This window comes from Elaeis guineensis, chromosome 2 (assembly GCF_000442705.2).
Source record: "Elaeis guineensis isolate ETL-2024a chromosome 2, EG11, whole genome shotgun sequence".
In the NCBI taxonomy this organism is placed as follows: Eukaryota; Viridiplantae; Streptophyta; class Magnoliopsida; order Arecales; family Arecaceae; genus Elaeis; species Elaeis guineensis.
In genome coordinates this window covers 65729622-65801710 of record NC_025994.2, presented here as the reverse complement: position 1 = coordinate 65801710, position 72089 = coordinate 65729622, and positions in this window count along the sequence as shown.

Below are 72089 nucleotides of genomic sequence, written 5' to 3'. Positions count from 1 at the left end.
CTATGTCTTCTCCATCAGTATCCGATTCATCTTCTCTGCAACACCATTCTGCTAAGAAGTCATCTTCATTGTGTAATGGTATTTGATGCCATTCTCCTCACAGTATCTCTTGAACTCTAGGCTTGTGTACTCCCCTCCATTATCAGACCTTAGACACTTCACCTGTCTTCCTGTCTCCTTTTCAACCTCAGCTCTCTAGGCTTTGAATCGGACAAATACCTATAATTTCTCCTTTATCAGATACAGCCACACCTTCTTTAAGTAATCATCAATGAATGTGATAAAATATCTTACCTCACCTCTAGCTGATACCGAAGCCGGTCTCTATACATCCGAGTGCACTAAATCCAGTACTCCTTCACTATATTTGGTACTGTTGATAAACTTCACCCTATGCTGTTTGTCAAATATACATGGCTCACATAAATCATTGCCCTCCTTCTTTAGGACTGGGATTATTCCTCTTCTACACAATTTTGTGAGCTCTCGATTAGTTATGTGACCCATCCGATAATACCACAGCTTATACATAAGCTAATCTTCCTGTGTTGCTGCATGTACCTCCCCACTATTGGTTACCACTGAGCTTTCTATCCTATAGAGATTGTTGCTTAATCTCCTTCCTCTCATCACCACCGAAACTCCCTTAGTAATCTTCAAGCATCCACTTCTCGGCTGGCTATTAAAAGCATATCCTTACTTCCCCAAGTAGCTTAAAAAAAATCAAATTCTTCTTTAACTCTGGCACATGCTTGACATTTGATAGTGTATGAATGACCTTGTCATACATCTTCACCCTAATAGTGCCAACTCCGATCACCTTACAAGGGTGATCATCACCAAGGCCTACACTTTCTCCATCAATTTTCTTGTAGGTAGCAAACCACTCCCGATGAGATGTGTAATGATGTGAGCATGCTGAATCTAACATCCATGCAGTATCACATTCTGTGAATGCATTTGATACCATCAGTATATCATCTCCACTGCTTACAGATGCAGTGTCTTTGCTCTTGCTAGCCTTCCTCTTTTCTGATTTTCAAAGGGAACAATTTCTTTTCAAGTGTCCAGTCGACAGCACTTGTAACACTTCAAGGCTTTCTTCTGATCCTGAGACTTTGATCTGCCCTTGGATTTACCCCTAACCTTTTCTTTCGGTCTTTCCTATCTTTTATTCACAGTCAGAACCTTAGAGTTAGGATTTTCTTTGTAGATCTTTTTCGTTTGCTCATTAGATCTGAGTACCCTAATAACCTCTTCATAGTTTAAGGTCTCCTTCCCATAAACTAGGATTGTTATAAGACTATAATATGATCCTGAGAGAGAACATAGTAGCAACAATGCCCAATCCTCCTCTTCAATCTTCACATTCAGACTTGATTAGACCTCTTAATGTGAGCAATGAGGTCTCCTCCTTTGGGCATCCTCAAACTATACAGCTGTTTCTTTAACCGCAGCTTGTTCGTCATATTCTTGCCCATATATGTATTCTCCAATCTTTTCTAGAGACCCTTCATCGTAGTCTCTGTACAAACCTTGAGCAACACCTGGTCAGCCAAGCACATTCTGATGGTATTGAAAGCTATTTCTTCCAACTCCTCTTAATCCTCAGCACTTATCCTTTCTGGTCTCTCCCTTACCAAGACCTTGTAGATCCTTTGCTGAATCAACAAATCCTGTAATCCCAACATCCTTCTACAATCACACACCAAAAATAATCCGAACACCTTCTCTTTCACCTCTTCTACATGTAGAACCTCTCCACTTCAACTAGGAGATCACCACGAAGAAGATAAGAAAAGTTTTAGGATAAAACCTGATGCTGCAGAATCTGGATGCAGAAATCCTAGGCAGTGCCTTCCTTCTTTCCTCTACGCAATCCCGCTCTGTTACCAAATGTTGGCACAACTGCAGATCGTATGTGGAAACCTGGTGATTAGCCAGTAATAAAAGAAAAGATCACCTAGCTACGGAAGTACGTGGATGTATCCAAGAATAAGGGCGATCAAGGATGCCCTAGATTCGATAAGAAGGGAGAGAAGATGAGGCGACGATAGAGTTCTTAGGAGAAAGAGCTTTATTTCGTACCTATATTTAGCATACAATATAGGAGCACCTTAATCCTTGCCCTAATTATATGTATATATGCCTATACAAAAATGTCCAGCCCAAGCTTAACAGAACTCTCAATAGCTAACCTATTGTGTACTCACCAAGCCCATGTACACCCATATCTCGCTATGTACTTACCCTTCAGATTTAAATTGAGTCCAAACCATGGATTAGCCCCTTAAGACCTCTTTAATTAAGGCCCTAAGTCACCTAAGATCAGATCCAACTCTAGGCCCAACCAATAGACTTATACTGCTTTTGTCCAACCCAGAAAACTATCCAATCAAGGTAACTGAGGATGCTCTGATGCCAAATGAGCCGTACCATAGATCTGGATGCAAATACCTCAACTTTGCCTAATTCACCTCGATGTTTGGGTTGGCAACCTCCAGGATAGCTCACTGACTTGAGCTACCCTCGATACCATATCGATCCGAGGTATTCCGATGCGAAGAACCCTTGATATCGCCCAGATCTGAGGAATCTATAGTATCTCGAATTCCTTGATTTCTCCACTGGCTCCTCGACTGATACTTCAACTGGCCCACTCCCTTAACTCCTTGGCCTTTTTTGTGTTTCCAAGGCTCGGGAGCACTACATCGGAGCTCACAATTTTACCAAATAAATTTTTAACAAATTATTATTTTCTTGGAGGATTAAATCTAATTCTAGTTTTATTGAAAACAACCTTTTGATTATTTAACCTTAGTTAAAGCTTTTGTGATCCAAGGGTAAACTTTCCAAGCATATGCTTCCATGATTCGGTTTCTTTTATTAATTTTTCATTCTTTTCAATCAAAGATTTTTTAGATTTAAAAAGAACTTCTTCTTCTTCAACTAAAGCTTTCTTTTCTTTTAAAAAAACTTTTTTTCAAACAATATTTTATTCTTTTCTTCAATAAAAAATAGATTAGGCTTTTTAAGTTCTTTATTTTTCAACCTTAACTTTTTAAATTCATCCATTAAGTCATTAAAGATTTCAAATAACTCATCAAATATAAATTTAAAAGAGTTTTCAAGATGTACCTCATCTTCATTGGCCATGAGGCACAAGTTTGTTGCATCCTCTTCCTCATAATTTTAAGCCATCAAGCATAATTTTTAAACTTTTTGTTCTTCTTTCTCACTTTTATCTTCAATGCCTTGCTTCTCCTTAATTAAAGCTTTCTTTTACTTTTGTTTCCTCTTTTTCTTCTTCTTCTTTTCATCCTTATAAGCCATGAGACATAAGTTGAGGTGAGCTTCTTTATCTATTGAATTTTCTATAAGTACTAGTGCATATGGATTTTAAAATTTTTCTAAATTCAAAATATAGTAAAAAAATTAGATTAAAATACTTTTAATCTAAGCATGTATTCATCATATGAAAGCACCTATGGATCTAGTTCATATGTTGAAATTAACATAAAATAATTTTAGAATGAATGAATGAAAGTCTATAATTAGTTCACATATCTGAATCATTTTTCTTTTGCTTCAAACCTATAACTGGGGTTGAATCCAATTCAATCTCTGGATTTGAGGCTGAATAGGTTCTGAATCAGTAGCACAAGCATCCTACATCTACAGATATCCACAGGACCGATTTGGATAGGCTTTTCTTAATCCTGCTTGCCTGAATCAAAAGTCTGAATAGGCTTGAACCAAGTCTGGACAGGCTTGAAATTGTGAACCCTTTTGATCTTTTTTTTTTGATTCTTGAAGAAAGTAAGAATCTTTCTTGATCCCTCAACTAATCAAGAAGAACAATAACCAAGAAGTGGTTGTAATTAACTTCCAATAACTTGAAAGCAAGAAGATAAAACCAAACAACAACTTGGCACCAACCAATTGGCACCAAAATAATATTGCTGTTGATCTCTTTAAAGGCTCCAATAAGGGGATGCCAAGAGAGAGAGAAGGCATGGGCTAGAGAGAGGAAGGAGAGGGAAGCTGATGGGCATAATAAAGGTGGCAGTAAGGAAGGGAGTAAGCGAGATAATGAAAGTAGTAAGACTAGGGTCCTTTATATAGGCAACATAAGAATGTCCTAATCAAATTAGGATCCCTCCTCTTAATCATATTAGAAGTTCTAGCTTAAATATACTTGGACCAAATAAATAGGGTACCACCCACCCGCACTCACACCTAATGCTAGGAATTCCATCATATGAGACCCAATAAAAAATCTCAAATCAGCTCATATGGTTTCATAAATTCACTTCAAGGGTTTTTAATGAATAAAATCAAGAAACTCTTTCTTGATTTAATCCAAACCATAAATTAAACATCCAACCATTGGATTTTATTGAATCAAATTCAATTAGGTTCAAATCAAGTATAGAAATTGGTTAATGCTTATCATATAAGCAAACCAACTACAAGAGAAATTGGGTTCATCTAGGTGCTAGCAAAGTTAACATGAATCTAATAGGATTTCTCTAAATCCATATAAATTGATACTTCATAGACCCAATTATTAATCAATCTAGATCTTCTCCTTTTATGTGTGACTCCATAGGTTCAATTCTGTCTGATAGTGAGACATACCATAATTTCTATCATAGATATCATTGAAATCCCTTTCAGTGGGTCAGAACAATTTTACTCTAACTCGACAAAGATCATTGATCCAAAATGATCCTATTGAGCTCTCATAATCTACCAGTAACATCTAGCAATATGTAGTGACAATCCAGTAGAATCAAAATAGAATCTCTAGATATAGTTAATGTATGATACAATCCCTCTATCATGAGTTCCGACTAGATGACAAGTCATAGATAAATCATCAGACCTCATCATCAGTCATATGATAGATGTGATTAGCTCAAGTCTAATAGTGATTTTAAATAAAAAATCTTTCTTATTAATCACATTGTTATAGCCATAGACTTGTGGACTCAGCTTCTCAAATTTTATAGGACTACTCCTTTCTATCAAGATCAATAGATCTCATATTGAGGCATAATTTGCTTGCACAACTCAACTAACTGAAGCCAACATCTACTATAAAAACTCATGATCGAGATAATGTTTATATGCAGTCAAACTACAGCAGTCTTATTATGAGAAACTATGATACCATAGGTTAAAGGACTAGTCACACAATTACAGTATCGAGATAATCATTGATGATCGAATAGAAATCTATATGATTTTTCGTATTGTCACTCTCAGTATAAGTTATGCTCTAATAATTATCCATACTTTTCACTTCGTGTCTCTAAACTGTAGACTAGAGACTCATCTATTTCAAAAGAAGTAAACTGTATGTTGGTCTATCTGGATGGATCACTGTCCCTTATGACTATCCTATGATCGAGAGCAATTTAGGAATCAATCATATATGCCTCTAATTCTTAACACTTGAGAATATCTATTGTAACATTAATTTTAAAGATAATTTAAGGATATATAATACTTGAATGAAAAATAAAAATTTATCCTTTATTGATTAGATCAATAGTTTAAGTATAAATATGTGTCATAGAATAAAAATATGTCAGCCAACAATTGACTTCTAGGATATACATCTAACAATCTCTCACTTAAACTAAAGCCAATTAGCCATTAATCTAAGCCTCATCTTCTCAAGATGGGCTTCCATTTTGGGCTGGCTCAACTGCTTTATTAGTGGATGTACCATGTTATCCGTAGAGTCTACTCTTCGTACCTCTATATATTTTTTCTTGAGGTAGTCGCGTATATTGCTGATCTATGTGTTTGGATTTTTGATGAGATCTTGACTTCTTAAAAAAGGACTATGAGGTTATTATCTTTGCAGTATAGTATCATGACATTTGATGGTATGACATCTTGTTCTGTAACTAACAAAAAGAATCAGAATACATCTTATACATCTACAGCATACTCAATCTCCATTGATCGATTACTTTGGAATCCTTCCAACATACCGAATCAATGATTCAGATGCTCCTCCAAAGATCAAGAATAAATCTTTAGTCCTTCGTAAGTACTTAAGGATATTCTTTATAGCTATCCAGTACTCTTCATCTAGATTCAACTGATATCTGCTCGTGATACTCACAGCAAGGACAATATTAGGTTGAGTATATAGCATGGCGTATATGAGGCTCCTTATTGCTAAAGCATAAGGAATCCTACTCATGCACTCGATCTCCTCAGAAGTGTTAGGATACATCATCTTGGAGAGTCGAATACCATACCTAAGGGGAAGCAAATCTCTTTTAGAGTTTTTCATACTGAACCACTTCAGCATCTTTTCTATGTATAGCTTTTATGATAGGCCAAGCATCATTCTAGATCTATCTCTATAGACCTTTATCCAAAAAATATAGAACACTTTTTCTAGATCTTTCATGAAGAATTCTTTAGACATCTAAGCCTTGATCGAAGTCAGTATAAAAATATCATTTCTAATAAGGAGGATATCATTGACGTACAATACGAGGAAGATAAGCATGCTCCTACTGACCTTTTATAAACATAAAATTTCTCTTCATTTTTTATGAAACTAAATGATTTGATTGCATCATCGAAATAAAGATTCCAGCTTCGAGAAGCCTACTTTAGTTCATAGATGGACTTTTGCAGCTTGCAGACTCGGTGATCATTATCACCGAACATGAAATTCATAAGCTGCTTCATATAGATATCTTCCTCAAAATATCCATTCAGAAAAATAATTTTTACATCTATCTGTCAGATTTCATAATCATAGTAAGCTGCAACAGCTAGTATTGTACAGATGGATTTCAACATAGCTACAGGTGAAAAAGTGTTATGATAGTCAGTGCCTTCGTACTGACTATAATCCTTCGCCACCAGTCTTGCCTTATAGGTCTCTACTTTATCATCAGCATCTATTTTTCTTTTATAGATCCATTTACATCCAATGAAAATAATTCTATCTGGTGGATCCACTAAAGATCATACCTGGTTTAAGTGTATTGAGTCAATTTTTGATTTCACTATATCTAACCATTTTTAAGAATCGATGTCAGATATTGTTTCATCAAAAGTACTAGGATCATCATCAGACCCCTATCTCCTATAAGGAATGCTTCCTTTACATCTTCTTTTAGTATACCCATATATTTTTTAGGAGGATGGAAGATTCTTCCTGATCTATGAGGTGGAAGTGAAACATTAACTACTGACTTATCAATGATAGATTTTTGAGGATCTATAGCTCATTGCTCTTCAGAGACATTCTCGTCAAGCTCAATTAACCTCCCACTATCACCATCTTGGATAAATTATTTTTCTAAAATATGACATTGTGACTTACAATCACATTGTGGTCATGTGAAAAATAAAGTAGTACACAATAGATTTCTTGAGATACTTTATAAATTGAGCTACAACTAATCTATCCTCTAACTTATCAGCTTTCTATTTTTTAATATAGATCGGACATCCTCAAGTTTGAAGGTAACTCAGACTCAACTTCTTACCATGCCATATCTCATATAGTGTGATAGAAACAGACTTAGAAGAAATCCTATTTAAAATATGAATCGCAGTAAGTAAGGTATATCCCCAAAGATATATGGATAAAACAGTGAAGCTCATCATGGATCGGACCATATCCAATAGGATCCTATTTCTTCTTTCAGATACTCTGTTGAGTTGAGGTGTGCCGGAAGGAGTTCATTGAGAGATAATACCATTCTCCTTAAGATATCCCAAAAATTTAGCACTCAGATACTTTTTTCCTCGATCAGATCGTAGAACTTTGATGGGTTTACCAGTTTGCTTCTCTTGCTCTTACTTGAATTCTTTGAATCTTTCAAAGGCTTTAGATTTGTGTTTCATAAGAAACACATATCCATACCATGACAGATCATCAGTAAAGATAATGAAGAAGCTATAACCACCCTTGACCTACACATCAAATGGGCCACATACATCGGTGTGTACCAGAGCTAGTAACTCAATGGCCCTTTTAGCTTGTCCCACAAAGGGTAACTTAACTATTTTTTCTCGAAGGCATGATTCATAGGTCGAAATTGACTCAGATTTAACTAAGTCAAGGATCCCATCTTTTTTCAATCTGTTTATTCTATCCTCTCTAATATGGCCAAGCCTATGGTGTTGTAAGTACTTATGGTTAAACTCATCTCTAGATCTCTTTTGGCCTACGGCACTCATTATTTGCTCATTTAAGTTCACATTAACATCAACATGTAAGCGATAAAGACTGTCAATCAAAAGATCAGATGCAACCAATTTATTTTACAAATAAATAGAATAAAAATATTTATTAAATTAAAAAATAAATCCATCCTATACTAGTACAGAGACCGAAATCAAATTTTAACTAGCTACAGAAATAAAATAATAATCTTTTAAATCTAATATAAAGTTTGATGGTAATCAAAGAGGATAGATTCCAACAGCTTCTGCAATAACTTTTGCTCTATTATTGATCCGAAGGGTCATGTCACCTTCTCTCAACCTCCTACTTCTTATTAGATCTTGCATTAAAGTACATATATGAGCACTAGAATCAGGGTCCAACATCCAACTAGAAGTAGAAGAAATCATTAGGTTAGATTCTATTATGAGCATACCTTTAGAAGGTTGATCACCCTTTTTCATTTTCAGGCTCTCCAAGTAAGATGGACAGTTTCTCCTTTAGTGGCCATCGGAGTTACAGTGAAATACTTTTCTTTCTCCATATCTTTCTTCGGAGTATCCTTCTTAGGCTTGCTCTCCTTCTTCTGCTTTTTTACAGGTTTGTTCTTTTTTTTTTCTTTGAGACTTTCTCTTAGAAGGTGCTCACTCAATAGTAAGAATAGAGTCTCTTAAATTTTTTAAGGTACCCTCAGTAGTGACCAGCATATTAACCAATTTGGATAAATTACAGTCCAATTTATTCATATGATAGTTTACGATAAACTATCCAAATGAATTGGTTAAATATTGGAGGATCAAATTGACCTTTAATTCCCTCTGCATATTAAGCCTAAGTTTCTTAAGCTCCTCAAGGTTCTTGATCATTGTCATACAATGATCGTGGACTGTCTGTCCATCTTGCATCTTCATATTGAACAATCACTTGGATAATTCGAAGCACACAGTCTGACTCTACTCACCATACAACTCTTGTAAGTGAGTGATTATTGCATGGGTAGTGGGCATGTGCTTATGCTGGCTCTGCAACTCGTTTGATATGGAAGCTAGCACATAGCACTTCACCCTAAGGTCATCATCCATCCACTTATCCAGAGCAATTTTTTACTCTACTATAGAATGGGTTGGTAAGGCTGGGGTGTCCTGATTGAGTACATACCCAATCTTTTCGAATGTCAAGACTATCTTGAGGTTTTTGAGCCAGTCCTTATAATTTGTATCAGTCAGTCGGTTGGTTTCAAAGATACGGACTAGTGGATTAGAGGCCGACATTGTTTATCTGTGAGAGTAGAGATTCTAGTTACATATTTATACTTAAAATTTAAATTTTTTCTAGAGACTTTTAGATGCAAATAGGCTCCCACTATTTTTTTAGATTCTGACACTTTCTGGATGGAAAGTGAAAATTCGATGTGACCAATGCAAGATTTCTAGTGGGTGCTGTGGTTTCACCGATATCGTGCACCTCACTTAACAGTTATTGATGACACAAACATCGATGCGTAGGTAACTCTTTGTCCAGATACTTTTCTAAGCATATTGCAGTGACTTGATCTCTAAGTTATGAGAGCTCAGATAACACATATTATTCTACCCCTTAATTAAGCCTGATCCATCGTTCATAAGCAGGTGTGGAGCCATCATTAAGTCCCTCAGATAACACATATTAGGCCCAACCTCATCTTCATCCTGGAGTAATTCTTTGTTAGTAGAGTAGTTGCGTGTTCTTAATACAACTAAACTACTGTAACCAATCGAGAACAGTCAGCATCAGTACCACATCCGTACTTCTACAATGATGGAAGACATAAGGCTTAATATCAAATAGGGAGGTTTAGGTTAGATCTCATCTAATCAGTCATCATATGATCGATCTAGTTGGTATGGGCTAAACCAAAAAATTTTATCAACTAATGAACCCAATTATCTAATTGGCTAGATAAGTGAGACCGGCAAGAGGGTACGCGATTAACTCATTGTAGACAAACTTATCTAGGTGAGTAGCCTCCCAATTAAAAATCATCAATCGAGACTTGCCTTAGATACTAAATGACTTATTGGTTCCATTAGTCAGCTTAGGTGAATCAGATTCAAGTCATAAAGCCAGATTAGGTCCTTAGGTTGACTCGATTCTACATATGAGGTTTAATCAATTCAATCTACAATACTTATAGAATCATAAGCTCAATTGAACAACCCAAATCAACACTTGACTCAATTTGATGAATAGCTACATCGATTTCAATTCAATATGATTTAATTGTAACCTAAGATGTAATTCATTGACCTAATGCAAAACTATCAATGCCCAACAATTCATACACACACTAATCTCAGATTATTGAAATAAATTTTAGATCTAAATTTATTGCATAAAAATAAATTTTTGATTTTTGAAATACTTTTAAAATATGCATGCAATCATATATCATATATATAAAAAAATTTAAATTTTTTAAAAATTAATTTCAGATCTAAACATATCATCATATATTGCATATACAAAAAATTTAAATCATAGAAATTTAATATCTAACCTATGCATGCTTTCATATATCACATATATGAATAAAATTTAGATCTAAAATATTTTTTAAATTTGAACATAATGTTGGATGTATGCCTTAGAAGTCAATCTTGACTGACGCATATTATACCTCTAGGACATAATTTTGTACTTATTGGGCAGTTATATTATCATTCATATTTATGGGTCTATGAATCATCCAAGAGATTAATAAGATGATGACATATATTCTCAAAGAGTTGAAAATTTGAGATATGTATCATTGATGGTTAATTTCTAAATTGCTTCTGATCAAAAGATCATCATGGAGATGGTGATTGATTCGGATAGACCAGTGCATGGATCGCTTCCTTCGGATAGATGGATCTCGAGTCTGCAGTGTAGAGACACTGGAGCGAGAGTGCAGATAGTTGTTAGAGAACAACTAACACTGAGCATGACTAACATGGAAAGTCACATGGATGTCTGCTCACTTGTTAATGACTTTCTCGATGCTGCAGCTATATGACTGGTCCTTTGACCTGAGATGATACTACTGCTCGTAGTGAGACTACTGGAGTTTGACTGACACATCAACATGGATCTTAAGGAGTCCTTGTAGTGGATGTTGACGATAATTGGTCCACTGTAGGAGTGGAGTGTACATCAAGATAGGATCTATCGATCCTAATAGAAGAAAGTAGTCCTATAAAATTTAAGAAGCTGAGTCCTTAAGTCTATGGCCATAACAGTGTGATTGATGGAAAAAAGGTTCTATAGAATCACATATGGATCTAAGCTGATTGAATCTATCATATGACCGATGTTGAGGTTTGATGATTTATCCATGACCTGCCATCTAGTCGGGACTCACGATAGAGGGATTGAATCACACATTAACTACGCCTAGAGGTTCATTTCAGTTCTACTGGATTGCCACTACATACTGCTAGATGTCATTAGTAGATTGTGAGAGCTTACTAGGATTGTTCTAGATCGACAATCCTTATTGAGTTAGAGTGAAATTATTTCGATCTATTGAAAAAAATTTCAATGATATAATGATAGAGATCATTGTATGTCTTACTACCAGATAGAATTGAACCTATAAGGTCACACAACAAAGAGATTAGGCTTGAAATAAGAAATTGAGCTTATGAAGTATCAATTGGGTTTAGAAAAACTCATTGGGCTCATGATAACCTTGCTAGTACATGGTTGGACCCAATTCCTCTTTATGTTAGGATTACTTATTTGATAAGATAATTCTAACTTAATTATCTGCTAATAACCTATATGAATAAAATTCATGAGACTCCAATTGTTGGATGTCAAAGGTTATGGATCACATAAATTAAGGGTGCAAGTCTTTTATGAATCTCCTTGATAGTTATTATGGGGTGCCACCTTGATTTGATCAATTTGGGCATGTCCATTGATTAAAGGGATTTTGATTTTCATATGGGGTGTCTCTTAGGTATAAAAGAGGATGTTTAATTATGAGTGCAAGGGCTCCAATAGTTGGCACCTAATGGGCTTCCTAATGTAAGTTGGATAACTTAAGTTAATAGGAATCTTAATGCAAGTAGGACTTATATTATGAGATTGAATAGGATTCAATCCTTATGCCTATTTAAAGGAACCTTCTCTAAGATCTCTAGAGCATCAAAATTAGCAGCCCCTCACACCCAAAGGCTCTCCCCACGTCCTCTCTTCCTCTCCCTTTCTCTCCTCTTGGGTGTTCTATACACCCCTTCCTTGGGATGCACATCCCAAGGTGTTTCAAGCCCAAAGGAGTTTGGATGCCTCTTTCTTACTGGTTTCTAATATCTGATAGTAGTACATAGTAAGAAAAAACTCTAAAGAAGAGGAGAAAAAGAAGATCAAGGAGAAAGATCAAGTATTGATTGCGATCCAGGCTTTGTTCAGATTCAGCAGGCTGAATTTTGGGGAACCAAAATTCAGATTAAAGAGGACTATTCCAGACTGATCCTGAGTAGACACTCATAGTGGTCAGATATTTGTGTGGCTAAGAGAGAGCTTTTTCTCTTCCAGATCTAGTTTTGAAGAAAGGGATTGCGAAACAAGTATGTGATTTGATCACAATCTGAATTTCAGTATATATCAATTTCAGTATTTAAAATAGATCATGTAGTTTTATATTTTTATACATATAAAATTAAGATTAAAATTATTTTAATCTTATTCTCCACTACAATATTTAGAAAGTAAAATTTTTGAAACACATATGCATGCATCAAACCCTAAAATCCAACAATGGTATTAGAGCTATGGATTTTTATGTGCTGAATTTTAATATACATATTTTTGAAAAGATTTTAAAATCAATTTTTTCTTGATATATGAGATGTATAGATGGATCTTCAAACTTAAAATTTAATTTTAGATTTAATTCTATAATATATAGTTAATATGTTGATGCATGCATAGATTTGAAAATTGATTTAGAAAGAGTTCTAGTTCATGTGAAATAGATACATGCATGAAATCTGAATTTTTTTGTGATATAAATTTTGATTCATATATATAATATATGATTGCATAATTAGATTATAAATTTAGTTTTAATCTGATCTATGATTAGTATATGAGATATATGATATCATGTTTAGATCTGAAATTTTGTTTAAGATTTGATTTTACATGCATATATGTGATATATGTTTGTATGTTAGAACTTAAAAATTATTTTTATATTTTAATACTTACTTTTATGCAAAGTATTTAGATCTGAAATATGATTTTAGAATCTAAAATTTATGATTGTATATGAAGATTTTGATCATGAAAAAATCAAAAATTAGGTCATGAAATAGGATTACATCTAAGATTTTTGATTTGGGACATATGGGTCTAATTCGATTAAGTAATTAGTTAAATCGAGTCAAGTATTGAATTGAGTTAGATCAATTAAGTTAATAATCATACAATTATTGTTGATCAAATCGATTGAGTCTCATTTGTAGAATCGATTAACTTAAGGACCTAATTTGGCTTGTTGATTGAGCTCGATTCACTTGAGCTAACCAATTCTGATCAATTATCTAATTGGTATCTAAAGTAAGTAATTGAAAGGTGGTTATTTAATTAGTTTTGTTCACTTACCTGATCAATTTATTGGTGTCTAAAGAAAGCAACGGGGGGATCCCCACTAATCTTCACTTACCTGGCCAATTTAAAAGATTGAGTCATAAATATGGTTGCTTGATAGTTTGATTTAGCCCATGCTTATTACATCAGTCATGTGATGACTGATTAGATGAGCCCTAAACCCAAATCTCTCCTCAAAATATTGAGTCCAAGGTCTTGCACCGTTGTAGATGTGCGGGCGTGCTACCGACGTTGATTGTTCTTGACTGGTCATAGTGGTTCAGTTGCATCGAGAACACACAAGCACTCTATTAGCAAAAAGTTATTATGGGATAAAGATGGGGTTGGACCCAATAATTGTTAGGTGAGAAATCCAATGATGGCTCTACATCTGCTTGTGAATGGTGGGTCTGACTTAACTAAGAAATATGGGCAATAACTGTTAGGTGAGGTGCACGGCATCGGTGGAACAGCAGCACCCACTAAAAATTCAATTATCGCGTTAGGGTTTTTGTTTCTCCACCCAGAGAGTGTCGGAGTTCTGATAAAATAGTGAGAGTCTTTTTTTGTATCTAAAAATTTTTAGAGCAAAATTATAAAATAAATACAAGCACCCAATTAGAATCTTTGCTCTCTATTGTTCATTATGTCAGCTTCTAACCCTCTAGCTTGAATTCTAGATATCAATCGATTAATCAAAATCGAGTATATAGACTGGCTTACAAACTTAAGAATTATTTTTAATTTTAAAAAATTAAGCAATATTCTCTACCAGATTATTTTAATGTTAACAACCTATCCATCCTATAATCAATGAGTTATACTTGATGAGTGGATGGACAATGACAATAAAGATAAGTGTTATGCATGAGTACATGTACACTGCCAACGACATGTTGATTTATTTATAAGTATTGTGAGGTGATTAGAGTCACACAACAATGTGATGCATGATGGGCAGTCAGTCTATGATCATTATTTGATAATGATCGAGGATATTAAAGAGCTTAAAAGGCTCAACATGACTATGCATAAGGAATTGCTTATTGATTTGATCCTACGATCTCTGATTAGTTTATATGGATAGTTTATGGTAAACTACCATATGAAAGATCATCATGGTACTTTATCTGAATTGATCAAAGTATTGATAATAAAAAAATTTTAAAAGATTTCAGAGGTAAATACCTAGAGAGCCTAAAGAAACAAAGACACACCTAGAGTAGGTATGTCGAAATTACTCAATACTGTCCTTACGATTTTCTCTTCTCCTAGTTGAGCTACAGACTCTAGTGTAGAGTCGATGGAAAGATAGAGGACTAAGGAAGTAACCCTTGAATTGGCTATAGGACAATAATTGCTGCTACGGCCATGGGTATCTATCCTTTGTAATCATCGTTTGGATTTAGTTCTTAGAGATAGTCTCTATCATTTGCATGTTGATGCATATATTAATTTAATTGAGCAATCAATGAATATCATTGGATCTGAGAGATCCAAAATTGAGATAAAATTTAAAGTATATGTGGAACCTATTGCTAAGTTATATTGGAGAAGAAATGATTAACAAATTAAAAAAATATGAGCTTGGGCTCATTGACTGTTGAGTCAAATCTAGTTTGTGCATAATCTCTTTAAGAAAATATGACCAAGCTACTCTTGTGGGACAAGAGGAAAAGGATCATTGAGATACTTATCCTCGTTCATTTTTATTGTGTGTAGCCCATGTGATGTGCTAACCAAGGAGTTGTCTCTACTTTGTATATGAGATACAAATCTAAAATTTTTGAAAGGTTCAAAGAATTCAGATATAAGTAGAGAAACAAATCAAAAATTTTTTGAAAGTACTTCAATCGAATCGAGAATGCAATACCATTGAAAGAAATTTTTTGATTATCTCATAAAATGGTATTATTTCATATTGGACCTCTCTTAGTAAATCTCAACTCAATGAGATAAGAAGAGTCATAGGACTATATGAGATATGATCTAGTCTATAATGAAATTTACTGATTTATTTATATTTTTTTAGAGACATGCTTTATTTCTATGAAATTGGATTCTTTCTAAATCTGTTCCTACCACACCATAGATATGATATGGTGAGAATTGAATCTTGATTATTTTGAGATTTAAGGATCCAGCCTGTATCTAGAACAACAGGTGGATCTGTTAGAGGATAGGTCTATAAAGCTCTTTTTAAAAGAGTTTAGGATATTACTTTTCGATGGGATTACAATGTAATTATGACTCAATGCTATCTTCTTGAAAAATTATTTAATTAAAATCAAATAGTGAGAGAAAAGTTAAGCTTTAAGAGAGTGTCTCTAAAGAGCAGGGAGCCTTGGGACCTTAAGAATATATTAATCATGAGCCAGTAGATGTGTATTTCTCCTCCATCTCGTACACATAGTAGGATCTTTAATCCTTTCGAAAGGTACTTAAGTATGCTTAACAGAGGATGTAGAGAAAATCATTTCTCATGAAAGATAGAGAACATAGAGATGATCCTAGAACCTACAATGAGGCGATGTGAGACATCGACTCCAAGAAAGGATATGAAATAGCTTTCCTGAGTAGAGATCTTTTGAAGATTTTTATATGGAATAGCCTATAGATTTCACTTCTTGTGATAGGTGATCACAAAGATCATAATACCCTTGGAGTTGGAACATTCATTTCAATGATATGATTAAATTGTTTGATCAGATATGAGGAATTATAGATTTCAAAAGGATCAGTGGGAGTGTCAAATACTGACATTGATTAAAATATAGTTGAATATAGATTTCTCCATGAAAGACATAAAGTGAGCATCCTAAAGATCTATAGAGATAGATGCAATTGGATGCTTGTGTTTTTATAGATAAAGTACAGAGATCGGATGCTGAAAGTGTTCAGTATAGAAATCTCGGAGAGGGGTCTGCTACCATCTCGGGCATAGTCGTATGCCATAAAGTACTTGAACTAATTATACTGTGATTGTTACAAGTAGATATTAGTTGTATCCAGGCTGTGAGCATTGGATTGCTGTGAAATCATCCTTAAGCTCTTAAGAAGAACTGAGGACATGTTTGGAGAACGATCAAAGCTAGGAGTGGGAGGATGCATCAATTCAGACTTATGTCTGATGTTGATGGTAGAATGTCTACATCATGGATGTGTTCCTATGTCAATATCTTAGAAGAATTCCAAATAATTGATTAATGGAAGCAAAGTACATTGTAGATGTGTAGGATGCATTCTGGTTGTAATGTTAGTTGCAGAATTGGTTATCATACCATCAGATGCCGTGACATTGTACTGCAAAGATAATGGCACCATAGCCCTTGTTAAGAAGCCTAGGTCTCACTAGATATCCAAGCACACAGAATAGCAGAACACACGACTACCTCGAGTAGAAATATATAGAGGTGCGGAGAGCAAACTCCACATGTGATGTGGATGACTCATTGGTAAGTCACTTAGCTAGCCTAAGATTAAAGCTTGTCTTGTGAAGATAGGGCTTGGTGCATGACAGATTGGCTTTAGTACAAATGGGAGGTTGTTGGATGTATGTCCTAGAAGCCAATCTTGACTGACGCATATTATACCTCTAGGATATGATTTTATACTTATTAGGCAGTTATATTACCATTCATGTTTATGTGTCCATGAATCATCCAACGGATTAACAAGATGATGACATATATTCTCAAAGAGTTGAGAATTTGAGACATGTGTCATTGATGGTTAATTCCTAAATTACTCCTGATCATAGGATCATCATGGGGATGGTGATTGATCCGGATAGATCAATGCATGGATCACTTTCTTCGAACAAATGAATCTCGAGTCTGCAGTGTAGAGGCACTGGAGCGAGAGTGCAGGTGGTTGTTAGAGAACAACTAGCGCTGAGTGTGACGAACACGAGAAGTCACATGGATGTCTGCTCACTCGTTAGTAATTTTCTCGATGTTGTAGTTGTGTGACTGATTTTTTAACTTGAGATGACACTACTGCTCATAGTGAGGCTGTTGGAGTTTGATTGACACATCAACATGGATATGAAGGAGCTCTTGTAGTGGATGTTGGCGACAGTTGGTCCACTATCAGAGTGGGGTGTGCATCAAGATGGGATTTATCGATCCTAGCAGAAGAGAGTAGTCCTATGAGATTTAAGAGGCTGAGTCCTTAAGTCTATGGTCATAGCCATGTGATTGATGAAAAAAATTTTCATAGAATCACATATGGACTTAAGCTAATTGAATCTATCATATGATCGATGTTGATGTTTGACGATTTATCCATGACTTGCCATCTAGTCGGAACTCATGATAGAAGAATTGAATCACACGTTAACTGCACCTAGAGATTCATTTCAGTTCTATTGGGTTGCTACTACATTCTGCTAGGTATCACTAGTGAATTGTAAGAGCTCACTAAGATTGTTCTGGATCGACAATAATTATTGAGTTAGAGTGAATTATTCTGATCCATTGAAAAGAGTTTCAATGATACGATGATAGAGATCATTGTATATCTCACTACCAGATAGAATTAAACCTATGAGGTTACACAATAAAGGGATTAGGCTTGGAATAAGAAATTGAGTTTATGAAGGGTCAATTGAGTTTAGAGAAATCCATTGGATTCATGATAACCTTGCTAGCTAATGGTTGGACCTAATTTCTCTTTTCGTTAAAATTACTTATTTGATAAGATAATTCTAACTTAATTATCTACTAATAACCTACATGAATAAGATTTATGAGACTTCAATTGTTGGGTGTCTAAGATTATGGATCACATAAATTAAGGGTATAAGTCTCTTATGAATCTCTTTGATAGTTATTATGGGGTGCCACCTTGATTTGATCAATTTGGGTGTGTCCATTGATTATAGGGCTTTTGATTTTCATATGGGGTGTCTCTTGGGTGCAAAAGAGGGTGTCTAATTATGGGTGCAAGGGTTCCAATAGTTGGCATCTAATGGGCTTCCTAATGTCAGTTGGATAACTTAAGTTAATAGGAATTCTAATGCAAGTAGGACTTGTATTATGAGATTGAATAGAATTCAATCCTTATGCCTATTTAAAGGGACCTCTCCTAAGATCCCTAGAGCATCAAAACCAGCAGCCTCTCACACCCAAAGGCTCTCCCCACGCCCTCTCTTCCTCTCCCTTTCTCTCCTCTTAGGTGTTCTATACACCCTTTTCTTGGGATGTGCGTCCCAAGGAGTTTCATGCCCAAAGGAGTTTGGGTACCTTTTTCTTGCTAGTTTCTAGTATCTGATAGCAGCACATAGCAAGAAGAAACTCTAAAGAAGAAGAGAAGAAGAAGATCAAAGAGAAAGATCAAGCGTTGATCATTATCCAGACTTCGTTCAGATTCAGCGGACTGAATTTTAGAGAACCAAAATTCAGATTAAAGAGGACTGTTCGAGGCTGATCTCGAGTGGATACTCGTAAAGATCGGATACTTGTACAGTTAAGAGAGAGCCTCTTCTCTTTCAAATCCAGTTTTGAAAAAAGAGATTGCAAAATAGGTATGTGATTTGATCACAATCTGAATTTTAATATATATCAATTTAGCATATGAAATAGATCATGTGGTTTTATATTTTTATGCATGCAAAATTAAGATTAAAATTATTTTAATCTTATTCTCCACTATGATATTTAGGAAGCAAAGTTTTTAGAATACATATATGTGCATCAAACCCCAAAATCCAACACATAAATATATACATCTCATGTATAAACTAAAATTAAAATTTTAAAAATAATTTTGAAACTTTTATGCTATTTTCTTACATATGAACATGTGTTTCTAATACTACCATTGGATTTTCTATAGGTGTTAGTGCATGTAAATTTTAAATTTTTTTTAAATTCAAAATATAGTTAAAAAATTAGATTAAAATATTTTTAATCTAAGCATGCATTCATTATATGAAAGCACCTATGGATCTAGTTCATATATTGAAATTAACATAAATTGATTTTAGGATGAATGAATGAAAGCCTGTAATCAGTTCACATATCTGAATCACTTTTCTTTTGCTTCAAACCTGTAACTGGGGTTGAATCCAATTTAATCTTTGGATCTGGGGCTGAATAAATTTTGAATTAATAGCACAAGCATCCTGCCTCTACGGGTATCCACAGAGCCAACCTGGATAGGCTCCTCTTAATCCTGCTTGCTTGAATCAAAAGCTTGAATAGGCTTGAACCAAACTTGGATAGGCTTGAAATTGTGAACCCTTTTGATCTTTCTTTCTTGATTCTTGAAGAAACCAAAAATATTTTTTGATCTCTCAACTAATCAAGAAGAACAATAATTAGAAAGTGATTGTAACTAACTCCCAACAACTTGAGAGGAAGAGGATGAAATCAAACAATAACTTGGCGCCAACCAATTGACACCAAAACAATGTTGCCGCCCATCTCTCTAAAAGCTCCAACAAGCGGATGCCAAAAGAGAGAGAGGGTAAGGGCTAGAGAGAGGAAGGAGAGGGGAGGTGATGGGCACAGTAAAGGTGGTGGCAAGGAAGGGAGGAAGTGAGATAATGAGATGAGTAAGGCTAGGATCCTTTATATAGACAACACAAGGATGTCCTAATCAAATTAGGATCCTTTCTCCTAATCATATTAGAAGTTTGAGCTTAAATATACTTAGACCAAATAAATGGGGCACTACCCATAACTCACCTAGACTCACACCCAATGCTAGGCATCTAATCATATGGGATCCAATAAAAAATCTCAAATCAGTCCACATGATTTCATAAATTTACTTCAAGGATTCTTAATGAATAAAATCAAGAAACTCTTTTTTGATTTAATCCAAGCTATAAATTAAACATCCAATCATTGGATCTTATTGAATCAAATTGAATTAGGCTCAAATCAAGTGTAGGAATTGGTTAATGCTTATCATATAAGCAAATCAACTACAAAAGAAATTGGGTTCACTCAAGTGCTAGCAAGGTTAACATAAACCCAATAGGATTTTTTTAAATCCGTATAAATTAGTACTTCATAAGTCTAATTATTAACCAATCCAAATCTTTTCTTTTTTATGTATGACCTCACAGATTCAATTCTATCTGATAGTGAGACATACCATGATCTCTATCATAGGTATCATTGAAATCTCTTTCAGTGGGTCAGAACAATTCTACTCTAACTCGACAATGATCATTGATCCAAAATGATCCTATTGAGCTCTTACAATCCATCAGTGATATCTAATAATATATAATGACAATCTAGCAGAACCGAAATAGAATCTCTAGATATAGTCAATGTATGATACAGTCCCTCTATCGTGAGTTTCGACTAGATGGCAGGTCATGGATAAATTATCAAACCTCATCATCAGTCATATGATAGATGTGATTAGCTCAAGTTCAATAGTGATTTGAAATAAAATTTTTTTTCATTAATCACACTATTATGGCCATAGACTTGGACTCAATTTTTTAAATCTCATAAGATTATTTTTCTCTATCAAGATCGATACATCCCATATAGATACACATGTTACTCGCACAGCTCAACCAACTGAAGTCAACATACACTATAAAAATTTATGATTGAGTTAATGGTTATGTATAGTCAAACTACAATAGTCTTACTGTGAGCAACTATGACACCGCAGGTCAAAAGATCAGTCACACAACTATAGCATCGAGATAATCACTAACGATTGATTAGAAATCCATATGATCTCTTGTATGGTCACGCTCAGTCTAAATTATTTTCTAATAATTATCCATACTTTTCGCTCAGTGTCTCACATTATAAACTAAAGACTCATCTATTCCAAAGAAAGTGAACTGTACACCGATCTATCTAGATAGATCACCATCCCTTATGACTATCTTATGATCGAAATTTAGGGATCGATCATACATGTCTCTAATTCTCAACACTTGAGAATATGTATCATAATATCAATTTCAAGGATAATTCAGAGATACATAACACTTGAATGAAAAATAAAAATTTATTCTTTATTGATTAAATTAATAGTTTAAATACAAATATGTATCATAGAACAAAAATGTATCCGTCAATAATTAGCTTCTAGGACATACCTCTAACATTATCATCCAAGAAGCTTGATTTTTTTTCTTGATTTGCTGTTTCATAAGTTGCTTTCAATTTATCCCATATTAGTTTGGCTGAAATATAAGAAGAAATTATATTAAATTCATTCATATTTAATAAACAATAAAGTATATTCATGGCCTTAGCATTTAGTTGGATCATTTCTTTATCATGAATTAATGCATTGGGTGTGTGTGAGTCATCGACTATAATTCTCCATAAGTTATAGTCATGTGCTTGTATGAAAATTTTCATTCTAGCTTTTCAATAGATATAATTCGAACCATTAAAAAATAAAAGTCTATCTATAGAATGGCCTTCAATAAGAATTGATTTCATTTGAGTTGCCATTATCTTTAACTCTAGACCACTAGATCAACAACAAATAACAGACCATCTGCTCTGATACCACTTATTGCCTAGAAAGGTAGCAACTCAAGAGGGAGGGATGATATGGGTTCTCAAAACTTTTTAGCTAAATTAAATCTTAAGCAAGTATGTGCTTCAATTTAGATTGAATTGTGTATTTGAGATGTATATAATGCAAGCTGTAGTAGAATCAAGATATAATTAAGGCAACAAAATTAAAAATTAAAATAAGTAAGCAAGATGATAAAGCAAGGTAGAAATAAGACACAACACCCATGCAAAATAATTTATAGTGGTTCGATGTAATCTTGCACCTACGTCCAGTTCTCAAGAGCTCCTTAAGAATTTTACTATAATCCTCTTAATTACAATATATTTGTTTTAGCTGGACTTATAAATAAATCCAGTTGATTTTTCAAAATCACCAATCAAAATCTTATATTGATTATTTTTCAGACTTACAATCAACTTAGTTAGTTTTTGGGACTCACCAAAAAAAATCGACAATATCCAATTCTGAGCTTGGATGGGCCTATACCCCAAATTTTTTTAAAAAAAAATTATAAAAAAAATAAAATACAAGAATATAAATTTCAACACAAATATAAACTCTTTAAAGTTTGAAGAAGTGGCTATGGAATTGTTCTTTGGAAGCTTGACTTTTCTTCAATTGATGCTTGAGAGGAGGCTTATGAAGTTAAAGATGATCACTCTTGAAAGCTCTTTGAAATCAATGCACAATTTTTTTTCTTTTCTCACTTTTCAATGATATTGAATGTTTCCCTAAAAAAATGATGTTTTCTCTTTCAAATCCTCTTAATCTTACTTCTTAATTGATTCTCCACCTTTTAATAGGCTTGATAATGGCTGGAGAAAGAGTTTGATCATTAGAGAGCTTGAAGTAGCCGTTAGACCCAAAAAATAGCCATTGAAGAAGTGCAGAAAAACTAGCCATTATGTTATCCCTATGTCATGAGTCGACTTGATTTTCTTTAGGGTCGGCTCGATTTTGTTTTGAGTCGGCTCAATTTCATTTTGTGTCAGCTTAGTCTCAGGTTTGCAAAAATTACTTTCTGTCCTATGAATGAAGTTGGCTCATCTCATAAATAAGTCGACTTGTCTGCATGCCAGAACTATGTGCCTATTCTAAAATGTGCCAGAGTCGACTCCTTCACTCCATGAGTTGACTCGAAGGTCTGAACTTAGTTTTTTTCACTTGAATCACTTCTAAACTTGATCTTTTTTATCCTAAATACTTTCAAATGATATTGGCTTCTTTCAATTTTATTTTCTTCATAATAATCCATCCAAATTTGTGAGAACTTATTCTTTTAAGTACTTTGGCTTGGCATCTTGAGAAAAGTTTTTCATGGATAATTTTTTCATTGTGAGTATCTAAAAAATCCTACATTCACTCTTGAAATACATGATTAGTACCATAATTACTTAATATTTTGTAATCCTAAAAATCAACTATAGGATCAACAATAGAGAAGGGTGTTAGAAATACCTGAGAGCATTATGAGTGTCCTGTAGCTCTCAAGATGATCTAGCGGATTTGAGGAGCCATCATACAGTTCCACCTATGACATTTTGAATCGAGATAGGATCGATTCCTCTAGTATCCTTCTAAAAAAAGATGGGTGTGAATTGAAGCTGAGGGAGTCATTATGCCTCTGATCTCCCTCTTGAAACTTCTCCAGCATCTGTTTGATCTTCCGCTCGGGATCATCCTCACACCATGACCCACCGAGGTATGGGAAATACCCCAAATTTGAGTCTCCTCCCAAAGACTCAGAGGTTCGCCATCACTGATCCACTCTCTTATGGCTTCATCGAGGTGATGGGGATCGACGAGCGGCCAGCTCAGAGTGATGAGAACATTGTAGGATCCTCCCCGAGTTCTTAAGATGGGACTAGAAACTATGCTGCGATGGAGTAGCTTGGTGAGCTAGATCCTACTAGCTTTTCTTCTCCATGGCTTGATGGAGCTGCTACACAGTGGTGGTCAGTGCATGGACCTACTAAACTATGATATCAAACTACTGCATGTTTGCCATTATGATGAGTTGGGTTAGACCCACTATTAGGAGCTTCATATTTCATTGACTCCATCAGGATGACTGGTGGTGGGAAGCAGTGGAGGTATTCTACATCTGCATTCTCACCATTTGTTCCTTCTTTTTCAAAAGTGGGCAACAAGCCATTCCTCTGTGCTAATCAATCTATTACTATAAGCCTCTGACTGACATTGGTCACCTACGATATGGACCTCAGATCTGGATTGAGAGCATGTCCTCCATGAATCTACAATAAAAGTCCACACTTGCTAGAGATGCTTCGGTGGGGGACCCTTCGATGCTTAAATTAGCTGGAGCTTGAGAATAGAAAAAAAGAAAGAAATGGAAGAGCAAGAGAGTGCAGGCACTGTTATCTTTTTTGCTTACTTACTTGAGGATCCTCTCATTATCTTTTTATATAGAGATGGAGCTATAAATTGTTATGCTTGAATTTGGTAGGCCATTAGTCCCTAATTTGGTAGGCCGTTAGGATGGAGAATTTGCCCACTATCTGTGAATCACAGTCATTAGTCATGGTTATTAGTCGTGGGTGCTATACATATAGATTCTATTCGCATTTTAGAAGTTGCAGAAGGTCATGCGATATTATGGGAGATTCCATTGGGTCTACTTCATCATTGAGAGGGCTGATAGTTTGAGGTTGGCAGAATACCAAGATTCTACTTTGATGTAAATCCAGGATCTATTGAGTATATGTGAGGTCATTGTTAGATGTATGCCCTAGAAGTCAATCGTGGCTGATGCATACCACAATCTTAGGTTATGTTTTTGTATTTGACAGATAGTTTTTATTACCATCATATTGTACGTATCCATGAATTATCCTAAAAATTAATAAAGATAATTTTGTATATTTTCAAAGTATTGAGAATTTGAGACATACATTATTAGTAGTTAATTTTTGAATGCTCCCGATCGAAGGATCATCATGGAGGATAGTGATCGATCTAGTTAGATCGATGCATGGATCATCTCTCTTTTGAGCAGATGAGTCTTGAGTCTGCAGTGTGGAGATACTGAGGTAAGAATGCAGGTGGTTATTAGAGAATAACTTATACTGAGCATGATCAATATAAGAAACCACTTAGATGTCTGCTCGTTCGTTAGTAATTTTTTCAATGCTGCAGTGGTGTGAGTTGTCCTTTGACCTACGATGCCTTGGCTATTCACCGTGATGCTACTGTAGTTTGACTGCATATTCATTTGATCTTAAGCCATTCAGATCTTTGCTATATATGTTAGCTAAAGTGGGTTCAGGTTCGTTGTTTAGACTAAGATGAACTTAGATAGAATCTATCGATCTTGATGGAAAAATAGTCCTATGTGATTCGTGAGACTGAGTTTAGAAAGTCTCTGGTTAGAACAAGTGTGAATACTAAAAATTTTTTTTATAGGATTCATAAATAAGCTCGAGTTAAGCTAGTATGGCATATGACTGATGATGAAATTTGATAAGTTCTTCATGACCTCTATCTAGTTGGGACTCATGATAGAGGGATTATATCACGCGTTAACTACATCTAGGGGTTCATTCTTCTATTCTACTAGATTGTCATAATATTCTACTAGCCATCACTGATGGATTGTGAGAACTCATTAGAATCATTTTCGGATCAAAGATCCTTATTGGGATAACTTGGAATCATTTCAGTCCATTGAAAGAAGTTTCGATGATACTGTGATGGAGATCACGGTATATCTTACTATCAGGTAGAATAGAATCTAAGGGATCATACACAAAAGAAGGTTAACCTGATCAATGACTTGGATCATATTCAAATTATCAATTGGATTGATGGTTTGAATTTGAAAACTGCTAATTTGTAAGTATTACAGATTTAGTAACTACTAATTATTAGTAGAGGGACTTAATTATAAGTGTTGCAATTTTATTGGACTTGATTAAATTATAGATCAAGTCCTAATTAATTTTAATCAGATTTAATTTAATTAGATTTAATTTGATTTAAGGTTAATTAGATTTAATTATTCAAGTTGGACTTGAATTTCAATTCTGGTTGGATCAGGTTTGACAGCCTTTCGAATCAAATTCGAATCGAGCTCGAATTGGATTCGAATCAAATCCCATTTGAAACCCGATTAAAATAGGAAGCCAACTAACCCTCCACTAGGCTTCTCTCCCTTGTTTCATGCACAAAAGAGGGAGGGTGCGTGTGGAGACATGCATTGCATCGCCTTTGCGTGTGTGAAAGATAAGGGGATCTAGGACTCTTTTTGATAGGGTTTGATTCATACTTGAATTTGAATTAAATGAGATCTATCCTTATCAGGTTGAGGCATGGAACAAATTAAGAAGGGAGGGGAGTACGTGGTTGAGGAATTGTTACGTGACTCCTTGCCGCAACAACTTCTCAACATGCCATCCTTTCTTTCTTACATCTCCATGCCCAAGATCAAATGAGATCTAATCGATTAAGGGTGTTAGGAGTTGGTTATGGCATGGGTTTTGTGTGACAAAATAAGATAAGAGGGTGAAGGGCGTGCATAGGTTTCTTGCTAGAGGTTTATACCTAGCCGTGTCTCCTCATCTCCACGCCATCCACTTCCCTTCCTTATTCCTCTTCACGCCCACCTTATTCATAGATTAGATCTGATATATAAAGAGATTAGAGAGAGAGAAAGAGAAGGAGAAAGCGGTTCTCTTCTCTTCTTAGCATCTGGCTTAATTTTTGATGGATCAGTGCGAAGGGTTCGTGTTGCAGCCCATTTTTCGAGTTCTAGAAGAAGGGCTCAAATCCAAGTCTAAGGAGCGAGGCCTACAAAGTGCTAACACACTAGTGGTCTTTGATTGGGATCATCTTCATGTAGATACCAGCAGAGATCGGGCATGTGTGCACCTACGACGAGAACCCTGGACATCCGTAGTATTTGAAGGAAAGCACATGTATGGAGATTGGATCTCCTATTTACTTTTGTTTTCTTGTTTTAGATTTTAGTTTTTCAGTTTCATGTTTGTATGAAGATCCGATGTGTGATTTTTAGATGTGATCTGATATGTGTTTTAAATTAAAAAAAATTTAATTTATTTTATTTCCACTACACAATGGAATCTGATGTTTTAAAAATTTTAAAACTACACGTATCTGACCACCGTACTTTCTAATAGTGGAATCAGAGCAATGAGTTCAAATACGAACACAAACTAATTCTTATCTAAAATCTAATTTACAGAAATCAGATCTGAAGATTTATTAACTGCTAGATATTATTCTAACAAACTGTTGCTTGAAATAATGTAGAATGTTAATCATCATGACCGTCTGGTCATAAGATGTAGGGATTAAAGTCTCTTTTTTGTCCAATCGATGGGTTCTCTTATGATGTGTAGGGGTGCTGCTGTGATTACATCTCATGCAAAAGAATAGCGATAGAAAATTATATTAGATACATCTTTTGGATCTGATCATGCATGTATTAGATTTGTATTTTTTTATTAGTTGTAGATCAGAAAATGATATATGTGATATATAGTATTTGATAAATGATCTGAAACTTAATTTCTGCAAAATCGTAAATCAAAAATCCTAGGATCTATTTGCATGAAACCTTGAAACTATGGCTAGTATGCCTATAAGTCGACTCATTTTCTATTCGAGTCGACTCGAGCCACTGACGAGTCGACTCGAGTCACTGATGAGTCGACTCATTTATGTTGGAGTCGACTCGAGATCCTGGTGAGTTAGCTTATTTGTAAATGAGCCGACTCAGTTCTGTAGGCTGAGGCTTACAGTTTCTGTTCATCACAAGCAAGTTGACTTGATCTTAGAGTCGAGTCGACTCACTATGATAAGTCGACTCGAGTTTCAGGATGAGTCGACTCATTTTTGTAGATAGATAATTATATGAGGTACAATCTATATTAGTTTAGATTAAAAATTATTTTGACATCTAAACTAAATCCATATTCATAATACACTTAATTAAAAATTAAGATTTAAAATTAAAAGATCTAAATTTATGAATTTAAGATATAAATTTTATTGCGTATGCATATTGGGTATAGATTGAACAAATTAGGTCTAGTGACTTGACTACAATTAGGATCTATGATTAGATTAGATTAGAATCCTTTTCGATTTTGACTAGTTGATTGAATCTAATCAAAAATTGATTGGGATTAGATCAAAAGGGCTCAAAATTGAGTTTAGTTGTAGTTGGTCAAATCAATTTACATATGATATAAATTGATTAAATCAAGATATAATTTGGCTCAATATTTTAAGTTCGAGTAACTAGGCTGATCTATTCAATTCTAATTGATCAATTAATGTCTAAGATAAGTTTGGCAGCTCGATTGGTGATTTTTAATTGGACTATGCTTATCTAGCCAAAAATGGTGTCTGAGGTAAGCATAGGATATCCTTCCACCGATCTCACTTATCTGATCAATTTGGTCAATTATATATTGAATAAATTTACTTAGTTATTCATGTTCACCCATGCCGACTAGGTTTGTTAGACATAAAATTATGCTAACCTGAACCTAATCAATCAGGCATCAGATGTGCTGACTTAGAAGAGATCTAAATCTAAATCTAAATCTTCTCATTAAATATTAAGTCTAGTGGTCTCCCACTATTGTAAAGATGTGGGTGCCATATTGGTATTGATCGTTCTCGACTGATCATAGTGGTTCGGTTGCATCGAGAAGGCTCAGCCACTCTATTGACATTAGATGTCCTGAGATAAAGATGAGGTTGGGTCCAATAACTGTTAAGTGAGGATCCCAATGATGGCTTTGCATCCGTTGGTAAACGGTGGGTCGGGTTTAACTAAAGAGTGTGGTCAATAACTGTTAGGTGAGCCCACATTACTTTGAGACCAAATAGCTACAACATGCTTAGAGAAGCATTTGGATAAAGAGTTATCCATGAGTTGGTGTTCATATTACCAATAACTGTTAAGTGAGATGTATGATATTGGTGGGATCGTAGCACCCACTAGAAGCCCAATTGTCATGTATAGATTTTTTATTTCTCCATTCGAAGAGTGGAGAGACTCGAAAAAATAGTGAGAACCTTTGCTTATTTTTAAAGTTCTTAGAATAAATATTTATAAGTATATTCATCTAATTAGAATCTTTACTCTCTATGATTTATTATGTTAGCTTCTAACCCTCTAGCTTAGATCCTAGATATCAACCGATTAATCGAAAGCAATTACATATCCTGACTTAGAAACTCAAGAATTATTTTTAATTTTTAAAAAATTAAGCCATGTTCTTGATCAGGTTATTCTTATGTTATCAACATGTCCAATCCATCATCAACGAGCTATACTTGACAAATGGCTGGACAATGACAATAAAATTAGGTGCTATAAATTGGAGTCCATGCTTAATGAACTCCTATGCATGCATAAGGACATGTAGACTGTCAATGACATACTGACTCATCTATAACAATTGTAAGGTGATCAGAGTCACACAGTGCATAAGATGCACAATAGACAGTTTGTCCACAATCATTATTTGACAATGATCAAGGATATTGAGGAGCTTGAGAAGTTCAACATGATCATGCACAAGAAATTGCTAGTTGATTTGATCTTGCAATCCCTTCTTATTTTATATGAGTATTATAGTACCTTATCTAAATTGGTCAATATGTTGGTAATTAAGGGACCTTAAAAAATTCAAAGGTACATACCTAAAGAGCCTAAAAAAATATGGACATGCCTTTGGAAGGCATGTCGAAATTACTCAAAATTGATCTTATGATTTTCTCTTCTCTCAGTTGAGTATTAGACTTTAATGCCTATCTATGCACTTCAGTATAGGGTCTATGAAAATGTAAAGGGCTGAGCAAAGGTGAAGTAACCCTTCAAGTCGGCAATAGGGCAAGAGTTACACTGTGGCCATGGGCACTTAACCTCTGTGACTATTGTTTGAATTTAGTCTTAGAGACAGTCTCTATCATTTGCATGGTGATGCAGACGTAAACTTATTTGAACAAACAGTGAATGTTATTGGATCTGAGAGATCCAGAGATCAGATAAATCTGAAGTATATATATGTGGTACCTGAGGCTAGGTCGTATAGAAGAAGAAATGATTTACTAATTGGAGAAATATGAACTTTTGGGCTCATTGACTATTAAGTCATATCTAGTCTATAAATCATCTCTTTGAGGATAAATAACCAAGCAGCCCTTTGTGGGACAAAGAGATAGGACCGCTGAGATACTTACACTGGTGCATATTTTAAAAGATCGAATCACACACTGAATAGATCAGAGTTAGAGGCAGTGGATTTTAAAACTTTTAATCTGATCTAGAATGTGATGCTTAGATCTAAATTAGAACACAAGTAAAAAGATAGCATGCAAAAAGGTTGTTGTAATAAATTATTTATCACCTTGTGTGGGTAGATGAACACCGCAATTTGAAAAAATATGGATCTAAAAAAGATTCACTATTGAGCCATGCACATGCTCGATCTTTGTAGATATCCATTGAGATCAACCTTAGATCGTCCTTCTTGATAGCCTTTCTCAATCTTAGATCAACACTTGATCTTCTTCTTTTGATCTCAACACTTGAGACTTTCTTGACACAAGAGGAAGTAGCCTAACAATCTTAGGCATGAGGAGATGTGGATGCTTAACTCTTTGGGCATTGGACAGAGTGGAGAGGGAGAGGAGCATAGACTCAAGGAGAGATTATAAAAATTTGATTTTTATCTCTTTGCAAATCCTAAAGGCAGCTCATTTTATAAACCCTTGATTTAAATTCAAAATTTGAAACAAATGAGATAAAATGGTTAGTTGTTATCTCATAACAACACATTCTCTTTATTCAAATTTTCTTTCCAAAAAAAATCTATCTAAAAAGGGAATGTCATCTCTCCCAAATAGAAAGGTGAAGTGGGTGCCAACACTTGGCAGCCACTTGTCCTCATCCAAGCAAGAGAGAGATGGGGTGTGTGCCATTTCTTCCTCCTCCACAAGCTGAAATTAGAGAGGCGTGTGTGCCCCTCTCACTTCTCCATGCAATTCCATGTGCCATGCACATGAGGCATGTACTCCTCTTGATCTTATCTAGAGGTGGCATGCCACGCCACTTGATCTTTTCTAAAAAATCTATGCCAAGTCAAGGGAGAAAAAGAGGAAATGAGTCAACTAATTGGCTCGACCCAATCCTATTGAGGCACCCAATGTGATGCCCTACTTGATCCAAAGAGATTAGGTAAGGATTAAGACTATTGACTTGATCTAAACCTTATCTAATAAATAATCAAGTCCAGAGAAGAATTTGGGTTTAACCATGTACTAGAATAGTGCACCTAAATCCAATAGGATTCCACCAAATTCTAATCCAATTATGACTTCACAAGTCCAATTGGATCAATCCAAGATTAAATCTCTCATTGTGTGACCTCATAGATTTAATTCTGTCTGGTAGTGAGATATACCATGATCTCCATCGTAGTATCATTGAAACCTCTTTCAATGAGCTAGAATAATTTCAACTCACACCCATCAAGGATCATCGATCCAGAATTATTTCAGCAAGCTCTCACAGTCTATCAGTGACATCTAAAATGTGTAGTGGTAAGCTAGTAGAACTGAAAAAATGAATCTCTAGATATAGCTATCATGTGATTCGGTTCTTCTATCATGAGTCCTAACAGGATAGAGGCTAAGGATAACTCCTCAAACCTCATCTCCATTATATATTAGAATCAATCAATTCGAGTCTGATGTGAAATCTTATGAAAATACCTTTTCATCATTCATATTGCCATGACCATGCACTTTAGGACTCAATCTCATGATCTACATGGGACTACTCTTCTATCGAGATTGATAGATCCCATCTTGGTGTAATCTAATTTTTATAATGAACATACTGTAGCCAACATATACCTCAAGACTCTATATGGCTAGAAAATTTAGTTATGGTATAGTCAAACTATAGCACCCTCAAGGTGAACTGTCGATGCACCTTAGGTTAGAGAACTAGACACACTACTACAACTATAAGTAAGTCATTGATGAGAAGGTTGATTGTTGAGATTTGATATCTCAAGATTTGATCTATATTGAGTTCACAGTGAGTTTCAGAATGATGAATGGAGTCCAACGAGCTCAAGAACAATCTAAATGGAGTCCAGACGGTGAAGATACGTATGAAAGAAGCTTGGAGCAGGTGGCACGGAACACGAGCCAGTGGAGGCCCGCGGTGGTGCAGTTGGGCCCACAGACGTGCACATGCGCCCAGTGCACGGGCAAGCCCAACATGGGTGTGCGTGCGAGTTGGCCCAGCACATGCACGAGCACCAGGCCCAGCACCCTATACAGTCCACCATGGAGCACAGGGTGTTGGACGGTCCATGGAGGCTGCATGGATCGATCACACGGTCCATGCATGATCCACGAGCATTTTTGCATGATCTGATAACTTTGGAGTGAGCTATTCATGATCGGATGGCTGAGGATGACTTCAGACGTAATCAAGCTTAATCTGAGGTTATAGTGTGCGATCGGATGGCTCTGATGCGAGCCGATTACAATCGAACGGCCACGGATAGTTCTAGGATTGATTGAGACTCAATATTCTTAGTATAATAGTATTTTTGAGATTCTGAAACCTATATAGCTATGATTGATAAGTCGTTTATTGCGTTGGATAGCTGGTGACATCTTGGAGGTGCAGAAAGGCTTCAAGAGAGATTTTAAAGAGCTTTTGTGAAGGTTTTAGGGCTTCTTATTGAGAGATTCTTGTATAAAGGTTGAGTGGTGAGTTTCTTTTGTATTGATTATGTTTTATTCTCTCATAGTGAAGCTTGCACATCTCATGGAGGTAGGCTTGAGGCTGATCCACATATTTGTATTATGTTTCTTATTTTGTTTCTTCTTTTTTTTTTACTACATCGAATGGTACCGTATCCTACACAACAATTGGTATCAAAGTAAGGTGGTGCCAGAGCATAGGTTGCGGTGGTGGTAATCAAGATAGAAGATGGTGAAGACAAGCACAATCAAGGTGGAGATCAATAAGTTTGATAGAAAGAGCAATTTCTCCTTATGGCAGGTGATGGTGAAGGACATGCCCATCCAGCATGGGTTGATCGATGCCCTCTTGTGCGAGTAGAAGCGGACTACCATGGAGGTATAAGATTGGAGGCGGCTCCAGATGTAGATGGTGAGTATGATCTATTTGTACCTAGCAGATGAGGTGGTGATCCATGTGCTTGGCAAGACTTCTTCGATGATATTATGGTCGAAGCTCGAGGAGTTGTACACGGTGAAGTCTCTCACCAACACCCTCTTCCTTTGGAGGCAGTTCTACTAGCTGTGAATGATTGAGAGAGAGTATGCAGGAGCATACTCAGTCATTTCTAGAAGAACCTCATCGACCTCTTCAGCCTTGGCAAGAAAATTGAGGAGAAGACTAGGGTGCTGGTCTTGCTAGCCTCGCTTCCTCCTTCGTATGAGTCCTTAGTGATTACTTTTCTAGTGAAAAAGAATACCATCAAGATGGACGAGATTATCATGATAATTTTTCAAAATAAAATTTTTAGGAGAGAGAATTCAACTTCAAGCTTAGATGGCGGTAGCTCAATTTTGATGATTTTTGAAGGAGCAAGAGGCGGTAGATGGAGCGACAGGAGATCACGATGAGGACGGTCCAAGTCTAGAATGAGAAACTTGGACAAGATCAAATTGTTGGGCCTTATGTGTGCTCCCAAGGCTCATAAGATCAAGACTAAGGCTAAGGTCCAAAGTCCATGAGGTGGTCATGGGATTTCTAGGGCTAATTTGGGCCCTAGGGCAAATGGCTGTCAGCCTTTCGAGTCTTGAGGTTTAGAGATTTTGGGCCTTGAAGGGCTAACTTATATTTGGACTAAGATTGAGTCCAAGATTATAAGATTGGATCAAGTCATGGATGTACATGGCTTGGGTGAGCGCAATCTTATATTGAGTTAGCCAGAGGAGTTTTTGGGTTGGGTCACATTAACCCTCTATATAAAGATATACTGTATTCTGACTCGATGAAGCGAATGAATACTAAATCATTTTTTTCCTAACCTTCACTCTATTTTTTTGATCTTCTCCATGTTGTAGTAGCAAGGAACCTTATGATTTCTTGGCCGCCAATCCCAAAAAGAAAAGAAAGGAGGCGCTAGGGTTTCTAGCGCCCTCCTTTGTGCACACCCCCCTTTTGTGCACCCCCTCTTGGCTGCCCAAGAGGAGTTCCATGCCTCTATATTTTATTTTTTGGAGGACTCATCAAGGGTGCTTCCAGATCTCAAAAAGTGGATTTCATATCTAGTAGAGAAGGGGTTCAAATCGCAGAAGAAAATCCAACCGACAGGATTTACAAGGCTGCTGAAATCCTAAAGGCTGTTTTTGCATTACTTTGTTACTGGCCTTCAAGGACCTCCACGATCTGATCCTTGCTGTTTTCTAATATCCACAACCTAAGAAAGTTGCTCCAATAATTGATATTAGAGCACGGATTGTGTGGAGAAAGAAGGAGACTCTAGAAATTAAAAATCTTCAAAGGCTAAAATTTCAGCAAGGACCCTATCAAGGTATTTCTCAAATCCCTTGGAGTTTTGTTGTGTTTTTGTTTTGGATCCAGCTATGGAAAGTAACATGAAGGTTGATTTTGAAAAGTTTGATGGGATAGAAAATTTTTTCATGTGGAAAGTTTCGGTAGAAGATCTTTTGGTTGAAGCAGATCTGGATCTGACATTGAAGGAGAAGCTTGAAGGGATGACAAATCGTCAGTGGATGTCCCGGGAGAAGAAGGCTTGTTCTGTGATTAGAAGATGTTTGGCAGATGTAACACTCTATTCAGTGTTAGAGGAGAGGACTCCAAAAGATTTATGGTCGAAGTTGCACACCATATATATGGACAAAAATATGTGCAACAAGTTGATGTTAAAGAAAAGACTGTACAACTTTGGATGCAGGAAGGTGGAGATGTCTTGGGTCACATCCAAAAATTTGATCAGGTGTGCAATGAGTTGCTGAACATCGGGGTGAAGATGGAGGAGGAAGATAAGTCCTTGTTACTGCTATGCTCGTTACTCCCTTCTTATGATCCATTGGTGACGATGCTGCTCTACAGCAAGGAGACTTTGGAGTATGAAGACAAGCTCTCGATGTTATGGTCCAATGAACAGTGAGAGAATTTGACCAAGGAAGGTGCTCCCTAGGAAGTCTTGGCCGTGGGGGAGAGATTAGAAAGAAAAAGGAAAAGAGGTAAGTCAAGAGAACGGTCAAAGTCTCGGAAAAGCAGGAGCAGAAAGGAAGCCAGGTGCTACAAGTGCAACGAGATCGGACACTTCAAACGAGATTGCCCACAGTGGCAGAATAAGAAGGGAGATAAGAAAGGATTTGATGTGCTGAGTATGGTGGCTGATAGTGAGGTGGAAGATGATCTCTTAGTGGAATCAGATGGTCACAGGCAAAACACAAATGTATGGACCCTTGATTCAGCTTGTTCGCATTACTACATCCCAAATCGGTCTTGGTTCGCTACATACACCAAGATGGATGAAGGGAGCGTAACACTTGGAGATGATCACCCATGTACAGTTGCTGGTATTGAAAATATTTGGATGAAGATGTTTGATGGGATGGTGCGGACTCTCACTAATGTGAAGCACGTCCCTGATCTGAAGAAGAATCTCATGTCACTGAGTTACCTGGAGCGGAGCGGCTACACCTTTAGCAATCATGCCAAGGTGGGGTGTTGAACATCTCAAATGGAGCCATAATAGTGATGAGAGGTAGGAGGATGGAGAACAATCTCTATAGGATGGAAGGATCTATGGTGATTGAAGAATCTGATACAGCAGCAGCGTAGGACCAGCAGGGGGCTTATCGGTTGTGGCACTACCGCCTCAGCCACATAGGAGATCGTGGGATGAAGGAGCTGAGCAAGTATGGTCTGATTCTAGATCTGGATGGAGGTATCTTAGAGGTATGTGAGCCATGCTAGATGAAAAAGCAGAGGAGAGTGTAGTTTGCCAGCAGTTCAGCCCATAGTGTAGCCCCACTGGAACTAGTTCCCACTGATGTGTGGGGACTGACCCCAATTTCAGTCAGAAATGGGGTGAGATACTTCTTGACCTTCATAGATAATTTTTCAAGAAAGGTATGGGTCTACTTCATGAAGGAGAAATCAAAAGTTTTCACCAAATTTAAGGTATGAAAAGCTGAGTTAGAGAAGAAGACAGGTCGGAGCTTGAAGTGTCTGCGGTCTGACAATGGTGGGGAGTACACCAGTAAGGAGTTTCAAAATTTTTATAAGGAGTGTGGCATCAAAAGGTACTTCTCGATAAGAAAAACTCCTCAGCAAAATGGGGTGACTGAGAGAATGAACAGAACCCTTATGGAAAAGGCACGGTGCATGAGACTGCAAGTAGGGCTTCCTAAGGTATTCTGGGTTGATAAAGTAGATGCAGTCTGTTATTTAGTGAATCGATCACCTCACACCAAGTTAGATGGTGATATTTCAGAGAAAAAATGATCTGGAAGAAAGATTGGGCTGAGCCATCTAAGGATGTTTGGGTGCACGGCATTTATGCACATCGATGCTGGTGAGCGGAGCAAATTAGACGTCAGGTCACAGAAGATAGTATTTTTGGGATATCTGTGAAAAGTTAAGGGATACCAGCTATGTGATCCCTTGAAAAAGAAGGTTGTCATCAGTAGGGATGTCACATTTGATGAAAATTTGGTTCTCCAAAGGCGAGATGGCATGGAGTAGTGGGAGCAACAGGAGATCCCGTAGGGCAGCATTGGACAACTAACATCCTATTCTATTTTGCCCCTTACAGGTGCATCGGGAGAACTTGGTATTTAGGTGGAGCACTCTCCAAAGGTGTCTCCACAAGTGGAGAGAGCTCGGATGGATGAAAGAAGTCAAGATGGATGAAAGAAGTCAGGGTTGCACTGCATAAGCCCAAAAGGAACATCAGGTAGTCGGAATGATATGGCTTCGAAGAGATAGTATCATATACCCTGGTGACAATAAATGGGGTGTTGGTTTTTGACCATGCAGTAGAAAGTAATTTTTAAAATTTTTAAAAATACTCATCAATAGCTTTATCAAATAAAACTATCGAGTCGAACCCAAAACCCTAGAATCACCTTGCCAAACATGATCAAAGCAAATTTAAGCATACAAAGAGATAGAATATTATACTTTAACCAAAATAGAAAAGTGGCACATTGGTGTTCTTCATAAGAACCCTAGGTAGAATCCCTCCAATGGTAATCCACATGAAAGTTGGCCAAGGTCCTTTCCAACCGGTGTGCAGCCGCAGCCTTATCTTCTCAAGAACATTATCGACTTTAAACTTACGTCATGATGGCACCAAAGCCCAGATGCTTTTGATCTTGCTACCAAAATGACACCAAGAAGATACTCTTCAGATGTAATATAGTCTAAAATTTAATTTTTAGCTCCAACAAATAGAAAAATCAAATCCTAGGGCACTCCAGCAATACTTGCTAAAAATCTCACCACTCTTGTAGCAACTTTTGCCACTCAAATTTCTTTTTTTTTTTAATCAAATTTTTTTCAAATTTTTTTATATGATTTCTATATCCCTTCTCTCTAGCTCACCAAAAAATCTCAGTTGGAAGCCATCTAGGATAGCCCTTATAAATAGGAGACCGGGGGACATTACATGGGATGAAGGGATGCCAACTTTTGGCACTCCAACTTCCCACATGCCAAATAAATTCATCTAGTAAATTTTTAGTAATTCAAATACTTGAAGTAGAAGGAATCTTATTTTTCTACTTTCCATAAAAATACTATTAATTTTTTGCATTAAAACATAGGATTTCTGATTTATCTTCTAAGGCAATGCATTTAATAAAGATCCTTCTTTAAGAAGGACTCTTTATTTCTCATGCTGATTTGAGGTGGGTAGCAATTATATTTTTGTGTGTATTTTAGTGAATGTAGAGGAGTCATTCTCCATTTAAAATTGATCCAAGTTGGATAAGGATCCAATCCAAATTGATCCAATCCCATTAGGTCAAAGCCAACTGGTCTAGATTAGCTCAAATACTTTGAACCAAACCAATTTGGGAACTTGGGTTAATATAATATGCTAGCATATCAAATTAACCCATAGAATTTATATTAAACTCTAATTAAATTAGATCAAGACTAAATTCTAAAAGTGTGTGATGTATTGAGTTTCAAATCTAGCCAGCAGTAGATCCAGACTTTTGACGTAATCCTAATCCAATGAGATTAGGTCACCCGAAGAGTCCCAATCAACATGGACTCTTTTAAATTATTTTCAGAATCAAACTCTTTCAATTTTTGTCAAGCCCACAAGTTAAGATTGATGTCTAACAATATGTCATGACTGTCTAAAAGATTTAAAATTTTGGTAAAAAATTACTAAAATATCCTTCAGTGGTAAGTTCTCGTGTAATTCAATCTTTCAGTCAAACAACATCCTAGATGAGCTGTAGACATAGAAATATGTCAAACCCAAATACTTATCTTTATATATCTTAATCTGAAGGTGATGATTTAGTTGATGATTCATTAAATTTTTTTTTTTAATTATCATCTTTCTTTGACCAAAGACTTCCAGAATCACCATCCTATGAGATCACATAGGATGTTCGCTCTCCATATTAGGAGTGAGTGATCCCTTATTGATCACTCACAATCTCCATGCACACTTCACCATATCCAGAACACTCCATACAAAGATCAGAGAATCAAGTTAGGTAGTGAACCAAAATATGGATCTATGTATACAAGGTATCATGGTGATCTCAGATCAAAGGATCACTTACACAACTCCCACTAGAGAATTATTAGTTAATATATCAATAAGACTTTATTTGATTATTCTCTCATAGGTCAATTCAGTGAACTCATTCTCTAATGAGCACCCATATCTTTGTATTAGTGTCACCACATAAGTGGTTGTAAGATTAACCATCCTCATTTCTAAGCATACATAGGACATGCCAGTCTTACCGGTATCATTGATCTCCGACTCAATGTACCAATGACTAAGAATATTTTAGATCAGGGCTATCAAGAATTTAGGTCTCACTGATGAGATCTCATCATGGCCCTAAAATCATTGTCCAGATCTATGGAGTTCATTATAATCTTAAAATTAATAAGATACAGCATATAATGAATCAAAAATACTAATTTTATTAATAATATTAATATTAATTATATGAGTTTGAAAGATAAATTACAATAAATATCCTATCGCATCCCATATACGATAGACTTGTAGGGCATAATTCTTTCAATCTCTCACTTGTACTAAAGCCAATCGTCTCTATACTTGATACCCATGCTATCAAGGTGGCAGTCAAACTGCTGCATTGACAAGGCTTTAGTGAACGGATCCACTATATTATTCTTGGTGTCAACTCGCTCTACGATCACATCGCATCTTTTGAACAAGGTGAAACCATCTTAGGATGTGCTTAGATTTATAATGAGACCTTGATTCTTTGGTTTGAGCAACTGTCCCAGTATTATCACAATAAAGAGGCACTGGTTGTTCAATCCCTGAAACCATATCCAACTCTGTGATGAATTTCTTCATCTAGATGACCTTCTTAGTGTTGGAGCACGATCTCGGCTCCTCCCACGGACCTTGGGTGTAGCGGAACCAGCAACGAATAGATCTGGAGTCGTCTGGACACGATTCAAGGCCCTTTACGAAATCAGCCTGGTTGCTGTCTTCTTCGTCAACCTTTCGTTCCAGATGAAGAATGCCTCTGAAACTATCTCTAAAAAATTCAAGATCTGGTACCCAACTAGATCAGACCTGGACCGAGGTCTTCTAATTTATAGATCTCAAATTGGGATATTCTAGATAGGGAAGAAGATAGATGGAGACAGACCTCGCAGATCTGTCCTGCTGCAGCCTTTCCTGTAGATCTGTTGATGGAGATCTCACCCGTACCTCAAACGACCTCAGATCAACTCCAGATCTGAGAGAGACTTGTACCAACCTCTTCTCAAGAGATTTCAGATCCTGAACCTAGTGTTTGGGTGACTGCAAGAGAGGGGAGAGAAGAAATGGCTGGCGGCTGCAAGGAGGAAGAGGCTAGCGCCTCCCTTCCTTTCTTTCCTTTTATGGACTCGCGGCAAGAAACCCTAGGGTTTCTTGCTCCTGGGGCATGGAAGATGATTGGAGAGAGAGGGAGAAGAGAGAGGGAGACTTGAAAGAAAGAGTTGTCTATTTTCTTGGCTTAATCAAATCTATACACAGTACATGTATATATAAACACCGGGTCAAGTGACCCAAACCCAAAACTCCCTTGACCAACTCTATGAGAGATTAGGTTAACCGAAGCCCATATACACCCATGACTCGACCTAATCTCACCTCTCCTGGGTCCAGACCTAGCCCATAAAGAGTTGGTCCCTTGAGGCCCACATAATCTAGACCTCAAGAACCCGAAAGGCCCACAGCCTTTCAACTTAGGGCCCAACTAGCCCTAGAGTCTTCATGAAGCCCTCATGAATGATGGACCTTGGCCTTAGCCTTGGTCCCCTAGGCCTTGGGCACACCACCTGGATCATAATAATCTCCACCTTGGTATCCCAAGGCCTCAACCAGCTCCACTCTGTCCATCAGCCGAATCAGCTCAACACATCTCTGAAAGCTGTCCCGTGGAAGTACCTTCGTAAGTGCATCAGCTGGGTTCTCCTTGATGTGTACCTTTACCAGCTCCACCTCGCCATCCTCCACAAGCTCCCTGATCTGATGATACCAAATATCGATGTGCTTTATCCTTGCATGATAGACTGAGTTCTGTGCTCATAGAAGTGCACTCTAGCTGTCACAGTGCACTCTAATGGCCTCCTGAGTAAGGCCCATCTTCGTCACCAAACCCTTCAGCCAAATTACCTCCTTAGCTGCTTCTGTCAGCCCGATGTACTCCACCTCTGTAGTGGATAGGGCCGTGATAGGCTGTAGACTCGATCTCCAAGAAATAGGACCTCCATACAGGCTAAAGATGAAGCATGTCGTAGACCTCTGGGTATCCACATCTCCATCGAAGTCTGCATCAACATAACCACCAATCAGCCCTTGAGCCTCCCTGGACATGTCAGAGTATCCCACTGCACCTCCTCGCTATCCGTAGCAGATGCCAACTCCAACTGAACCTGTCAGGTATCTGAATATCCACTTCAGAGCTCTCTAGTGCTCCCTGCCAGGCTGCGCCATGAACCTGCTAATCTGACTCACTATATGAGCGATGTCTGGCCTACAACGGACCATCGCATATATCAAGCTCCCAACTCCTGAAGCATAAGGGACCTTCCCCATCTCCTGAGCCTCCACCTCAGTCTGTGGTGCCATGATCTTCGAGAGTCTGAAGTGACCGGCAAGTGGCAGCTTCGCCGGCTTTGCTCCCTTCATCCCGAACTTCTCTAAAACCTTCTGTATGTAGCCCCCCTGAGATAGATGCAGCACCCTCCGAGCTCAGTCTCTGAAAATCTCCATGCCTAGGATCTTCCTTGCAGGGCCCAAATCCTTCATCTCAAACTCCTGAGATAAGGATGCCTTCAGATCCTGCACAACCTTCCTACTCTTGCATGCTATAAGCATGTCATCCACATACAAGAGTAGGAACAGCCTAGTGAAGGAACCAATCTAGGGTTTCAGGGTTAGATCTTGAAAAAGAGGGTTAGATCTTGAAACTTTTTCAAGATCATACAGCGGAAGACTAAAATAAATCAAAATTTATTTTCTAAGATCAGAAAATCCCTAGATCTAAGATCCTATTACATGATTATTACATGGCATTAAATCAAAAATTAAAATATATAAATATAGCATGAACTACATGTTGATCATATCAACATGTTTCTATACTACATCTAATGTATGTATTAAACAATAGATCAGATCTATTACCTTGCAAGTTAGACGTTCTAACCTTGCTGATCTAGGCTTGAGGATGATGTTGCAAGCCGCACATGCGTCCGGCCTCTAGGAGTCGTCCACACGAGCCCACGAATCTCGATCAGAAGTCCTGCTTCAGAAAATCAGCACAGTATGCTAGTACTGCACTGATCCTTCTTTGATGGTTGATCAGGTGCCTCCTTCTTCTTGATTTGGACTCTTCCAAAGATGGAAAGTAAAAGGAGGAGTTTCAGATCTGAGACACTCTCAGAAAACTCAAGATGGAGGGAGGAAAGATATGAAAACAAAAACCCAAGAAGAAGACCCTCTTCTTTTTCACGTTTTTCTCTCTAGACACCCAAACTTGCATCTTTTATATCTCCATGACCTAAAGGTATTTCTCTCTGATTTTTAGATGGCACAAAGGTCTCTCAAATATCTAATTTCTCCTAAAATTTCATGAAGAAACTCATCTTATATAGAGAGATATGATAGAGTCCTTGTCGAGGTCAAACACCTAGTCAAGGCTTATCCAAACATGGCAAGTTAAGGGACGCCCAACTCTTGAGCACCTCCTTCATATTCTCATCCATGGATCATTAGAAAAGGGTACACAATGTATACCCTAAAAGCCATGAAAATTCCAAAAAACATTTGGATAAATTCGGTGCAAAATTGAAAGAGTTTTGGATTTCTAAAACTCTATCTCATAGAATTCGAAATCCAAACTTATTCCTTTTAGATTTGATCCAAACCACCTTCCATGTAAGAAAGAAGAGAGGAGACCTTTTGTGAACGTGGGAGAGATCTGGGAGAGGGCTTTTGTCACACAAAATAAGTGAAGATTGGCGTTGAATAAGAGAGGGCGTGGAGAAGGATTATGTGGCGCAAGGTGGAATCCTAGTCTTACTAGGATTCTGTCTTATGACTTGTTTTAATTTGGTTTTCCAAACCAAATCAAATCAAAATTAGATCAACCCAATTAAAATAGGTCTTAACCCAATTAAGAATCTAATTTAATCAGATTAAATTAGATTTAAATCTGATTTAATTTTCTAATCAAATTAGAAATTAGATTGACCCAAGTCCTAGTTGAACTAGGACTAATTTTTCCTTGCACTTGGCTTATCCAATAAACCAATTGGACTTGATCCAATCAAGCCCAAAATAAATCTAATTAAATCATATTTAATTAGACTTAATCTCAGCCCATTGGCTTAATCAAATTAAGCCAATTAGCAATCGAATTGCTAATCGATCCTCCTGCAACACTTGCACTGGGTTAAATGATCAATACGATTCTTAATCGTTGATCAACCATCTGATCGGATCATGAACTCTAATGTGTGTGACCTCATAGGTCCGAACCTAAGCCGGTAGCATAGGAATAAATTTTTATACCAATCGAAGTGACCATCTAGCAATGGTTCCCGACGACCGGATAGGTCGAATGTGTAGAACAACATCCTTAGAACCCATGCGGATATAGTTTTCATATAATTCATCCCCTTGACCAAAATGATCATACGACACCCCAGAGTTTAACTGTCAACTCTGATCAGGTTGTCCACATTGTATTTCAAAATATCAAATCCATTTGATGGATTACCCTGGCCAAGGTTTTGCTAAATTGAAATACAGCGACTCATTCTTCTCCAACTCTTGGAGTGGTCAATCCCATCTCGATCACACTCTGACTTCGCAAGTACTTGACTATGCCCAGAAGCCTTCCATCCCTGAATTAGAAATTCAGTTAGTCCAGTACCAAAGCACATTGAGTTGCTTGCAAGTCACTGAGGCGATCTCAGGTCTAAGGGACACTTATACCTATATCCCATCAGAGATATTCTCGACAGCAGAATACTCTGGAGTTGGTCACGTTCAATGATGATGTACCCTTACATCTCATCTGTATGCCATACCAGTGTCTCCACACTCCTTGGTTAAGAGGACAACCAACCCATATGGCCTACAGCGACCTATGCTCGATAGAAGCTGTCGTCCTTATTAACAGCTTATCATTTGGTCGTGAACAGTTTTAAGGACTAATCGATAAATCCTCTCTTTATCGAACTTAAATAGTCCTAAGGACTTCATCATAACAACGGAGTTCATTAGAAGATGAAAGCTTATGATGAAAATGCCAAATATATTTTATTTATTAACAAATCAATTACAATACTTGGTTGCTCAACCGTCAACAGCTTGACGATTGGCTTTTTGGGATACATTTCCCAACAACTCTCACTTGTCCTAAAGCCACTCGGCACAGTATCTAATACCCATCTTCGACTTGTGGTTGTCGAACTCCTTCATTGCCAGGGCTTTAGTGAAGGGGTCAGCTAGGTTCTCTTTTCATCGATCTTCTGAAGGTCGACGTCACCTCGATCCACGATCTTTCGGACCAGGTGGAAGCGGTGCAAGATGTACTTCATCCGCTGATGTGCTTTGGGTTCCTTCACCTGAGCTATGGCACCAGTGCTGTCGTAGTAGAGCAGGACTGGACCATCGAGGGAGGGTGCTACTCCGAGCTCAGTGATGAATTTTCTCAACCACATAGCTTCCTTCGCAGCATCCGATGCTGCGATGTACTCTGCTTCACAAACAGAGTCCGCCACAGTATGCTGCTTGGAACTCTTCCAGCAGATGGCTCCACCATTCAGAGTAAAGATATAACCCGACACGCTCCTGCTGTCATCATGGTCAGATTGGAAGCTGGAGTCTGTGAACCCCACAAGTTTCAGATCTGACTCGCCATAAACCAACCATTGGTCCTTAGTATTTCTCAAATACTTAAGGATGGCTTTAACCACTTTCAGTGGTTTTCTCCAGGATCAGATTGGTATCTACTCACTACTCCTAGTGAGTATGCCACATCTGGTCTTGTACATGTCATGGCGTACATGATAGATCCCACGGCTGAAGCATATGGGACTCTACTCATACGCTCTCTCTCTCTTCAGGAGTTGTCGGACAATCCTTCTTAGAGAGAGAAATTCCATGGCCTATCGATAGATAGCCCTTCTTGGAATTCTCCATGCTGAACCTCTTCAGCACAGTGTCTATGGACATGGACTGGGATAACCCAAGCATCCTTTTAGATCTATCCCTATAGATCTTCATCCCTAGGATGTAGGATGCTTCACCCAAGTCCTTCATGGAGAACTGTGATGACAACCAAACTTTTATTCCCTGTAGTGCGGGGATGTCATTCTCGATTAAGAGAATGTCATCCACGTACAAGACAAGGAATACCACAACTGGACCATTTGCCCATTTATAGATGCAGGGCTCTTCTCCATCCTTAATGAAGCCATACGTTTTGATCACCTTATCAAAATGCATGTTCCAACTCCGAGAAGCTTGCTTCAGTCCATAAATGGATCTCTGAAGCTTGCACACCTTGGACTCATCTGTGGATGTAAACCCTTCAGGTTGTATCATATACACCTCTTCAGTCAGCTCTCCATTCAGGAAAGCTGTCTTTACATCCATCTGCCAGATCTCATAATCCAGATGGGCAGCTATTGCAAGCATTATCCGAATAGATTTGAGCATTGCCACAGGGGAAAACGTCTCGTCATAGTCAATACCATAACATTGACGATACCCCTTGGCAACCAGACGGGCTTTATAGGTCTCCACCTTTCCGTCTGCGCCCCTTTTCCTTTTGAAGACCCATTTACACCTAATGGGTTTAACCCCTTCAGGTGGGTCAACCAATGTCCATACATCGTTGACCTTCATGGACTCCAATTTGGATTTCATGGCTTCAAGCCATTTCTCAGAATCAGGTCTTTGCATAGCATCCATATAGGTGATTGGATCCTCATTATTCTCATCAAGTTCGATGGGATCACCGTCTCGGACCAAGAAATCATAGTATCTGTCCGGCTGACGCGGTACTCTACCGGATCGCCTTAATGGTACAGGTATATTGGGCTCCGGATCTGATCTAATCATATCCGACTCAGGTTCAGCTATTGGTGTCGGTCCTTCTACCTGTTGAACTTCATCAAGTTCAACCTTAGAGGCAATGGTTCCTTCACCAAGGAACTCCTTTTCTAAAAAGATTGCCTTAAGGCTGACGAACACCTTTTGTTCATCAACATGGTAGAAAAAATATCCTTTTGTCTCTTTAGGGTACCCTATGAATGAGCATTTGTCAGACCTAGGTCCAAGTTTGTCTATGACTAATCGTTTGACATAGGCCGGGCACCCCCAGACCCTAAGGTGTGAAAGTACTGGCTTACGTCCCGTCCATATCTCATATGGAGTCTTAATTATAGACTTACTTGAAACCCTATTTAACAGATAACAGATCGATTCGAGTGCATATCCCCAGAAGGATATCGACAAGCTAGCAAAATCCATCATGGATCGGACCATGTCTAACAGAGTCTGATTCCTCCTTTCAGACACACCATTATGCTGTGGTGTTCCTGGAGGAGTCCATTGGGAGAGAATCCCATTCTCTCCTAGATATGTAAGAAATTCACTAGAAAGGTACTCTCCTCCTCGATCAGATCGAAGAGTTTTAATACTCTTTCCAATTTATTTTTCTACTTCACTTCGGAATCGTTTGAACATTTCAAATGAATCCGACTTATGTTTCATCAGATAGACATATCCATATCGGGATAGGTCATCCGTGAAAGTTATGAAGTAGAAATATCCACCTCTAGCACTGGTGCTCATGGGCCCGCATACATCAGTATGTACTAGGCCCAAGAGCTCAGTAGCTCTCTCACCTTTTCCAGTAAAAGGTGACTTGGTCATTTTACCAAGAAGACAGGACTCACAGGTTGGAAGTGATTCACAATCACTAACTTCGAGGATTCCCTCTTGAGTCAACCTGTTTATTCTGTTCTTGTTTATATGACCTAGCCTACAGTGCCATAAGTAGATATCTGACACACTATCTAATCTAGGGTGCTTGCCAGTAGAATAGACTCTTATCCGGCTTGACCTTTTTGGTCTGGCTCTGCACTGATGTCCTAGTCTGAACTTGCACCTTCTTTACTTTCTTCTTCTTGTTCTTTTTCCCTTTCTTAAAAGGTCGAGAACCAGAAGACGAACCTCCCACTAAATTCACCGATTCCTTGTGAAGTTGGTGATCCTTCTCAAAGTTCTGAAGCAACCCCAGTAACCCGTGGTAGTTCTCTTCAGGCTTTATCATTCTATAATGAGTGAGAAATGGGAGATAAGACTTGGACTGCGAGTTCAGTATTGTATCTTTCCTAAGCTGCTCATGCAAGGAAAAGCCGAGCTTGCTCAATCATTCCATCAGCTCGATCATGTACAATACATGATCAGTGACAGAGGCACCATCCCGCATTTTGGCGTTGAAGATGGCACAACTAGTCTTGTGCCTCTCCACATCATCGGGTGTGCCAAAGGCATCCTCCAACACTTGAAGCTTGTCCTTTGGCTGAGCCGTCTTGAATCTGTGACTGAACTCGTCGCTCATGATAGCCAGCATGATACAGCGCACCGTGGTCCGATCACTGAGCCACTTCTGGTAAGTGTCTCTGATTGTTCCACGTGCATTGACAGCTGGCTCCTCAGGTGCAGGATCTATTATCACATATAGGATCCGTTCATGCTCCAGGACTATCTTCAACTTTCGGTACCAGCTACCGAAATTGGGTCCCACCAACTTATCATCGTCCAACAATGATCGGAGCGATAGGGAAGTGGCCATATTTGCACAAAGGAGAACCATAACCTAATTAGTAATTGATTCATTAAACCTAAAGATTTGGATTTTAATCAAAAGGTTTCTCCCACTATTTTATTCAAATTGGTAGCCTCTACCTCCAACTCGAGGAATTACCCTAATTTCTTAGCGGGTACTAGAATCCACTTAGACTGCACACAAGCCCAACTTTGGTTGGCCAACCCATGTACATCTAAGGGTAGGTTCATAACCAATTGTTTCTCTAAACAATTTCTAGTAATTTTAATTTTGCCCCAGAAACCTAATCAGTAGGCTTTGGCCTCCACTGTAAGGATCCAGTTAGGTCCAACCATTAACATGATCATACTTGGTGTATCTAACCAACGAATGATTAAGCCCAACTTTGGTTGGCTCACCTAACCACCATTAGAGAGACACTTTCAAGTCATCATATGATGAGTGATAATTCCATTAGTCAACAAGCACCAGGCCTTTGGGTCTGCAATGATTATTGAGTTAATGGACTCATTATCAAACACCTTAATGGGAGGCTATGACTCAGTTATCTCCATAACTTTATCATTTTAAGGATCTAATAATTTTAGAGGATTTAAATAATATAGAGGATGAAGTCAGATGAACCAGCTTATCATGATCCTCCCACTGGCTTCACCAAGTCAGCTTAAGGGAGACCAGGGCTGGTCTAGGAGCACCTAAATCAGTCACACTGATTTACCTAGCTGACATGGGTCAGCTCGAATAGTCAAGTGATCCGATCAAAACATAATTTCACCAAGAGGCCAGGTAAGTTCGATCAGTGGGAGGGTCTGCCAAAGCTTGCCTTAGACACCATCAGAAATGGCCAGGTAAGCGGGCTCCCAATTAAAAACCACTGGTCTGGTTTACCATAGACACCAACTGGTTTCATTAGTTTCGATTAGATCAACCTAACAGTTCATGCTAGACCGCTTAGCCAAGAATCAAGTCCATTTGGTTCTCGTTAAAGACATGGACTTGACCAACTACAACTATTGTAATTGATCTAGAGAATCCTTGACCTAATCTAAGACAACAATTGATTAGATTTAGTCAATTCTCTAATTAAGTCCATCTTTAATCTAACCATAGGTCTAACCCAATTAATGGACCTAATTCTCACTAACCCATTAACCCAATGTGTTATGATTTGTGTCTTAGGTTCTTCAATTCACAATCCTAGAACCTAATCAAACAACTTCTTAATTCTTAATTAAGTTTGGGCTGATGGTTGGGTTTGACTTTTCAAAAAATAATTTTTATATTTGTAAAACAATTTTACAATATGATTCTACCAACCATATTGCATGTTTGATTCATAATCAAGATGCAAGTGAAATAAACATGAAACTACTTTAGATCTAATCTAAACAGGTTCATGTAATTGAAACAATTTCAACTTTAAACAATTTCTTTGCACAAAAATTATTAACAAAGAGATTTTATTTCAGATTTAAATATTTTTTAAATCTAATAAATTATAAATTTAATCTAGATCATATCTAATAAATTTATGATTAAAGATAGATCTACACAAACTAGGACAACCTTTGCACTGTAAGGGGTAAACCTTACAGCAGGACAACCTTGCAGTTTGTGATTGATCTAAAATTTTAATTTCAGATTTTATAATCAGATTATAAATTAGATCTAATCTAAAAAATAATCTAAGCATATATAAATAATCATATAATAAAGAACCTAGGCTCTGATACCAATTGAAGGAACCAGATCTAGGGTTTCAGGGTTAGATCTTGAAAAAGAGGGTTAGATCTTGAAACTTTTTCAAGATCATATAGCAGAAGACTAAAATAAATCAAAATTTATTTTTTAAGATCAAAAAATCCTAGATCTAAGATCCGATTACATGATTATTATATGGTATTAAATCAAAAATTAAAATATATAAATATAGCATGAACTACATGTTGATCATATCAACATGTTTCTATACTACATCTAATGTATGTATTAAACAATAGATCAGATCTATTACCTTGCAAGTTAGATGTTCTAACCTTGCTGATCTGGGCTTGAGGATGATGTTGCAAGCCGCACACGCATCCGGCCTCTAGGAGTCGTCCACACGAGCCCACGAATCTCGATCAGAAGTCCTGCTTTAGGAAATCAGCACAGTATGCTAGTACTGCGCTGATCCTTCTTTGATGGTTGATCAGGTGCCTCCTTCTTCTTGATTTGGATTCTTCCAAAGATGAAAAGTAAAAGGAGGAGTTTCAGATCCGAGACACTCTCAAGAAACTCAAGATGGAGGGAGGAAAGATATGAAAACAAAAACCCAAGAAGAAGACCCTCTTCTTCTTTACGTTTTTCTCTCTAGATACCCAAACTTGCATCTTTTATATCTCCACGACCCAAAAGTATTTCTCTCTAATTTTTTGATGGCACAAAGGTATCTCAAATATCTAATTTCTCCTAAACTTTCATGAAGAAACTCATCTTATATAGAGAGATATGATAGAGTCCTTGTCTAGGTCAAACACCTAGTCAAGGCTTATCCAAACATGGCAAGTTAAGGGATGCCCAACTCTTGAGCACCTCCTTCATATTTTCGTGTATGGATTACCAGAAAAGGGTGTACAATGTATCCCCTAAAATCCATGAAAATTTTAAAAAAAATTTGGATAAATTCGATGCAAAATTGAAAGAGTTTTGGATTTCTAAAACTCTATCTCATAGAATTCGAAATCCAAACTTATTCCTTTTAGATTTGATCCAAACCACCTTCCATGTAAGAAAGAAGAGAGGAGACCTTTTGTGAATGTGGGAGAGATCTGGGAGAGGGCTTTTGTCGCACAAAATAAGTGGAGATTGGCGTTGAATAAGAGAGAGGGCGTGGAGAAGGATTATGTGGCGCAAGGTGGAATCCTAGTCTTACTAGGATTCTGTCTTATGACTTGTTTTAATTTGGTTTCTTAAACCAAATCAAATCAAAATTAGATCAACCCAATTAAAATAAGTCTTAACCCAATTAAGAACCTAATTTAATCAGATTAAATTAGATTTAAATCTTATTTAATTTTCTAATCAAATTAGAAATTAGATTGACCCAAGTCCTAGTTGAACTAGGACTAGTTTTTCCTTGCACTTGGCTTATCCAATATATCAATTAGACTTGATCCAATGAAGCCCAAAATAAATCTAATTAAATTATATTTAATTAGACTTAATCTTAGCCCATTGGCTTAATCAAATTAAGCCAATTAGCAATCGAATTGCTAATCGATCCTCCTGCAACACTTGCAATGGGTTAAATGTCAATCGTATTGATCATTTAACCCTAGAACGATTTTTAATCGTTGATCAACCATCTGATTGGATCATGAACTCTAATGTGTGTGACCTCATAGGTCCGAACCTAAGCCGGTAGCATAAGAATAAATTTTTATACCAATCGAAGTGACCATCTAGCAATGGTACCCGACGACCGGATAGGTTGAATGTGTAGAACAACATCCTTAGAACCCATGCGGATATAGTTTTCATATAATTCATCCCCTTGACCAAAATGATCATAGGACAGCCCAGAGTTTAACTGTCAACTCTGATCAGGTTGTCCACATTGTATTTCAAAATATCAAATCCATCTGATGGATTATCCTAGCCAAGATTTTGCTAAATTGAAATACAGCGACTCATTCTTCTCCAACTCTTGGAGTGGTCAATCCCATCTCGATCACACTCTGACTTCGCAAGTACTTGACTGTGCCCAGAAGCCTTCCGTCTCTGAATTAGAAATTCAGTTAGTCCAGTACCAAAGCACAGTGAGTTGCTTGCAAGTCACTGAGGCGATCTCAGGTCTAAGGGACACTTATAGCTATATCCCATTAGAGATATTCTCGACAGCAGAATACTCTGGAGTTGGTCACGTTCAATGATGATGTACCTTACATCTCACCTGTATACCATACCAGTGTCTCCACACTCCTTGGTTAAGAGGACAACCAACCCATATGGCCTACAGCGACCTATGCTCGATAGAAGCTGTCGTCCTTATTAACAGCTTATCATTTGGTCGTGAACAGTTTTAAGGACTAATCGATAAATCCTCTCTTTATCGAACTTAAATAGTCCTAAGGACTTCATCATAACAATGGAGTTCATTAGAAGATGAAAGCTTATGATGAAAATACCAAATATATTTTATTTATTAACAAATCAATGACAATACTTGGTTGCTCAACCGTCAACAGCTTGACGATTGGCTTTTTGGGACACATTTCCCAACACCTAGAACCATCCTCAAGAGATTGAACATAAACATAGGGATCAAACTCGCACCTGAAAAGTCCAATGCTGTGCACATAGGAGTCGAACCACTTGTACCATTGCCTCGACGACTGCTTCAGCCCGTACATCAACTTCTGCAATAGACAAACCTTTCCCTCTGATCCTGGATCCCTGAAACCAGGTGGCTGCTCCATGTAAATCCTCTCCTCCAAATGCCCATGGAGGAACGCCGTCTTGACATCCATCTGCTCCAGCTCTAAATCTTGAGCTGCTATGATGCTCAGCAGCACTCTGATAGAAGTGTGTCTGACGACGGGAGAGAAGACCTCGCTGAAGTCGATGCCTTCCTTCTAGGAGTATCCCTTTGCCACTAACCTCACCTTGAATCTAATACCTCCCTACTCTGAAGGCCCTTCCTTGCGACTGTAGACCCATTTGCAGCCAATGGGCCTCTTCCCCTGTGGCAACTGCACCAATCGCCACGTCTGGTTCTTGTGGAGAGACTGCATCTCCTTGGACATTGCCTGGACCCAATGCTCTCTGTCCTGGTTCTCAATAGCCTCCTGATACATATATGGGTCTCTATTCGCTGTCACCAGGGCATATGACAGCATCTCCTCGAAGCCATATCGGTCCGGTTGCCTGATGGTCCTCTTGGGCTTGTGCAGGGCAACACCGATATCAGTCCTCGATCCAGCTCGCTCCTACTGGACCTCTCCGCCTCGATCATCCATCCGAGTCCTCTTCACCTGTGGAGACACCTTAGGTAGGTTCTCCACCTGAATGTCATGTCCTTCCATAGTACCTGCAAGAGGCAAAATAAAAGAGATAAGCTATCCAGCAGCGCCCTGCTGGACCTCCTCTTGCTCCTGCTGCTCCTCCATGCCTGCTCGCCTCCGTAGGACTGACTTCTCATCAAAAGTCACATCCTGACTAATGATGACCTTCTTTTCCAAAGAATCTCACAGCCTGTATCCCTTGACTCCTCACGGATAGCCTAGAAACACCGCCTTGCATGATCTGACGTCTAGCTTGCTCCGCTCACCAGCTCCAATGTGCACATAGGCCGTGCACCCAAATACCCGTAGATGGCCCAGCCCAACTGTCCTCCCAGACCACACCTCCTCTGGAAGCCTGCCATCCAACCTGATGTGAGATGATCGATTGACCAAGTAATCCGTTGCGTCAACTGTGTCAACCCAGAACTTCTTTGGAAGCCCTGCCTGTAGCCTCATGCATCGTGCCTTTTCCAAAAGTGTTCTGTTCATCCTCTCGACCACCCCATTCTACTGTGGAGTCTCCCTAACTGAGAAGTATCTCCTGATCCCACACTCCTCACAGTAGTCCTAGAACTCTCTGCTGGTGTACTCTCTGCCATTGTCTGACTTCAGACACTTCATGCTCCTCCCCTGCTCCTTCTCCACCTCAGCTCTCCAGATCTTGAACTTGGTGAAGACCTCTGACTTCTCTCTCATGAAGTAAATCTAGAGCTTCCTTGAGAAATCATCAATCAGGGTCATAAAGTATCTGGCCCCATTCCTTGCTAAAACTGGGGCTGGTCCCCACACATCTGTGTGTACTAACTCCAGAGGGGCTGCACTGCGGGCTGTACTGATGGTGAACTGAACTCTCCTCTGCTTTTCCATCTGGCAAGGCTCACAGATCTCTCCTGTAGCACCATCCTCTAGATCAGAGATGAGTCCTCTCCTGCTCAACTCCCTCAGCCCCCTGTCACCCATGTGGCCTAGGCAGTAGTGCCACATCCTGTAAGTCCCCTCCTGATCCTGTGCTGCAGCTGCTGCATCAGACTCTCTGGTCACCATAGATCCCTCCATGCGATAGAGGTTATTGTCCAACCTCCTGCCTCTCATCACTACCATAGCTCCATTGGAGATGTTCAGTACTCCACTTCTAGCCCTACTGTTGAAGCTGTATCCACTACGCTCCAAGTAGCCTAGTGACACCAGATTCTTTTCCAGCTCCGGGATGTGCTTTACATTTGTCAATGTCCTCACAATCCCATCAAACATCCTCATCCTGACTGTCCCTATCCCAACCACCTTGCAAGGATGATTGTCACCTAGAGTCACTGATCCCTCATCTATCTTGGTGTATGTAGCAAACCAAGACCTGTGTGGTGTGTAGTGATGTGAGCACGTAGAGTCTAGTGTCCACTCCTCTGTGTACTGCCTGTGACCATCTGATACCACAAGTAGATCATCCTCCACCTACTGCCCAACAACTGCACTCACTGATTCTGAGCCACTTCTTTCTCCCTTCTTGCTCTTCCATAGTGGACATTCTCGCTTGAAGTGCCCGTACTCGTTGCACTTGAAGCATTTCACCTCTTTCTTTCCCTTCCTGGACTTGGACCGCCCCGTGGACTTGCTTCTGCCTCTGCCTCTATCTGTCCTCTCTCCTACTGCCAAACCCTCCTGGGGAGCCCGATCTCTGGTCAACTTTTTTCTCTGCTCATTCGACCTCAGTACCGAGACCATGTCCTCATACTCCAGAGTCTCCTTACCGTAGAGCAGTGTAGTCACCAAAGAGTCATATGATCCGGGCAGCGAACATAGAAGCAATAGAGACTTGTCCTCCTCATCCAGCTTCACCCCAATATTCACCAACTCCATGCACAACTGGTCGAACCTCTGAATGTGGCCAATCACATCAGATCCCTCCTGCATCCGAAGACTGTACAACCTCTTCTTCAGCATCAGCTTGTTGCACATATTCTTCCCCATATACATGGTGTGCAACTTCGACCAAAGGCCCTTCGGGGTCTTTTCTTCCAGCACCGAATACAACGCCGCATCCGCCAAACATCCTCTGATCACCGAGCATGCTTTCTTCTCCAACGATGCCCACTGTCTATCTGTCATTCTCTCAGGCTTCTCATCCAAAGCCTGATCCAGATCTGCTTGCACCAGAAGATCCTCCACCCAGATTTTTCACATGAAAAAATTTCTATTACCATCAAACTTCTCGAAATTGACCTTCATATTGCTACCCATGATTGGATCCAAGCCAAACAAGCAATATAAATTCAAGAAGTGTAGAATATACCTTGATGGTACCTTGCTAAAAATTTTCAGCACTTGGGATCTTCAACTTCTCGCACTTGGAACCGCTTCCTCACCACCGTGGCTCTGATACCAACTATTGGAGCACGATCTCGGCTCCTCCCATGGATCTTGGATGCAGCAGAACCAGCAACGAATAGATCTGGAGTCATCTGGACATGATTCAAGGCCCTTTATGAAATCAGCTTGGTTGCTATCTTCTTCGTCAGCCTTTCGTTCCAGATGAAGAACGCCTCTGAAACTACCTCTAAAAAATTCAAGATCTGGTACCCAACTAGATCAGACCTGGACTGAGGTCCTCCAATTTATAGACCTCGCAGATCTATCCTGCTGCAGCCTTTCCTATAGATCTGTTGATGGAGATCTCACCCGTGCCTCAAACGACCTCAGATCAACTCCAGATCTGAGAAGAACTTGTACAAACCTCTTCTCAAGAGATTTTAGGTCCTGGACCTGGTGTTTGGATGACTGCAAGAGAGAGGAGAGAAGAAATGGCTGGCGGCTGCAAGGAGGAAGAGGCTAGCGCCTCCCTTTCTTTCCTTTTATGGACTGGCGGCAAGAAACCCTAGGGTTTCTTGCTCCTGAGGTGTAGAAGATGGCTGGAGAGAGAGAGAGAAGAGAGAGAGAGAGAGACTTGGGAGAAAGAGTTATCTATTTTCTTGGCTTAATCAAACCTATACACAGTACATGTATATATAAACACCGGGTCAAGTGATCCAAACCCAAAACTTCCTTGACCAATCTATGGGAGATTAGGTTAACCCAAGCCCATATACACCCATGACTCGACCTAATCTCACCTCTCCTGGGCTCAGACCTGGCCCATAAAGAGTTGGTCCCTTGAGGCCCACATAACCTAGACCTCAAGAACCCGAAAGGCCCACAGCCTTTCAACCTAGGGCCCAACTAGCCCTAGAGTCTTCATGAAGCCCTCATGAATGATGGACCTTGGCCTTAGCCTTGGTCTCCTGGGCCTTGGGCACACCACCTGGATCACAACACTTAGCAACCTTACTTACAGCAATATACTCAGCCTCAGTGATCGAGTTAGCAACAGTTTGCTGTTTGAAATTTTTTTAACTTACTGTACCACCATACAAGGTGAACACATATCCAGATATCGATTTACTAACATCCAGATCAGATTGAAAACTAGAATCGGTATAGCCTTCTAGTTTTAAATTAGATCCATCATATATTAGAAAAATATCTCTAGTTCTTCTGAAGTACTTGAGTATATTTTTCACAGCTTTCCAATGATCCTTCCCAGTTCAGCCTGAAATTTGCTTACAATGCCCAAGGCATAAGCCACATCAGACTTGGTACACAACATAGCATACATTATTGATCCTACTACCGAAGCATAAGGAATAGAACTCAATTCTATTTCTATCTTCAGGTGTCTTAGGAGATATCTTCTTAGAGAGTTGTATGCCATGACCTATGGGCAAGTAACCTCTTTTACTTCCTTCCATGTTGAACCTCTTCAACACAAGGTCAATATATTTAGACTGGGACAAGCCTAGCATCCTTTTCGATCTATCTTTATAGATCTTTATACCAAGTATATAGGATGCTTCACCCAAGTCTTTTACAGAAAGCTTTTGTGATAGCCAAGACTTGACCAATTGTAACATCAGGATATCATTCCCAATGAGCAGTATGTCATCCACATACAAGACTAAGAAGACAATAGCACTCCTACTACTCTTCTTGTACACACAAGGTTCATCCATATTTTTGATGAAGTTAAACGATTTGACTGTCTCATCAAAATGGATGTTCCAGCTCCTCGATGCTTGCTTTAATCCATATATGGATCTATTCAGCTTGCATACGTAATTTGCTCTCCCACTTGAGATAAATCCCTCTGGTTGAATCATATAGACTTCTTCCTCAAGATTTCTATTGAGGAAGGTAGTTTTGACATCCATCTGCCAGTTCTCATAGTCATGGTATGCTTCAATAGCAAGCATTATCTGAATAGACTTGAGCATGGCTACCGACAAAAAAGTTTCTTCATAATCAACACCTTATTTTTGTTTGAAATCTTTTGCTACAAGCCTGGCCTTATAGGTCTCTACCTGGCCATCTGCTCCAATCTTCTTTTTGAAGATCCATTTGCAGCCTATTGGAGTCACACCCTCAGGTGCATCAACCAACATCCAAACTTGGTTGGCATACATGGAGTCTATTTCGGATTTTATGGCATTGAGTCACTTGTTAGAGTCACTACTCATGATAGCTTCCGAATAGAGTGGGTTGTGTTGTCATTCTCAATGATAAATCCATACCTGAGTGGTACACTACGCACTCTACTCGACCTTCAGAGAGGAGGTGTGTGTAGTGGCTGTGCCTCAACAATGGGCACATCTAGTTGAGAACCATCTGATGAATCTTGGATAGATTGTAGGTTTTGAACTTTCTCAAGTTCAACAGACCTCCCACTGCCTCATTCTTGGATAAACTCTTTCTCCAAGAAAATGGCATGCTTACCAACAAACATCTTTTGTTGAGTAGGGTTATAGAAGTAGTATCCTATACTCTCTTTGGGATAACCTACAAATCTGTATTTTTCTGATCTAACATCTGGCTTATGTCCATCAATATTTTTCACATAAGCTAGGTAGCTCCAAATCTTAAGATGCTTAAGATTGGATCTTCTTTTTTTTTTATATTTCATGTGGAGTGCCAGAAACAGATTTTGAAGATACTTTATTTAAAATATACGCTGTAGACTCAAGGGTGTATCCCCAAAAGAATAATGGAAGATTCGTAAAGCACATCATGGACCGCACCATATCTAATAAGGTGCGATTCTTCTTTTTCATAATTTTATTTAATTGTAGAGTATAAGAAGGTGTTCATTGAGAGAGTATATCATTTTATTTCAAATAATTGAGAAACTCACTAGACAAGTATTCTCCTCCTCGATCCGATTGAAGAGCTTTAATACTTTTACCAGTTTATTTCTTGATCATTTTTTGATACTCTTTAAATTTATCAAAGATTTTAGATTTATATTTTATTAAATATACATATCCAAATCTAGACATATCATCAGTAAATGTGATGAAGTAAGAATATCCTGTGGAAAATTCAGTGTAGGGGTAAAATGGTAATTTTAAAAATTTTTCAAAATTATGATTGTATAGTGAAAAAATATTAATTAATCTAATTAATTAATATAAATTTATCCTACACTAGGATCTGAATATGATATATAGCATGCATGTATTTAAATTTAAAATTCAAATTCAAACAGTAAACACTTTACTGTAATGTGTTCAGAACACAATACCTTTGTGCGGATAGTAGATCGCCGCAATTTGATCACCGTCGGGAGAGTCTGATCATCGTGATATAGCCACACAGCATATCTGACCTCTACAGATCATCCACATGAAGCTTCCAGTCTGATCGACTCCTCACGAGTGCTAGCTCGTTGTAGAGCCCTTTTGACGGCCGATGCTGATCGAACTCCTTCGATCGATGTCTATCGATTCTTTGGATGCTTCAGATCATCAACAGACATGCTTGAGAGGATATTGAAGATCTCTCTAAAATTTTGTGGGCTCACGACACTCGTAGCTCACTTTCTCACTTCCCAAACCCCAGGCTAAAACTCTAGGAAACTCACCAGAAATCTTGCACCCACTTTTCTTTCTTTTCTTTCTTTTTCTCTTGGAAGGATATGGACTTCCTTCTCATGCACAAGACTTCTCATGCCCCAGAATTTTTCTCCAAAAATCTTCTTATTACACGTCCCACTTTTCTCTTCCTTTTATAACAACGTCAAACGTCTTATCCAAAAGAAAGGATAAAGATGAGTAATTGTACATTTGAATTTAAATCAAATTTTGAATTCAAATGGACACCAACTCATCCCTTATCCACTAAAGATGTGAGGCATGGCTTAAATTGTGCATGGAGTGATTTCATGAGAAACTTTTTCTTATGTAATAAATGGGGCGTAAAAAAAGGGATAAGGTGCAAAGATTGATTGCCCATTCAAATTCAAACTTTATTTTGAATTTGAATGGCCAACCAATCATCTTTATCCATTCATATGGCACATTAAAGTGGGGCATGGAGAGGGCTTGGCATGAGGAAATAATTCATGAGAAGTTCCTTCTCATGAATTCAAATGGGTGCAATGGAAGTGAGGTGGTGCATGGAGATTGGGTCAAGGTGGTTTAATTATTTAAACCAACCTAATTGAACCAAATAAGTTAGGTCCAATTAGACTAATTTAAACCCAACTTAATTAGGCTTAATTAGTCTCAATAAAATCTTAATCAAATCAGGAATTGACTAAGCCCAACCCCTGATCAAATCAGGGACCAAACCATCTTGATGATTAGGTCAACTCTTAACCTAATCGGGTCAAACCCAACTGAATCCAATTCAATTGGACTTGATCCAAAAATAATTACTCAATCAAATTGAGTTAATTAGTGATCAAATCACTAATTAAACCTTCCATAAATATTGAGTCCAAATTCGATGGGCAATCGAGCATCAGAATTCATCGATATGTAACCCTGATCGAAAAGTCCCAACCAGTGGGACTCTTAATCTCGGTACCCATAATGTGTAGAACTCATGATCAGAGAATCTTGATTCTCGATCACTGAGTCTCAAACATGTAGGATTCTATATCAGCTATCAGATCAGATAGGAACCTCTAATGTGTGTGACCCCGTAGGTTCGAACCTAAGCCGGTAGCACAGGAACCAATTCTTGTACTAATCGAAGTGACCATCTAGCAATGGTACCTGACGTTCGGATAGGTCGAAAAGTCACAATCGCAACACTCAGAACTTACATGAATATGGTTACTGTATAATTCATCTTTTTGACCCCTGTGTTTAGGATGACTCAGGGTTAAACTGTCAATCCTGATCAGATCATCCGAATCGTGCTCAACTCAAACAGTCCTGTGACTCCTCACAAGGACTACCCTGGATAAGATTTTACTAAATTGAAACATGACTGTACACAGCTCCTAAACTGGAGTGGTCAATCCCATCTTGACACATGCACCGACAAGTCAAGTACTTGACTATACCCAGCAGCCTTCCGTCACTGAATTAGAAATTCAGGTAGTCCAGTGCCTAAGTGCAGTGAGTTGCTTGCAAGTCACCGTGGTGGTCTCAGGTCGGAGGGATATTTATACCCATATTCCATCGGAGCAAATCTTGACAGCAGAAATAGCTCCGGAGTCGGTCACGTTCAGTATAGATGTACCCTTACATCTCACCTGTATGCCATACCAGTGTCTCCACGCTCATTGGTTAAGAGGACAACCAACCTATATGGCACACAACGACCTATGCTTGATAAATGTTGTCGTCCTTGGTAATAACGTATCATTTGGTCATAAATAGATTGAAGGACTAAATGATAAATCCTCCTTTATCAAGTCTAAATAGTCTTAAGGACTTCACCACAACATAGGAGTTCATTAGAAGATGAAATATTTTGGGATGAAAAATATTAAAATAATTTTTATTAATTCATAATTCATGTACAAATACAAAAATGAGCATAACCGTCAATAGACTGACGATTGGCTTTGGGACACTATTCCCAACATATCCACCTCTGGCTTGAATCGATATTGGACCATATACATCAGTATGTACAAGATCCAAAATATCACTCGCTCGATCTCCATATCCAATAAATAGAGTCTTGATCATTTTTCTCATGAGGCAAGATTCACAAAAACTATATGATTCATAATCATAAAGATCAAAGAAATTATCTTTGTATAACTTGTTAATCCTTGACTCATTTATATGGTCAAGTCGGCAGTGCCAGAGGTACGTGATATTCACATCCTCTCTCTTTTTTGTCTTCATATTATCATCATTAAGTGAAAGAAATATAAGATCATTATCAATAAAAGTACTTCCATAATATTCATTAAAAAAATATATAGAACAACCATTATTCTTTGCAATTATTTCAAAATTTTGTTCCAATAATAATGGTATAGAAATAATATTTCTAACAATATTTGAAATGTTATAACAGGTCTTTAGTTCCAAAATTTTTCTTGAAGGCAACTTCGAAACCTTGGTTCCTATGGTTTCAACTTGAATAGACTCTCCACTTATGTCGAACAGCTCGAAGTCACCTTTATTCAGATTCTTTATTTTCTATAGACCCTACAATGATTTGCAAAGGTGTGAACCACAAGCGGTATTCAATACCCAAGAATCTGACATTGAAGTACTTAATGATAAATTAGTTTGTATCATATACAAACCTTTAGCAATGTTTGCTAATTTCACGGTTGCTCCTTACAATTTCTCTTCCAGTAGCCTTCCTTGCCATAGTGATAATAAGTACCTCTGGCAGAAACCTTATTCACCTTCTTCTTGGAGATGCCAGCCTTAGGGTTCAGCTTTTTCTTAGAATCTTTCTTTGCCTTCTTCTTGTTGATCTTATCAACATGAAGAACCTGAGCTTTTTCACTCTTGAAATGGCTCTTTGCTATTTTTAACATATTCAGCATCTCAGGTAAGCTGATGTTCAATTTGTTCATATGATAATTAATGATAAACTGAGAAAAGAAGTCAGAGAGAGACTACAGGATCAAATCCTGGCTCAGTTCATTGTCCATGGCAAAATCCAGCTATCCCAGACGAGTGATCAAATCAATCATCTTTAGGACATGCGTTTGCACAAAAGAGCTTTCAGTCATATGGGCATGGAATAACTGTTTTGATATCTCATATTGAGCAGTTCGACTTTGCTCCCCATATAACTCCTTAAGATTAAGGAGAATAGAGGAAACGTCCATGTTCTCATGCTGCCTCTGGAGCTCATTGCTCATAGAGGCAAGCATGATTTATTTGACAGTCACACTGTCATCTTTTCATATCTTATATGTGGCCCTTTCCTCCTCAAAATCATGTTCTCCAACAAAATCTGGAGCAGGTGTATCCAAAATGTAAGAGACTTTCTCCTGAGTAAGAATAATTCTCAAGTTCCTTAACCAGTCGACATAGTTGGGTCCGATCAACTTGCTAATAACTAGGAAACCTCTAAGGGACAGTGAAAATGCTATAAGTATAGTTAATCCACAATGACAAGAACACAATATAAGCATACAACTCATGAAGATATTCACAATTAGACTAGAACATTTATCTAATTGTATTTTTCATTATTTTATCTAACTACATAACCCTCAAATATGAAAATCGAGAAACATACTAATATTTCTTAGTAAGGTTGAGATCTCTATTTCTCACAAACACCTTGTAGATAGTACAACAAGTATTCATGAGTCTAAAAGTAGGTAACTCTTTATCCATCGTACCTTTACAATTCTCAATATCTTTTATTCTAGCCTCTAGATCACATATAGTCTTGTGGATAGCACAACAAATTATAGTATAGTAGTTAAGTTGACCCTTCAATCTCATATAGTTATATTTAAATAATGCTGTCCTTGTGGATAGCACAACAAAGCAATACTATTCAAATATGCCATAAGCATCAATATGCACTTGATCAACATCATGTCAATTTCTATAATAAGTCTTGTGGATAGCACAACAAGCTCACTAAGATCTTGACATACTCTATCAACCAAGTTTGAAGGAAGGCCCTTGTAGTATCTATATCACTAATCAATCTAAGTCCAAAATTCAAGAAGACCAAATTAGCCAAGTAAGTTGGTGGGAGGTTCTCCGTAGCTTTTTTAGACACCAACAGAGTGAAGGAACCAGATCTAGGATTTCAGGGTTAGATCTTGAAATTTTTTCAAGTTCAGGTAGCGAAAGACTAAAATAAATCAAAATTTATCTTATAAAATCAGAGAATCCCTAGATCTAAGATCCTATTACATGATTATTATATGGTATTAAATCAAAAATTAAAATATAAAGAGCAAAAACTACATGTTGATCATATCAACATGTTTCTATACTACATCTAATGTATATAAAATATAATAGATCAGATCTATTACCTTGCAAGTTAGATGTTCTAACTTTACTGATCCGGACTTGAGGATGATGTTGTGAGCCACACACATGTCTGACCTCTAGGAGTCATCCACACGAGTCCACGAATCACGATCAGAAGTCCTGATCTAAAAAATCAGCACAGTATGCTGGTACTGTGCTGATCCTTCTTCGATGGTCGATCAGATTCCTCCTTCTTCTTGATTTGGACTCTTCCAAAGATGATAAGTAGGAGAAAAAATTTTAGATGTGAGACACTCTCAAAAAACTCACAGATGGAGGAAGAGAAGAGATGAACACAGCAACCCTAGAAGAAGACCCTCTTCTTCTTCTCTTTGCTCTCACCTAGACACCAAGTTTTGTGTCTATTATATCTCCATACCCCAATATTCTTTCTCTTTGATTTTTGCACACCCCAAAGGTCTCTTAATTATCTATAATTCACAAAAATTTTAAGAAAAAATTCTTTTTAAATAATGAGATATAAAGAATCCTTATTTAGGTCAAATACCTAGTCAAGAAAAATCCAAACAGGGTAAGACAAGTGGTGCCCAACTCTTGGGTGCCTCCTCCTTCTTTTTCTGCCATGGACCACCAACAAAGGGTGCACGATATATTCCATAAAAGTCATAAAAATTTTTAAAAAAATATAGATAAAATTAGTGCCATAAGGAAAGAGTTTTGGTTTCCTGAAATTCTATCTCATAGAATTTGAAATCCAAACTAATTTCTACTTTGACTTGGTCCACAACCACATTCCATGTAAGAGAGAAAGAGTGGAAAGCTTTGGGCATATGTGAAAGCCTGGGAGAGAAGGTTTTGTTGCACAAAATAAGAGAGAGTGGGCGTGGGGAGCTAAGGTGGTGCAAGGTGGAATCCTAGTCTTACTAAGATTCAATCTATGACTTGTTCAAATTTGGTTTCTCAAACCAAATCAAATAAAAACTAAATCAATCCAATTAAAATAGATCTTAATCTAATTAAAAACTTAATTTAATCAGATTAAATTAGATTTAAGTCTGATTTAATTTTTTAATCGAATTAGAAATTAGGTTGACCCAAGTCCTAATTGAACTAAGACTAATTTTTTTTTGCAATTGGCTTATCCAATAAACCAATTGGACTAGATCCAATCAAGTCCAAACTAAATCTAATTAAATTATATTTAATTAGACTTAATCTCAGTCTATTGGCTTAATCAAATTAAGCTAATTAGTAATCGAATTGCTAATCGATCCTCCTGCAACACTTGCACTAGGTTAAATGTCAATCGTATTGATCGTTTAATCCTAGAACGATTCTTAATCGTTGATCAACCATCCGATCAGATCGTGAACTCTAATGTGTGTAATCTCATAGGTCTGAACCTAAGCTGGTAGCATAAAATAATTTTTTGTATCAATCGAAGTGACCATCTAGCAATGGTATCTGACGGCCGGATAGGTCGAATGTGTAGAACAATATCCTTAGAACCCATATGGATATAGTTTTCAAATAATTTATCCCCTTGTCTAAAATGCTCATAGGATATCTCAGAGTTCAACTATCAACTCTGATCAGGTTGTCCACATTGTATTTCAAAATATCAAATCCATCTGATGGATTATTCTGGCCAAGATTTTGCTAAATTGAAATAGAGCCACTCATTCTTCTCCAACTCATGGAGTGGTCAATCCCATCTTGATCACACTCTAACTTTGTAAGTACTTGACTGTGCCCAGAAGTCTTCCGTCACTGAATTAGAAATTCAGTTAGTCCAGTACTAAAGCACAGTGAGTTGCTTGCAAGTCATTGAGGCGATCTCAAGTCTAAGGGACACTTATACCTATATCCCATCAAAGATATTCTCGACAGCAGAATACTCTGGAGTTGGTTACGTTCAATGATGATATACATTTATATCTCACCAATATGCCATACCAGTATCTTCATATTCTTTGGTTAAGAGGACAACCAACCCATATGACCTACAGCGACCTATGCTCGATAGAAGCTGTCGTCCTTATTAACAGCCTATCATTTGGTCGTGAAAAGTTTTAAGGACTAATCAATAAATCCTCTCTTTATCGAACTTAAATAGTCCTAAGGACTTCATCATAACAACGGAGTCATTAGAAGATGAAAACTTATGATGAAAATATCAAAAATATATTTTATTTATTAAAAAATTAATTACAATACAAGGTTGCTCAACCATCAACAGATTGACAATTGACTTTTGAGACATATTTTCAACAACTCCCACTTATCCTAAAGCCACTCGGTATAGTATCTAATACCCATCTTTGACTTGTGATTGTCGAACTCCTTTATCACCAGGGCTTTAGTGAAGGGGTCGGTCAGGTTCTCCTTTTCATCGATCTTCTGAAGATCAACGTCACCTCGATCCATGATCTTCCAGATCAGGCGGAAGCGGTGCAAAATGTGCTTCATCCACTGGTGTGCTTTGGGTTCCTTCGCCTGAGCAATGGCACCAGTGCTGTCGCAGTAGAGCAGGACCGAACCATCAAGGGAGGATGCTACTTCGAGCTCGGTGATAAATTTTCTCAGCCGCATAGATTCCTTCGCAACATCCGATACTGCGATGTACTCCACCTCACAAGCAGAGTCTGCCACAGTATGCTACTTGAAACTCTTCCAGCAAATGGCTCCACCATTCAGAGTAAAGATATAACCCGACACGCTTTTACTGTCATCATGGTCAGATTGAAAGCTGGAGTCTGTGAACCCCACAAGTTTTAGATCTGACTCGCCATAAACTAACCATTGGTCCTTAGTATTTCTCAGATACTTAAGGATGGCTTTAACCACTTTTCAGTGATTTTTTCCAGGATCAGATTGGTATCTACTCACTACTCTTAGTGAGTATGCCACATTTGGCTTTGTACATGTCATAGCATATGTTGGGTATAAAATACCCTCCCAATCGAAGTTCGTGTCAGGAGTGACCCCTCAGGGATTCTACCAACGTCGACCTTCAGCGACATCTCTCCAACGGCGACCGCAACTCCCTCGACTCCAGTTTCTCCGATGCAGGCGGATTTTTGCACCAATAGGATTGGCTCTAGAGGAAGGACGCTGTGTCTTCGTAGTACCCTTGTTCTTAAAGGAGTGCTCAACGGGACCACCTCCGGTCATCTTCCCCGATATCCTCTCCTCCAGTTTCATGCCTGGCCTCCACCTGATGCCTCCCCGAAGGGCATCCTCCAGGCGGTCAACAGCCTCCGCGGCCAGATCTCGGCAAGCTCTGCAAGCCCCGACCCCATCTTCGGTCTCCCAGGCTCCTCCTCCTCTGGCAACAGCAGTCGGCATGGAGCGGTCAGATGATCGTCTTCTGATGGATTTTGCCAACATCATCTCGGGAGAATCCCAATAGGGAACAACCGATGTATTGGCCGGACCTTCCAAGCGACAAAGGATTGAGGAATCCATAACCTTTACTGAAGAAGATGCTCGGGGAGTTCAATTTCCTCATAACGACGCAGTTATAGTTTCTTTAAATATAGCTAATTACGATGTCCACCGCATTCTTGTCGATAATGGATGTTCGATCGATATTTTGTTCAACGATGCCTTCTCAAAAATATCCATCCTTGACGGCCATTTGGGACCGATTAGCTCCCCTCTGGTAGGGTTTACCACGATGCTGTCCCAGTGGAGGGGGTAATAACTTTGACTGTAGCTGCGGATCAATATCCAAGACAATCCAAGGCTTTGGTGAATTTTCTGGTGTTGAAGGCACCGTCAGCCTACAACGCAACCCTCGACCGACCTGGCCTCAACGCTCTCCAGGCCGTGGTGTCAACCTATCATTTGAAATTGAAATTTCCTACTAACCAGGGGGTCGGAGAAGTCAAGGGAGACCAAGCTCTGGCCAGACACTGCTACAACATAGCCTTGCAAAGAAGTGACCAATCTGACCTCTGTCCGGTTGATGGATTGGACACCCGCGATGATCTCGCTGAGGAAAGGGGCAGCCCAATCGAAGATCTGGTTTCGATTTCTTTAAACGATGAGAATACGCAGCATGTGGTGAAGATCGGCTCCAACCTGGGGGAAGAGGTGCGGACGCAGCTCATTGATTTCCTACGAAAGAATGCGGACATTTTCGCTTGGGTTCTAACAGACATGCCGGGGATTAACGCAGAAGTCATGGAACACCGTCTGGCCGTCGATCCAAAGCATCGATCGATGAAAGAAAAAATCTGAGGTCATGCACCGGAGAGGCAGAAAGCGATAGCCGAGGAAGTGGACAAACTCCTGAAAGCCGGATTTATTAGAGAAGTCAATTATCCTGACTGGATTTCAAACGTTGTCCTAGTCAAAAAGGCAAACGGCAAGTGGAGGATGTGTATAGACTTCAAAAAGCTGAATAAAGCCTGTCCAAAGGACAGCTACCCTCTGCCCAAAATTGATCAACTGGTGGATGCAACCTCGGGCCATGAGCTTCTCACCTTTATGGATGCATTCTCCGGTTATAATCAAATCAGGATGGCACCAGAAGATGAAGAAAAGATTGCTTTCATTACTAACCGTGGCCTTTACTGTTATAGGATCATGCCTTTCGGCCTAAAAAATGCAGGTGCGACCTATCAGCGGCTGGTGAACAAAATCTTCAAGGAGCAGATCAGCCGCAACATGGAGGTTTACATGGACGACATGCTCGTGAAAAGCAAATCTTCGATGAACCACATCACCGACCTCGAGGAGACCTTCGGCGCCCTCCAAAAATATAAGATGAAGCTGAACCTGACTAAATGTACTTTCAGAGTGACCTCAGGGAAGTTCCTGGGCTTCATGGTATCGGGGCACGGGATTGAAGCCAATCTAGAGAAAATTCATGCCATCCAGGAGATGGCCGCTCCGAAGTCGATAAAAGAGGTTCAGTGTCTTACAGGGAGGGTGGCAGCCCTAAATTGCTTCGTTGTGAGGTCGGCCAAACGGTGCTTACCCTTCTTCCAAATCCTCAAGCGACCGAAGAACTTCTGCTGGACCACTGAGTGCCAACAGGCGTTCGAAGAACTAAGGAGCTACCTCGGCTCGCCTTCGTTGTTGGCGAAGCTCGAGCCTGGAGAGGAGCTATTTTTGTACCTGGCGGTCTCCCCTATGGCTCTCGCAGCAGCTCTTGTCAAGAAGAAGCAAAAATTTAACGGTCGATCTACTACATCAGTCGCACGTTGAGAGATGCCGAAACCAGATATACTAAATTAGAGAAACTAACTTACGCCCTATTGATTGCAGCCCGGAGGCTCCGACCCTACTTTCAAGGGCACACCGTAACGTTGCTCACTGACCAACCGATCAAGGTGATTCTGCACTGGGCAGATGCCTCCGGGAGGATAGCGAAATGGGCGATCAAGCTCACAGAATTTGACATCAACTATCAACCTAGACCGACAGTGAAAGCTCAGATATTGGCAGATTTTATAGTGGAGTGCACTATCTCGGAGGAGGCCGAACCTGAACAGGGTGAAATTGATGGCCTGGAGCCTCGATCGAACTCCCCCGAAGAAGAAGCAGACCCCCCTGGTTGCTTTTGGGCCCTCTACGTGGACGGATCCTCCAACATGTCGGGCACAGGCGCGGGCCTGATCTTGATCAGTCCGGAGGGAATCATCGCAGAGTACGCTCTGCGCTTCGAATTTTCCGCAACAAACAATGGAGTGGAATACGAAGCTCTGATCGCAGGATTGAAGATCGCCAAAGAATTGGGAGTAGATCGGCTCCAAGTTCACAGCAACTCTCAATTGGTAGTGGGACAAGTCAGCGGAAACTACGAAACATGGGAGGACAGCATGGCTAAGTATCTTGAAAAGGTAAAGGAGCTCATCCCCGCCTTTAGTAGCTTCAACATCAGGTAGATTCCAAGGATGGAAAATACCAGGACCGATCTTCTCTCCAAGCTGGCTACGCTGGCTCCAACTGAATTGCCCAAGGGTGTTCTCTTTGAAGTTCTGAAGTGCCCAAGTACAAAAGAATCGCGGCCCGTGATGAAAATTGACCATAAGCCCAGTTGGATCAACCCACTGGTGGCATATCTCAGAGATGGGGTTCTCCCTCATGATGCAACAGAAGCTCGAAAGCTCAGAAATCAAGCCTCCCGGTACATCCTTTATGAGGATAAGTTGTACAAGAGATCATACTCTTTGCCCCTTTTAAAATGTCTCCGACCTTTGGAAGCTGACTACGCCTTGTGGGAGGTGCATGAAGGAATCTGTGGAAGCCATCTGGGGGCTAGATCCTTATCCCATAAGATGCTCCGCCAAGGGTATTACTGGCCGACAATGTATCGTGACTCCATTGAATACGTCAGAAAGTATGACCGATGTCAGAGATATGCCAACATCCAGAGATAGCCCGCCGTCGAGCTACACCCTTGAGTGCCCCATGACCGTTTGCGCAATGGGGGATGGATATCCTTGGACCCTTTCCCATGGCGTCAGGGCAGAGGAAGTTCCTCCTGGTAGCAATTGACTATTTCACCAAGTGGGTCGAAGCCGAACCACTGGCGAAAATCACAGAAGCTAAAGTGCAAGACTTCGTCTGGAAGTCCATCGTTTGCAGGTTCGGCCTGTCGAGAACCCTAATTACTGATAATGGACGGCAATTTGCGGGAGTGAGATTCATCGAATTTTGTGAAGACCTAAACATCTCCCACAACTTCACATCGGTAGCCCATCCTTAGGCAAATGGCGAAGCTGAAGTGACCAACAGAACTCTGCTACAAGGGATCAAGACAAGGCTCGAAAAAGCGAAGGGAACTTGGGCAGATGAACATTATCATGTGTTGTGGGTGTACCGAACTACCCAAAGACTGTCCACGAGGGAGACCCCCTTCGCTCTAGCCTTCAGAACGGAGGCTGTTATCCCAATTGAGCTCAAGCTCCCGTCGGCACGAGTCGTGGCATTCAACGAACATCACAATTCACAAGGTCTTAAAGCCAACCTCGACTTGCTGGAAGAAAAATGAGAGGTAGCTCAAGTTCGGATGGCAGCCTACAGATAGAAAGTCATCCGCTATTACAATTTCTGGATCAAAAATAAAGTCTTTAAAGTAGGAGACCTAGTGCTTCGACGAGCCGCTGTCTCGCAACCTCAGGATCGAGGGAAGCTTGCCCCAAATTGGGAAGGCCCATACGAAGTCAAGGAAGTAGTCCGGCCCAAAACTTATTACCTCAAGGAGCTCGGAGGAGCAGACCTCCCGCGACCATGGAGCTCGAAAAACTTACAAATGTATTACCGATAACTTTATTTTAAATAAAAGTTTTATATCCACATGTCTTCTCTCTTGGCATGAGCCTATATCGACAGGACAATCAAAACAAACCGTGTCGGGAGCAGGAGGAGAACTTCATCTTGACACAATCGAAGGCCCGGTTCTCCTTAGACCGGATGGGGGGAGAGGCCCTGCAACGCCCATATGTGCCCCCACAGCCCTGTTAGGGACAGGAGGAGAACCTCGCCCTAACTTGAGCAAAGTTGAAGGCCCGGTTACCCTTAGACCGGATGGGGGGAGAGGCCCTGCAATGCCCATTTGTGCCCCCACAGCCTTGTTAGGGACAGGAGGAGAAACTCGTCCTAACTTGAGCAAAGTCAAAGGCCCGATTACCCTTAGACCGGATGGGGGGAGAGGCCCTGCAACGCCCATATGTACCCCCACAGCCCTGTTAGGGACAGGAGGAGAACCTCACCCTAACTTGAGCAAAGTCGAAGGCCCGGTTATCCTTAGATCGGATGGGGGGAGAGGCCCTGCAATGCCCATATGTGCCCCCACGGCCCTGTTAGGGACAAGAGGAGAACCTCGCCCTAACATGAGCAAAGTCGAAGGCCCGGTTACCCTTAGACCGGATGGGGGGGAGAGGCCCTGCAATGTCCATATGTGCCCCCACGGTCCTGTTAGGAATAGGAGGAGAACCTCATCCTAACATGAGCAAGGTCGAAGGCCCGGTTACACTTAGACCGGATGGGGGGAGAGGTCCTGCAATGCCTATATGTGCCCCCATAGCCCTGTTAGAGACAAGAGGAGGACCTCGTCCTAACCTGAGCTGAAACCGATTACGTCAGAAATAGGGAAAGAACCTCTTCCTGACACCAATTAAGGTCTGGTCATTCAAGACTGGATGAGAAAAAGGAAACCTTCCCGTGACCTCTCTGTGCTCCCGCGACCCCACTAAGAGCAGGGGGAAAACCCTCACTCGAGAAAAGAAAAAAAAGGGAAGGAGTTAAAAAGGATAGCGATGAACTACATCAGCGACAAACGGAAAATAAATTACATTAAAAATACAGGAGACCTCATCTCAGCGAGGATGGGGGTTCTCATCAAAATCTTCGATCTCCAAAAGAGCTCTCAACACGGGCGAAGGATAAGATGGCTTCCTCAGGATGATGAGAAGCTTAGATCTCCGAGCTCGAACTCTGAAAGGAGGCGTCAAACTCGAATGGTCCCGGACAAATCAACGGCCATAAACAGAAGGACGGGTCAATGCGATGGCGATCGGCTACCTCTGAATGACATCGATATTGAACAAGGCAAAAGCCGAAGGAAGCTCGGCAAACGACAATTCAACACGTGAGTAAAAGAGGTAGCGAAAAATTCCCTTCTCGTGTTATTTACTAAATATGCATTACAGAGTCCTTAAGGCTGAAGAAGAAAGATGACCGAAAAAGTGAGCCGACGCGGCAACGACTAGTAACCTCTAGACGACGTCGACAAAAAAAAAAAAGGGGGGGGAAGAAGAGAAAAGAAGATGAAAAGAAAAAGAGGAGGGGAATACA